General features: G+C 37.4%; 1 protein-coding gene across 3 annotated transcripts; it reads left to right on the top strand.

Moving 5' to 3' along the window:
- The first annotated feature begins 12,857 nt into the window (after positions 1-12,857).
- On the top strand, positions 12,858-48,731 carry LOC139721860 (uncharacterized). Of its 3 annotated transcripts, none has more exons than XM_071633182.1 (10): positions 12,858-12,941; positions 22,851-23,112; positions 27,033-27,110; positions 27,399-27,691; positions 28,056-28,332; positions 30,465-30,542; positions 43,905-44,185; positions 45,254-45,512; positions 46,963-47,040; positions 47,702-48,731. In XM_071633182.1, exons 2-10 carry the CDS (start codon positions 22,872-22,874, stop codon positions 47,854-47,856), a joined length of 1,740 nt encoding a protein of 579 aa, XP_071489283.1. In that variant the 5' UTR covers positions 12,858-12,941; positions 22,851-22,871; the 3' UTR covers positions 47,857-48,731. The 3 variants fall into 3 exon arrangements, with proteins under 3 accessions (XP_071489283.1, XP_071489282.1, XP_071489284.1); XM_071633181.1 differs by lacking the exon at positions 12,858-12,941 and adding an exon at positions 20,326-20,464; XM_071633183.1 differs by lacking the exon at positions 12,858-12,941 and adding an exon at positions 20,695-20,946.
- Positions 48,732-60,948: the final 12,217 nt, after the last annotated feature.

Genomic DNA, 60,948 nt, shown 5'->3' on the forward strand with positions numbered 1-60,948 from the left:
TTAATCTAATCTAATCTGATCTTATTTTGAAGGGAATCATTGTATCAACGTAGGCCTATTATCAAATCGGACATCCTGTTTAATACAAGGCGGTTTGGCGTTCTAAAGGGGGGGGGGGGGGGGTTAGAAAACAAATCAGATCCTCTAGTCCTGCTCGTATCTGTGACCAGTTTTATGTTTGTGTTTACTTGTGAACTGAGATATGTCAATACTGAATCAGAATAGGCCACGTATAAGCCACGGTATTCCATGCATTATTGGCAACGCCTCTCCTCTGTTGACAAGCACTTTGGGTCACGTTCACCGTGAATAAAATGTCAAGTGTCGTGAAGGCGCTTAGGCAGTCGACAAATTTACAATCTCGTGTAGGTTTCTCTTCGGAAGTGGGAGGGGAAGGTATTTCGGCTTGACCCCTGCTTTGAGATTGGCATTCTTCCTTTGAGAGTGTTGATTTTTCGCTTTGTTCAGGATAATCATTACTTTTTCCGTTTTTGACTGAACTGAAAGAGGTATAGAGGTACCTACTCAAGTATTTGCTTAGCCGCCTCTTTTGGCAGGATTCGTGGATTGAAGATCATTGTTGTACGATCGCGTACAAGATGTATCAAAATTCCTCCAAATTTGTCCATGAGAAAATAAAAGTCTTCTCGGCATGGCTTTACACAATTGCGATGTATTCAGTTCTCCTTTGATAGGTAAAAATGCAGTATACTTGTCAGACTTTGGTTGTCAACGCTGGGCTTATTTGATGTACTGTATCGACTATATAAAAATGTGATGAGTTCATTTGCCACATGGAATGCAATAACACTGTATCGGACATTGGTCTTCATATCGATTTTGTCATGCCAAAGTACAAGATGACCACGGTAAAAAATTGATAATGAATAAAATAAAAATACAAAATCTCAAATCAACAATGAACGAGTGCGAACTCAAAATCAAAAGTTTTACACTATCAGCCGTAGTGGTCAAACTCTTCATTATAGTTACGCCAAGCTATAGATGGTGAATACTAGATACTTCCGGACTTTCGTTTGTTGTTGTTATTGTTGTTGTTGTCGTTGTTATAGTTGTTTCATTTGATATCACCGTGTGATCGTTTTTATTGTTTTCAAGAGGGCTTTGCGCTTCCGTCATGCAGTCCCTCGCGATTAGTTGGTGTGAGAGAACGCGACTGAAAACATGTTTTGTGTTATTGAAATTACCTTCTGTTGTTGTTTTTTTCTTATTTTATACCCTTTTCTATATCAGACCGAAATCTTTGAGATGCTTTTTATTCACTTACATGCCGAATAAGTACCTTTGTCTGTGGTGTATGGTATGTTGAAGAAGAGTATACATTATGAGCACGTATGCACGACATTTATCAGACATTGGAAATGCTAAATATTTGGAAACGGTATCGCCATTACCAGTCTACTACCCATAAGAACAATATCAAATCTATTCAAGATAAAAACTCACAAGCACATCGGAAAAAGCCTTGAAACTATACTCTGCGATTTAAGCCTTGAGAGAAATTTGTCTGCACTTGTCTGGATTTATTGCATCACGCCGTGCTTTACGCAACCCCATTTAGATGGAATGCATTTGTGGTAGTCATAATGGTAGTCTTGTACAGAACACAAAGGGAAGAAAAAATAAAAGGAGCTGCCAAACTTGTGTTCATACCGCGACGGAATACAAATGCAATGTTTTGAATATACAGATAAATCCCGTTATAACGACAGAACTCGACAATATTCTTCTCATTATGAAATCTCGCTTAAACAGACAAAGTAGATAAGAGAAATGTGAGTGATATACACTGTGTACTACAATTCTCTTGTAGGGCCTACTTTATCGAAATGTTTTGTATCTGTAATCGTTATAGATGTATAACAGGATTCGCCTATGCAAAGTATCGTTTGAAATCAAAATGGAAGTTACAATCGATTATCACCATTATACCACAGAATAGTGTAGGAGATATTTCCATATTGCCATATCTCCACATTATCACATGGCATTGTCTCCTCTTAGGTCAGTGTGACGGGATATCATACCAAGAGGTGATTTTCCCATTATACTCAATCCATTCGAAATTCGTGACCTATTCACATTTTTTTTTTTTTGGGGGGGGGGGGGGGGGATTGTACGAGATGGATGCTTTCTTTGCTAAGCTAACATTAAGCGATGCAATATATACCTTTTTTTCCTGCAGGCTTGTACAAAAGCACATAAAAGATGTGAGAAATCTAGTTAACGGGGGAGGGGTGCCACACAGAGAATTGAAAAATAGACTATGAGAGATGTTTTCTCGCTAAAAGTCATTATTATCACACAGTAATCACAGATTTTCAAACTAAGTGCTCACGTGTAGGATATAATCGCCTTAAAACGCTCAGTCTCTTGAATATCCTCTCTATTGTAAAACGTATAGGCCCTATAACGTACTACAAACATGCATATCCTGAATTGACAACTTAAAGTACAGGAGACGTATGTGCCTGAATACTGCTTCACCCAGACGTGAAACATATACACTGTATTTTCATCGTCTAGACACGTGGCGTGAAAAAAAAAAGATAACCAAAAACATTGGTCTATATATGGAACAGCGAGAGTGTTCCAATTAATTTCTGTCGTTATTTCTCGAACACGAAACGTACACACATGCTGTCGCACAATGTGAGCTCCGTTAGGTGAACAGGTATCTCTGTGATGCATCACTGGCGCCACAGTAACGGCAGTAGATGTAGAGTTCGCGCGCGTATATTGTGTGGCGCCACATAGTATTCCACGCTATAGAGCAAACGAGCAGATCTCGACTTGCAGCATCATTCCAGATGATAACCTACGTTCCTGTGTCATCCCCGCTTTGATGCCCCGTACTTTATCCGTCATTCTCGCGTAGATCCCTCACAGAGCTGCCGTAAAGGTATGTACTGAGTATTCTGTCAGTCATTATTAAAGAGATACATTTACGAGAAATGAATTTGCTCCTGGTGACTGCAGTCATGATCATCCGCACTATTTAATGTTTACATTTCTGTCGAAAGCTTGGAAATAGCATTATGTAATACGCCCAGAATAATAGCAATGTAGTCTGCACGCAAACACCATTGTTGCGTTTCCGTCTTCCTTCTTGTGTTGATGTTGCGAGCTTCTCAAACAACATGGGTAGTGAAATTTTCGTAGGTAGGCTTATTTGTATTGGCGGTAAATTAGTAACCATTGCAAAGTTCGAAAGTGCCCTTCAATAAGCGGACGCCACATAATACGAAGAAAGTGGCTGTACTGCGTACCGAGTAAGCAGTGGAGAATTTGAAAATTATAAATGCATTCGTGGCGCTAAAATTGCCATGAGGCGTGTCTTCCCTTCTTGCACATACACAGTCGTATGCATGCGTAACTGCATGGCGTTTCAAATATCTATGCATTTGCAAATATTTTAGTCGCATTTACTTGCTGCAACAACTATAGGGAGGGTGGGTAAAGCTTTTCTTTGTCTCTCGGTGAGAAAAGTCATTGCCGGAGAGCTGTTTCTAATTATAGGGAAGGTTGGTCCATCAGCGTTCTGTCGATTATCAATTAGGCCTACTTAAACAAAATTACAGCAATGCAAAACGGAACGAACGCTAAAAGAGATAACACATTATGCATGTATAGTAACAAAACAAGGGTTTTTCAAGGTAAAAAACGTGTCAGCGTGTCACTGATATTTGCCAACCAGTGCAATAACGTGTATGGTTTTCTTTCATCATGATGATAATTAAGCAGTCTGTATACACACCAAATCGCACATAACTTATACACACACCATTTAATAATAGTGTTCATTGCAACCACGCAACAGGAGCAATCTCACTGACACAGCGGGGATGATGTAATTTTGTTTCTTTTGTCACTATACAATGTAGATGATATAGAGTAGATACATACAAACTTATATCTTATATAATAGATATATGTTTGTGCTATTAATGCTATGTCCGTGTGTGCGCTGTGCTGTGATGAAAACCTATAATTGCATAAAAACGCTTCATCCTGTTTCTAAACCATGCGATTCCCCGGCAGGATGATGCGTTTTTATATAGTGTATATGCCATTTTAGGCTTTTATCACAATCCCACGTCCGGGTGCGTGCGGTATATTTCATTAGCGTAAAGGTCAGGTCTGGAGTCTCCAATCAATAGCAATATACTACTCAAATAATAGCTCGGGGCACGTCCCTACGGATGGACGTTTCCATCAAAAAAAAAAAAAAAGAAAGAAAAAGAAAAAAAAGCGAGAAGTCACAGTCAACACACCTCCAATATTTGCATACAGAGCGCATATCATTATAGCTGGTTGTACCGAATTTCGTATCATATTACAAAATGATATTTTACGTACACGTATCAATCTGTAATGTTTGTTTCATTCACCTGATCTGCAAGGTGCAGCAATATGCGTTGCGTTGTATCGTATACACGTAGCACGATTCATTATGAGTATATCAAAATAATGTATGTATGGTATCCCATGGCATACATTTGTTAAGGCTAAACACTAACTTTTGTGTGTGGTAGCCAATAAAATCTTTAAATCTGAACTTTTGTGGCCCCAAAGGATAAGTTAGTGGCCCGAAATAAAAGCAAATGTAGCAGTCCATTTTGAATATTAGTTGCCCGATCGGGCCACGAAAAGATGAATTTGGTGGCCCAAAATTCGTGGCCGGACACGGATTTTTAGTTGCCCTGGCCACCGGGTCACCGCTGGATGTCGGGTCCTGGTTGTAATATTGTATCTAAGCATTTAACACACACTTCACAGTTATTGTCATTCGAAATAAAGCCAGTGTTGCATACACGGACATTGAATGTTTTTGCCAAGCAAGCATTAGGGAAAGAATAAACGTGATGGCAGGGGAATTGGCAAATGATGTGAAAGCTGGGGGTAAAATGGAACTGCCATATCTAATTAAGAGGGAGCGATTTGATTCGTCCTCATCTATACATCCGACATCGTGCCCCCCCCCCCCCACTCTCTAGTTTAATTCTCCTCGTTATGGTTTCAGTGCAAGAGCTGCACAGATATTATTATTAGTAGTACCTTGTTGAGCCTCTCTACATAGCGAATAGGATGTCTTAATTTCATCGCGGGGAATTAATCGACCTCCGCCTAACGAAAAGGAGGGGTAAAATGAAAAAAAAAAATCAATTACGCTTTATACTTCCCCTAGATTGGCAAAATGCTGTGCAGGGGGAATACATCATATTAATATAACTATAAATGGACGGTGTCGTGAGGTCAATACACGTATTCTTAAGACGCTTCCATCCACGGAGATACCTTTTAATCTTTTGTCTTTGTTTACGGTCTTCATCGGGAATCACCGTATGATCTTTTCGGTCTATATTCGTCACAGTGATGCTATATAGATGATGATTCCCGTAACCGTGAATTCACCCTTTCATTCAGGAAAATTGTTTCGTTAACATTGTTCTCTCCGCGAAAAAAACAAAACACATGCAAAAGTTAGTGCACCATCTGTTGGATGTAAATCGGCTCATTGAGGAAAATGGATTCATGGTTGCATGCAGTTGAATTGAAATCAAGTTGTAACATCTGTAGCTACGCATTGGACAAGAGAATCTGTGCAAGTCCACATTAAGAGACCTTGAGATGGTGTGATGATTTAGTTATGTAGAAGAATATGATTATCTTTTGTTCTGCGTTTGAATCATGAATGAACCAGATGTTCGTGGAACGTTTAACGTGATATCTCTGGAATCATTATCGAAATAATCTTTGCATCGATGCCTGGAAGTTCCCTCCTTCTCTGTGGCTGAAATCATCAATAACTTAACGAGAAATACATTTCAGCAGTTGAAACTGAGAGAGAGAGAGAGGGGGGGGGGGAGGGGAGGGAGAGAGTTGATCAAAACTTCACCAACATGCGTTAGAGGCTATACTTTAATGATTATGAATCCAAATTTGAACAACAGTTGCAACTGAAATAAGTAGAAGAGTACAGATGGAAAAAAATAAACAAATGACAAACAGAAAATCATGAAGTACATAATTATGAGAAGTTAGCCCCTGAAACCAAAGCTAAATAGTCACTGCCGTATACAGCAGGAGGTGGTGGTTTAACATACAGTAGTTAAGTCTGCATTATTAAGTCCCAAACAGTGATGCTCTTTTTGGGAACTGGACAGGTTGCAAGGCCAATGTATTTTCCCCCATGAATGTCTCAAACAACAACACACAAATCTCGACAAACAAAACCAAGAAATAAAAAAAAAATAAAACGACAGCAACCGAACCTTTCCGTCGTACGTGACTAGAGATATTAGCGATAATGAGTGTAACTGACTTCGGGGTAAAAATAATAATGATAATGAAATGGGAAAATAGCTCGACTCATTCAGGGTCAATCATCGCGCAGACAGGATCAGAGACGGTGAAGATGATTACGTAACTGATTAAGTCATCCTCTTTTCCACACTACATCACTGAGCAAATTGCGCCTGTGCTGCAAATTCTTCAATCACACATCTCACTCGGACTTAACAGACTGACAAATAACTTTGCTCTGATCAGCGTGTGGGATAACTTTAGCAGATATTTTGGTAGCGGATATATTCTCTTAGGTAAGTAAAAGTGGTATTGTAGGCTTCATTGTAATATTTTTATTCTGTATACATTCACTCTGTTTCTCTAACACATTCACTGGTTGCTATTGTTTTTTTTTATTCTATCTTGTGCATTGACAGTTGGAATCTTTGTGGATGGATTGCAATCTCTATTGACGTATACTTATTAGAATGTATTTTAGTTTTGAGCTTAATTGTAATCTTACTTTACAGTCAATTCAGTTGATAATCAAATACATTTTCTCTGGATGTCTGCAGTCACGGAAGTCCGGTCTCATGTTTGGACGAGCTCTCAGAATATCGTAAAATTGATAAAATCGTTTAAATCGTATATTTAATTAGTAAAAGTCAGCATGGGAGCCTTCAATATGCTCCGACTGAATCCATGAACCACGTTATGAGTGCAGGGGCGCGTTCAAGTGTGACTCTACCGATATAAAAGGTTTCCACCTTCCCAGGGCATGAAATTTTCAGCAAGAAGAGTGCAGTCACACAAACATCATTATAGTTAATCATGTTCCGCAGGTTGCGCCGGGTGCCCACATCGCAGCTGGCGCCATCGCTTTCGGAGATGGGTTTCAATCACTCATCGTGCTATATAAACGACAGGAAGGGAAGTCGTGTTTCATTCCACGTCCACTTCTGTGTTTCAATAAGTAATTGCTGTCCGCGCATGCACTAATGGACATGAGACAAAAGCATTCATCTATTTTTCCATCATATTACAATGACTTCGTTTTTGTGCGCTCGCGAACTTCCTTTCTGTAAATGAGGTAGAGACAAAATCCCATGAGTATTGTTATGAGCATGTATATTTCGGCTTCTCATATTAATCAACTTTGCAAAGTATATTATACATAAACACAAGAACAATAATTTTTGCTGTTGTTGTTGTGGAGTTGCTTTTGCTCGTGTGCGTTAGTGTGTGTGTGTGTGTGTGTGTGTGTGTGTGTGTGTGTGTGTGTGTTGTGCAGGTACGCCTTCCATGGGATACGGTTGCTGTTCCTCTTCCCCCCCCCCAAAAAAAAAAAAAAAAAATCACCTGTTACCACGTTACCACAGTGTGAGATGGAGTATAGTGATCTAAGCAAAAGATATATTTTCATGTATTCTGTCATCTTTCGGCTTGATTTATTTTAAGTCAGTTCTTGTTTTAGAAGTCCTAACTAGGTTTTCTTGCTGGATTTCCCCTTCTATTAAGAAGTTACATTGGCGATTCAAAATCATACCCATTTCTCCTTGTACATTCTTTTCAATTCAATTAAATTCAATTTTATTTTCATTTCCATAAAATAAACAGAGAAAATTATTTACAATGCATTACTAGTAACAGAACATATTTATAACAATTACAAAAACGTAAATTATAACAAAATACAAGTGATGATGAGTAACAACATAATGGCATTTTTCAAGGTATATATATACATATGTATAGTACAAGGATGGGAATGGAATTGAGGGTCCCACTAAAAAGCCAAGCTTGTACGATATGGGACCCCTAGAAATACATAAGGGAACGAATAATGACTTAATGAAACCTCAAACAGATATATGAAACAAAATCAAAGAAACCAATGTCAACTGACGTAAAATGAAATTAGGAAGGAAAGAAAAAAAAAGGGGGAAAACGAAGACAAGAAAGAAAGAAAGAAAGAAAGAAATGTTTTAACCCAGCATCAATGATCATCTTGCGTCATAGAATTTTCTCCTCTGAAAGTTATGTCTTTTAGAGTATTTTGTAGTATTGTTTTTTAACGTAACTATGGTGCATAAACTGTAAAGCTTAACCACAACAAAGTCTGTTCAAACTACAATTTAGATATATCTTTATCTCACAGGGCAGTAGCACCTGCATTTCTCGCATCTAAAGCTGCTCACACAGTAGGTGAGATGTCGATCAAACGTATACAGGCGTGACAAAAAAGAATCTGAGAAATGAAAGGTATATTTGCTTTTGATTGTTTACAAAGCTGGACATGGGCTGCCTGTGGCTGTTCTTTGTCAAATATTTGGTGAAACTAATCACGCAGCATTTGGCGCCGCACACTTGTTGCCATGTTTTAAGTGAAAAATGAAACAAAACAATGACACGCCAATATTCTCTCACATGCTTTATTGCTGTTAGGATATTGTGGTAAATATGCATTGATTTGATGCGCTTGTATGGAAAAGAAAGTCATGTAAGATTCTGTAAGATATACGTAGTTGATGCTATAACTCAAATAAGATTAAGTGCATAGGCCTACTGGAAACGTAGAAAATCATCATGTATTTGACAACCCATGTATGATTAAAATTGCTTGGAAATTTCGCATTGAAGTGAAAAAAAAGTTCTTGTCAAATACATAATGAATAATAAAGGTCACTCTTCGATATGCGAATCCATTATATTCTTCAACCTCGCGAGAATTTCAGTATGCGGTACTTGTAATGGTACTCTGTATTGTGACCATGTGACCCAACATAAACATCAAAACATCACACACAAATAGGCACATGCACACACACACACACACACACACACACACACACACACACACACACACACACACAAATGTATTAGAATACTTGACTTAGTGTTTGGCCATAATAATGGCCATATCCCTGCCCACTCCATTTGTCGGTGCCATTTTGACCGATGCGTGTTATTTGGATACCAGTAATTGCGTGTGGCGCCCACTTAGCAAACAGGTGGTAGAACGTTTGGAATGTGTTCTCTGCTGTCCTTAAATAATGATGCCAGGTAGATGGGTTCCTGTAATATATAGGACCATGTGGGCCATCTTCCGTGTGTCTGAGCCAGAACAGGTGCATAATAAAAAACATTAATACATCTAAAAGAAAAAATACATTACTATCATTTACAATCGGACGAAAGAATATAAGTCCAACCATAATGTGCGTTTCTCATCTATAATCTATGTTGTGGGGTTGTGATTATGTCGTGAGGTATATCTTATGATACCGTAGGTCAATTATCGTTCTCTTGACTCTGAAAACGTATATGATAACTGGGAACGAACAATTGTGTGTGCAATAGGCCAGACAAATACATTATAACCCCAGCACATAAAAAATGCAAGTAACGGGCCAATCTTTACTAAGTAGGTAATATCGCATCTAGGTACAGAGATACTTTAAAGCGTCGGTCAAGACATCTGTCTGATTATTGAGCAATTGGTGAATCAACGCTTGGAAACAATATCTTTTATCTGAATCTATAAGGAAGATGAAATGAAGGAAAATAGAAATAGGATGATATGAAATTTATGGAGTATAGAGAGAAGAGGGTAGATAGATTGATGTAGCAAGGAAGAGGAGAAGAAAATTTGATGTGTGATGATTATGATGATGATGGTGGTGGTGATGATGATGAAGAAGAAAGAAGAAGTAATAGAAAAAAGGGAAGTTCAGAAATCGAGGGGGAAAAAAACAAAACAAAAAAAAAGCAACAACCCTGAAAGATGGTCTCATCCATGCGTGCAAAGGATCCAAACATGTGCGGTGCCAATGATTAGTGAAGCTATGAGCAGATTCTGACGAGATCAGGGATGATTAAAGAGGGGCCTCTACGCAGTGGCATTGAGTGACACTGTGAGGTTAACTCATCACACCCAGTACGAGGATACACTCTCACTATTATGCACTACTGCAGTCAATAGGAGAGATCGTAATCACACTTTGCGCATGAGCAGAAAGGCAAGGACACTGCATCTCATGCGGCATATACAGTCAGGACTGCAATATTACACGATGGCGCATATAAAAAGACACCTATAGAGTAGAGCAATTTGTTACATGCTTTGGCCGGTGTACGAACATTCACACGCTATGCCTTCCTTTCCGTGGTCAGATGAAGCTTTTAGAAATACTTATACTACACTAGACCGCTACTCCTTGAGAATCTATGATGCTTAAAATCCCCATTATCTTTATCTAAGTTATACTGAGAATAGTTGTAACAATGATGACGGTAATACTATAAACAATAATAGTCATGATGATGATGATGGTGATGATGATTATAATAATGATAACAACAACAATAATAGCCGCAATAATGATAAAATAATAGTAATAGTAATACCGGTAATAATAATGATAATCACAAGGATTTGGAATGTTGCTATCACTATTATTATCATCATCATTATTATAGGCCCTATCATTAGGCCGAAAAAAAATGGTTTATTTGCCCTTCGCGACTGACCGAAAATGACGGAAATTTCTGGTCGTTGTTTTTTTGTTTTGTTTTTTGTTTTGCTCTTTCAAGTTTATTTTTTCCACAAATTTCATTTTCTGCAAATTTGTGAACGGTTTTAAACCCAAAATTATCAATTTCAAGCTTAAGAAAGAATGAGAAAAAAAGTTTAAAAATGTTTTTTCATCTCATCGACCCGTCGTAATTCTTACATTGTAAGAAATTACCCATCTATTCATACACATTTATACACCTCGGTTGTTGTCACTGAAGAGGAATAGTATACACATTATTCGAACCCTCAATACCGCAATATTGAAGGAAAATAGCTTGTACATTAATTTAACTCTGGTATTGAACATGCAACAAGCATTGATAAATCGATGTGAAAAATATAAGACGGTCACAAAACAGTAAGATATATCTTGAAAAGCGAAAGAGCTTTCATGTTGACACTATTCCCACAGTTATGCAAAGAAAGAAAGCAAGCAATAGACATCCTGACTTTTAGGAGATATATATTATTATGTCGGATGATAAAATGAAAAACAAATAGGTCAATATTGTTTTAAATCTCACCGAGATTTATGTAAAGGAGAGCTTGACCGTATATAAACATGGCTGTAGAGTCGCCATCAGTCCATGGTTTAAGGTCGGGAATGCAATTAGAACCTTACCCACGTTAATCATTAACCATGTTCTTGTTTTCAGTTTGCTATATACCTTTGCTCTAGGAATGCTTATGCATAGATCATTATAGTCCAGTAGTCAGAGAGATACAGGTCTTTTGCAAGATATATTTTCCATGGTTTGTCCAATTCGATTTAAGGACTGCATTTGTGTTTGATAGATCAATATAGGCCTATACGTTTTTATGTGTTTATATGAATAAATACAAAGAAACACCCCGCTTTCAATTCATACTCGGAAACACAAATTAAGTCCATCGAATTCGAAGTTAAAAATAATAAAAAGTTTTATCAATGCTCTTTATTCTCCATCTCATGTAAAAACGACAAATTTCTCATCAAGAATGCCATTTTTTCTTTTGTCATAATGTGGAGCTTTTTTCTGTCTTTGAAACCAAAACCTGCATTGCGAGATGCAGGCGAATTGAAATCCGTAATAATGAAAAACTCACGAATATCTGCAAATTTGACTTTAATAGAGGACGTTATTGAATAATCAATAATTAGGACGACGTCCTTCACTTGTTTTCCTAAATTCCCCTTCACTTCATGATTTTCTGATGCTGCCGATTTTGAAACGATGGATTGGATCACATGGAGTTATCGGAGTTTGATTCTCGATTACTAAAAAAAAGGGTAAAACTAAATAGCATGTTGTTGATATAATGCTTGAAAAGTCAAGCGAGTTTAAATGGAAAGTATTTGATCCAACTCGTTTTACAAGTTGGCTAGGGTAAATCTTAAACTTCTGGAAAGTAGGAAAATACAAGGCCGTATCTTAACGCCATCAAGATCCCCTCGGGCGTTTTTTATCAATCTTTGACATTCTTCGGAGAGATATATTATGTTTTTAAACTTTGTTTTGTTCAAAACACACTTATTTCTGTTACCATGATATATAAAGGTGAATTTTCTCAGTGCTTATATACTCTGCTTGAAGTCGAAGAGATTAAAAACAATATAGAGACATATTGCATGACGCACCTCACTCAACCATACTCTATATACGATGAGCGGATGGAAATGTACACAATCGCCCACGTCCCTAGATAAAATGGAAGATGTCCCGATGTTCGAACCAGATAAAGATGATCTGTTGGATATTTATGTCATGAATAAACGGACGACCACTTTTATGATTCTTATCACGTATTTGTTCAGACCTGTGAGAAGATTTTTGTTTTCTTTTGTGAGTTCTCTCGCTACGAGAGCAATGCAGAGCGGTCTGTTTGTTTGACGTAAACTTTGTGGTCCTAATAGCATTCACAAAATGAGATCTAGGGGCCCTCTTCGCATTGACATGAGATATTGCGCACGTGAACATTGATCGGGACAGTATTTAAAGACATGCCACTTCGTGTATGGGAACAGTCGTATATTGGTTGAAGGAGCGAATTCAAAGGGGAAACAGCGGAGTGTGAGGTGAGTCGCACGGGGAAGTTAGGCGGTGTTGGGCAGGTGTGTGTCGCGCAGGGATATGCAGACACAGGCAGAACCAATTCTTTCTAGAATCTCTAGCCAGATTCATTAGTAAGCTACCGGTGACATTATTTGCTTTTCTAGGGCTTATTAGATACTGTTTCAATTCTGAAATTACCACATGTGTTATATTATCGCAGATTAGGATTATTAGCTTGCTATAGGTTATTGGCAACCATATTGGACATTAATGTATTACAAAATAATGAGTACGTGTTTTGTATAAAATTTTAATGTATAAAAAAGGCCTACTGGTGTCAGTAAAGTGGAAGAAACAATAATATAGCACCAGAGGTTACTAAAATTTCCAAGATGACAGGCGCCAACTTCAGGTGAAGATAAAGAAATCGTCATCTGCATTTCTCTTTGACTCTGTTTTTGGTCGTGCACTAATTCCATGGCCTTGTATGTAGACACCACTCATCATCTGTTTGACGAATCATGTTTGTTCATCATCGTTCATTTATCGGTTCATAAGTACGTCTCTGGATGCATGAATGTGCATGTTGAAAAATATGTTTGCCGCAAGTATGATAAACATTATCGCTTTAGGATTAAACGCGTACGCACAGAATAATATGATATTGCCTGTCAATTGTAAACTTCTTCGAGGTTTAATGCATTCTGAACTTGAAATACCTCGCAAATCTAAAGAAACAAGTATCCAAAAAGAAAGTACAACAAGTGTATCGCAACTCTGTATAAAACGTGAGGTGTATGTGTGTATGTGCGTGTGTGTTTGCGTGCATTAACTGTGTGCATTGTGTGTTGTAGAGTACTGTGTAGACGCCTTGACAGACGGTGAACAATTGCACTCTGCAGGGGGCAGGAAAATTGTGACAGAAGTCACCCTGTCAAAGAGGAAAAAACAGTAATAGTGACTTGCCAATTTTCACACTCGAAATGCAAAGAACCGAGCAGCAAAAAGCGCATTGAGTGACGGCAGCTCCGTGCATCTCAAAGGCATGCAAGTCAATTATCCCGCAAAGAATAGTTTGTACATTTCAGCCTGTTCTCATCTTCACTGAGGTCAGACAAACATATCGAATGTAAGTGGTATCGATTGTAAATGGTAGTTGACAACGCAACTGTGTTTGATCTCCAGAAGACGTGAAAGATAAACAGTATCAGGTCTGGGAAAGATAAGAGTAAAACCCAAAAGACTGGTCAGGAAAGACCAAATTAGATGTACGTAAAACTTTGTTCTCCTGTATCATGATATCATGAGAAATGCGACCCAGGAAGGATCTACACTGTAAAAACATCGGTGTTAGATTTAACACCACGGGTGTTAAATCTAACACCGATCAAACTTCAATAGAGGACCACACCCACAGGTGTTAAAAATGCACTGTGATGGTGTTGAAAAGTGTTCATCTGACACTTCGTGGTGTTAATTTGACACTGTACCTGATGTTATTTTGACACTTTACTGGTGTTAATTGAAAAATGACACCACATGGTGTTGATTTGATATTTGTTGGTGTTAATATCAATGGTTTAACACCCGTCCAGCTTCAATAAGGGACCACACCAGCTGGTGTTACTTTAGTGTAAATTTATTTTCACATTTTTTCAAAAATCTAGTATTTCAATGTAAAATTCTTGATCGTCTTGTTTAAATTAAAAATCAACAAGAAGTGCAGTTACTAAGAAACTCTTCAAAAAAACAGTTTAAAATTTGGAAATGACACCCGGAGGTGTTAATTTAACACCATAAATGAGCACCGAAAATTTAACACCAGCTCGGTGTTCACTATTTAACGCCGGACTTTTTGCAGTGTATACAGTATACAACTTGATTCCGTTTGTCATCTTCTATATAATCATATAATTATTATAAAAATATATTCATAAATCAATGTGATCTGAAGGAGCATTATGTCGCTGTCAGTCAGAATTGCGAAAGAGTAAAGTTCTTTGAAGCACAAATACCATGTATGCTAAAAAAGTAAAAGCAACTTTCTGTTTGGATAGCGTTCCGTTATTCACCTGATTATGTAAAACATGAAGATTTATCATTATATACACATATTAATTGACTCGAAATCTTAGTCACTTTTCACATTAATTGTTTTCATGCAAACTTTTTAATATTCGTCCAGACTCAGGGGGAGGCGTGTATGGGTTACCACTGGGTAACTATCAAATGACTATCAAGTAGTGTGACCATACAGATGAAAAATATTTCACCAAGTGAAGTTGATAGCAAAAGTTGATAGCAAAAGAATAAAGATGCGAGAGGCTGCGTGCGTTTAGATAAGATTATTTAAAGTGAGTTGAGTCGTTTAAAGGCGAAACAATTATAATTTTTATCACTTTTTTGCTGATTTCAGACAAAACGGCTCAGATAGCACCTGATATGTCACTTGTATTTGCCAGAAGATGACAAAGTGAAGTGACAAAGGATATCTCATCACTTATACTGAAGAGTATTGGTTATACTATAAAATCAAATAACATGCTCATAGTTGAAATAATGATTCAGACATGGCTGGAATATGCAATTTCTGTCACCAAGGCATGTTTAATTTCACCAGTGGCTCGAAACAATCACACAGATTGTTATCATATTTCATTGTCAATTAATTTCACGAATCTGAGAAATAAAAACTGGTAAACTTCTTAAGACAAAATGTTTACAGAGCAAATTATAGTTGCAGTCCTGCATAAGTTCTTAGGTAATTATTTTTTTTTTTCAAAATTGGTAATATGATATATTTTGGTAATGGAATGATTACACATTTATCTTTTTTCCCGTTGATCATGTACAGTGTAATCTATATATTGATATTTCTATAGGGTATTACTGAAAAGAATTTTGATTCGGGCATGAAATTATGTTGGAGAAAATAACTAAATCAAACAAGCAAACAAATTGCAGCGCAGACGTAAAGTGTGCCGCGGTGCTTGGATGCAATTCACACACCAGTCTGTGAGGCCGGTACCAAGAGCACTTTACACGTGCTATCGATGAAAAATTGACCGATCACAATATATGACGTCATATACACAGGGAGTGCATTACTTATACCATGTATATGACTTCACAGTTTAGCTCCAACTTATTTCAAAGTAGCAATCAAGCTTGGTCACATGACGCTAGGACGACCAATCACTGAACAGAATTCCATTAATGAAGGATATAGTTCGATTTATAGTTGGTCTGTCTCATTAACAATGTGCCGTTTAAATTTAAAAAAAAAAGCCACTCCCAGCTCGTTGTTACCGTTTAATTTTACGGTCGCATCTCAACCGAACTTTCTGTTCGACAAACTTTTTGAGAGGTCAATGGCAACATATTTCCTCTTTCTGCTCTTTCTATGCACTCAGTGACCAAATAAAGGCTTAAATCTCGAGGAGATTAAGGTGCTTTTTAACACTATATATAACCTCATCTCTTATCATTTACTGTTTGCTTAGACTATGCTAACCATAAGGTACAACATAGAATTTTGCCAATGGACGAAACATGCAAATGCATCATCCACACTTTTTTGCTTCTCTGTGAGACTGCATTTTCACACCTTTCATTTACCTTTCATCCAACCTTTGAAACGAATAAATGAAGATAACGAAAAGATATAGAGGAAAAAATGATAAAGCGAGAGAGTGAGAGAGAAGGGGAAAAATATGATTGTGAGAGGTATCAAACTATGTGCAAGTCGGAGCTGAGGATGATATCTTAATCATATTCTCTCAATTCAGGTCATTAAAGTTTAATCGTTATATGTACGTATAGATATGATATTAAATCGGGGGCGGTCACTAAATATTTACTCATCAGGACCGTGGGTGACAAACGAGAAAAGGTGTGGAAGAGTACTTCAAACCATAGCATCAGACCAAAGCGATTAACCTGGTATATTTTACAATTTTCCATAATCAGATTCAGTTTCGTTTATCACTGTTTATACAAGAGTTAATCGGAGAATAATGCTGACAAAGATGTGACGTCAGTCAGTTTCGGTTTCTTTTAAATTTTAAATCTAATCTACTTGGTTGTAATAACAATACAGTCATCTAGATAGGTAATGCTTTTAATATTTAAGTATTGTCACAGATGAATACAAATATGTTTCGGTTTTCCGTCTATCTCTTCGCAAGTGGTGTTATAATTATATTCACATTTTCATTACTGACATGACTGACCCTGCAGATACATAGCTTACTAATGATATATTTGCAGGAGTAGTTGTGTGCAATTTCTGCAGTGCTAAATACAAAACTCTTATAATGATTAACCTGATTAAAGAACTGTTGAATGCTTTAACTTCGCACAAGGCATTGAATTTACTTCAATCATTATTTAAGTCTGATATTCTAATGATTTATTTATGATAACGTTCTCACAAAATACAGGTGTGTCTAGGAGAGAAGTAATGTAGGCCTTCTAGGTTTGAAGTACAACTTTTATCGCATCGACAATACGTTTTACCTTTTTTAAATTCTTTCTTGAAAGATCCACAGGAAAAACAAAACCACATGTCACATTGTTCTTTGAACGATGCAGAGATTTCATTTTAATCAGTCTGAAATTCTCTTTAAGAGTTTAATATATTCTTTTATATATTACGCATATAAGTATGTGTGTGTGTGTGTGTGTGTCTGTCATTATGAACATTTTCATGTATTTTCTTACTTGCATATTCGCTGACTTGGCGAAACTTTGGGTTTTTTTTTTTCATTCCCCTTTTTTTTTGAAATAGAAACTTAATAGGCATTTCAGTGTGCCGCCATCACATCGTAACATCATCTTTTTAACATGTTTAAAGTGCTTTAAATTGTGCACCTTGTATTTCTATCTTTTTATGCCTCCGCCACGAAGTGGTGCCGGAGGCATTAAGTTTTCGGGTTGTCCGTCCGTCCTTTCGTCCGTCCGTCCTTCCGCCACCGTCCGTAATGAATTTTGTGGACAGCGTAACTAAAAAACCTTTTGAGGTATCCTAATGAAACTTGGCATGTATGTGCATTAGGGGGTGAAGTTGTGCCTATCAACTTTTGGGTGCACACGCTTAAGGTCAAAGGTCAAAAGGTCAAGGTCAAATACATAAAATTTCACTATTTCCACCATATCTATGCAATGCCTGAAGAAATTTTTTTGAAACTTAGTGTATACATGTATTACCCAATTAAAATTTTCTGGTGAAAGTTTGGGGTCATGAGGTCAAAGGTCAAAGGTCAAAAAGTCATGTAAAATATTAAAACTTCACTTTTTTCTCCGTACCTTCGAAATTGTTCAAGGTATCTTCATGGAACATAGTATTTATACATGTACTGACTGGCAGTGATTATCTAGACAATATAGGGTTCATGGGGTCAAAGGTCAAGGGCAACACTTCAAAATTTTATTATTTCCCTCAAGTTCATGCAATGCCAGCAGGATTATTTTTTTTACACTTGGTGTATGCATGTAAAACCTAATAGAGATTCTCTGGAAGGCTTTTTTTTTTGCCTCAAAGGTCAAAAGGTCAAAGATCAAGTGAAAGTGCTGAACTAACTTTTTCCTTCGTATCTCGTAAATGGCTCAAGTTATCTTGAAACTTTCTACATATTTATGCATGTTCTGCCTGACAGTGATTATCTTATGAATTTTAGGGTCAAAGGCCAGATGAAAATGGTAACAATTTACTATTCAACACAGAAATTGCACTTTTTCTCTATTCCTTGAAAATTACTCAATGCATAAACGTATGAATGGGTCAAAGTCAAGTTAAAGTCATTAAATCCCCAAATACATGCTCTCCTATTCATCCAATTAAACCTAGGTCAAGGAAGGTGAACATTCAACACATTTGTGACAAACTTGTCATTTTGATATTTCGCCAATTTTGTGAAAATGTAATCACACATTGTCCACATCATGTACTATCTAGACCTATTAGGAGAATCATGCATTATGGCGGAGGCATACCAGTCGCCATAGCGACATTTCTAGTTTACACCTAAAACCCTTGGAACCGCTGGATGAGAAACTACTCTCTAAAAAAATCGAGTGAAAATTTTCACTCTAAAAAGAGTGACTACAAAAAAAAAGTGGATTTCGAGTGAAATTGGAGTGAATTTTGAGTGAAAATGCTCATTTTCACTCATTTTGGAGTGACGTCAGGGATCACTCGAAGATTTTGGAGTGATCCCTGACGTCACTCCAAAATGAGTGAAAATGAACATTTTCACTCAAAATTCACTCCAATTTCACTCGAAATTCACTCTTTTTTGTATTCACTCTTTTTAGAGTGAATATTTTCACTCGATCTTTTTAGAGAGTATAAAGAAAAGTAAACATAGTTTCACTTTTCTAGTAAAATGAAAGAGCCGCACTTGACTAACCGCTTTCACCAAGCAGGGGGAATGATTAGGCCTACTATCAAGTTGATGGAATGTGTAATTTTTCATGAAAAATGAATATTTGTGGATTTCTTTTTATATTTTCTTCATCTGTTCTTATTGTTGTTTACTAATGTTACTGCTTTGGGTGGTTTGTCTTTTTTTGTGGGGGGATTTCCTTTAAATTGAATTTGCTTCAGCTTCACTTTGTGTGATAGGTGTATGCGTTTAAACTTTTTTGTTTTATTGTTATTATTGGAAGAACGTTAATTCATGAAAAATATATTCACTATGAATTAAAACAACGCTAAAGTGCGATCATCTTCACACATGTGCATTTACAAAATAAAGTCGTTATCACCTTAACCCGATAGATGTAGGCCCTACTAGTGATATAACAATGTATACGTACATGTCAAACATACTACTGAATATATCATTTACATAATCATTGTGTATAAAATATCAGATATATAATGTGTACATATCTGTATTAATTTCATTTCGTTTATTTTCCATACCCAAATGATACAAAATATTACAAGGTAGCCATAATGATTATGCACAAGCAGGTGAAAAGACATAGGACCTATTGAGGTAGGACAATAAATAAAATACAATTACGTACATTACATGAAATAACTAACAAATGACATACCCTGCACATAATATACGTGTGTATACATGCATATAAACAAATATTTAAATATAAATGAAGACATTAGGTATACAGATAGTAAATGCATCGATTAAATAACCCACCACGCGATAAAAACATATCACTTAAACTTCGTATATCCTTTGACCACAAAAAAGCAACAACACTATATTGAATTCAAACTGAGTAAAAGATGCCGACACGGATCTTCATGTACAAACATAACTAGGGAGGTGTGGCACTTGCCTGGTAGGAAATACTATGGCACATGGTATAAAGGTCTAATTCCCTGACAGACTTTGACCTTAACCACATTACATCGTACACCTGTACCGTGATTATGTGCGAATGCACTACATGTATTTCTGTTTGATTGAGGATTACCTCGATACAATGTGTTGCCTAACAAGCTTCCCCTATTCAGAGTTAGATTCAACGCATGTAATCGCCTCTTCAACGAGAGAGAGAGAGAGAGAGACCTGTAAGTGTTATTAACCGTTATAGTAATTACGCCTTAGTGTAACATCATGTGCCCCTTGGGATGTGTGTTTGACCGTTTCCGAAAATCTATATTCGAGGTCAGCTGACGAAGGCGTGTGTTGGGCGACGCCATGTGCTCCGGTACTAGTATAATAGTAAAGCTCAGTGTTTTCCCTCAGCTAAAGCCGATCGATTTTTGCCCGTTACACACACGATGTCGAGCTCCTAATACCACCTGACACTGTGGAGTGTGTGTTTGTGTGTAATGTGTGCACTTACGGGACTTGTATAGCAGCCTTCATACACTGTACTAAGCAGATGGACAGTTCACGTGTAAATAACTGTTGGAGTTGCAATATCATGCTGCTGCAGGCAATATACGTAGATACGGCAATATAATTGCAGTTTAGGCAGCTGAGATGATGCTGTTGTTTCGAAAGAACAAAAGAGCGCAAGGATATCCCATTAATCTCTATAGTCAAGGTAGGACACTCAGTTGTTACGTTTAGTAATGCCAGTAACGTGCAGTCACCTTTATGTCTTATGTCTGGGTACAAAATGTATGCTATAATTGAGAGCTATTCAAAATGCTACATCTTTTTGGCGTCAAAAGTAGCATCATCCATCGCAAGGTATCCGTGGGATGCTTTGATGGCAGTAAGGGCACATTTTGGCCTAGATTGGTGCCTGGGAATAAGATTCTACCAAACTGTTCCAAACTGTACCAAACTGATTCATGGTCATGCTTTGTATGATGAAGTGGAATATGTCATCTTAACGCTAACTCTCATAAGCACTCATCGTATATCAAGAGGGATATCAAGTTGCGTCTACTAGACTCTCCCAGTTATCATTATCATTACTTTTTTAATGAGAGAATCATGAAATTCGACGCTAAAATACATCCATGTGATACAATGAAGGAAGTAGGAGAGATAACAAAGAAGCTCTGATACCCTCAACATTTCCAGGTTTGTAATAAAAGTGCGTGACTCATGCGGAAAAACAGCAGCAGCCGTGCGACGAAAATAATTTTATCACTTACAAGGGGCAGTCTGCCAGAGAGATACACATTCTGTGTTCGTAATTGGGTGCATCCACGTGTCGTAACACAAAGTGCGTTTAAAGTTAGATTTTATAAGCCGTCTGCTTTCCGAGTGCGATAAACACACCTTCGACCATCTAATGTGCAGAAAATCGAATTTATCACAGGCCATGCTGTATTTGGTATGGCTGCTGAAGACAGGAAAGAAAATACACCAGTGCTTAAGTCCTTTTTCTTTCTTTTTGCCACATTCTTGTTATCACTGATACCTGGTAAAAGGAGCCTAAATGATATCCATTCATCGTAAAGTCAACATTTCGCTTTCCACCCTAGGATTCTTACATCAATCACTCATTAAAAACTCCGGGGCAGAAATGGAGGATGCTTAACCCCTTCTGTGCACTGAAAGTTAGAACAGTACAATTGTACAACGTTATGAGGTTTTACATGCCAATCGACTCTCAAAGTATACACAAGGGGTTAATTTATATTGTTGTGTTCAAATCCCCTATGGAAGCGATGGTGATGTCATAATATATGCAGAACAGAATACATCCAGCCATGATGATATGGAAAAGGAACTGACTTGAATGTAACCCAAGCCGAATGGTTTGGGCCTCGTGATAATTAGTGTCATGCTCCATTGTCCGAAGCCTCGGAATAGTCAGGGACGAAAGGTAATTAGGAAAGTGTCGAATTCTACTCCAAAGACATAATATCGTCCGCGACGGTTTCGACATGCCATTATCTGTGGGTTCGTGTAATCACACATAGTGGTATATTCGCCATCGTGTTTTGTAATGTTGCCATTAGCTTTCACTAACCTAAAAGCAACATTATAAACTACTGTAAAAGTGTTTTCTTTCGCGTACAGAAACTTTCGCGGTTTCCATCGGTGCCGACTTTTTCGCGTGTGTTTAAATTCGCGGTCGGTAATGATAGCGTTGTAACAAGCGACGGGTTCAAAACATTTTCGCGTGATGTTAAATTCGCGGTTCAACCTCAAAGCGCGAAAAGCGCGAAAAGCGCGAAAATAAAACCACCGCGAAAGAAACCACGTATACAGTATGTGTTATATTGAGGGCAATTAGGACAATATTGACCTCAAATTAGTGATAAGAAGCCCCTGTGAAGTGCAAGAAATGTTTGTTAAAAAAAGATACAAAGAAACTCGTCATCCCATACAATCTGTTAAAAAGGGTATCCTCTCGCTCTGGGCTCTTTGCATTGCTTGGTAAGCTTCACTGATATAAAAGAGAGAAATATAAAGAGTGGTCTCTGTCAAACCGAATAGATTTAAGACGTTAAGTAATATAATTTTCATTTCTTTTACGATTTCCAGGGTAACGTGTAAGCCGTCGTCATGTCAAAAGTACCAAGCAACTCGGAGCTGAAGACATTCCGAAAGGAAGCGCTGACTTCCCACAACAAATGCAGGGATGTTCACGGCGTGGCAAGCTTGAAGTTATCGGACGAACTCAATGACCACGCCCAGAGGTGGGCGGAGCATCTGGCCAGGAGCGGCCAGTTCGCCCACAGCAACAACAGAGACCTGGGGGAGAACATTGGCATGCATTACTCATCGTCCTCCACAGAATTCTCAGGTAACACAGTTGTAGCAAATAGATAGATAGGTTGATGAATAAATAAATAAATAAATAAATAAATAAATAAATAGATAAATAAATAGATAAATAAATAAATAAATAGATAAGTAAATAAATAAATAAATAGACAAATAAAAAATGAATAGATAAATTAATAGATAAATAACCAAACAAACAAACGAAAATAAAACCATGGACCATGGTCCATGATATAACACATTAAAACGCATTGCTTCCACGTCGGAAAACAGGGAAAGAAACAACATTACAACAACAACAACAACAACAACAACAACAACAACGATAGCGGTAGCAGCATGCAGTAGCAAGATACCTGCTTATTTTTCATTTTTCGTGTTTAAAAACTCGTCTTATTCCCAATGTACATGGTGTCACGTAGGAAACACATTATGCTATTTGATCAGCTGACAAAGGAGTGAATGCAGAATGCCGCTTTCTTCATTGAATTTTTAAAAAAGGATTAAGATTATGAAATAATCGAACAAGAGCAAAAGAAAAATATAATTGCAGTAGAAACCTGATAAATCTGGAGATAAATTTCTCAGTGAGAGCTGAGTATAACTTTTGATGTGTTTCTTTAAACTACCACTCCGTGGCGTCATAATTACTTCTCCTACAGTATCATGCGTTGAAAGTACAACCTGTCATTTGCCTGTACACCAGAAATAGTGCATTTCCCATTTCAGGTGGGAAACTGCAGAAGATATAATGAGTTTTGGTCACGCTCGACGGATGAATCTCCTTGATGAGCTTCTGTTGGCATTCCATGATACTATAAGATGAGTACTAGTACATGACACGTATGGGAATCGTCATATACTACATCTGAATCGAGGGACATCATTTTCCAGGTGTTCAACCAACGGAGGCCCGGGGAGTTCATGAATCTGTATCATGTTTTGGTCTCTCTTTCTATTTTCATTCGTTTACCTTACTTTGCAGTGACAGTTATATGCAAAAGGGGTTACTTAATGATATGGATGTCAACACTAGAAATCCTCCAGTAATAACATGCCGTGCTCAACTGATACACTCGCCCTGCTGACAGACTAGGTGAAGAAATGGCCTACAATTAAAAACTGCTATACAGACTGATATTGCATCGGTTGATCACAGTCAAAGAGGTTCTATATAGAACCTCTTTGATCACGGTCTTCATTGCGTGCACCAATTTCTTTCAGTGTCTGCCCAGATACGAGCATGCAGTGAAATTTCTGTTGTTGTTGTTGTTGGTCGGATTATCTATAGATTAAAGTGCGTTGGCGTGTGATGTGAAATGATACGGCAGCAGATTACGTGTCAACGCCAATTCATATCAGATGGGTTATACTAGTAGTCATGTTACGAATGAAAGATTATGCACAGCCATGAAGGCAATATGCAGTCGTACTTCAAGATGACCGTTTTAGCCACGATGGGCCATTACTGCACACATCAGTCATCAACCATGAATAACATACAGGAAAAAATGTCTCAGTCAGCTATATTCAAAGCTAACATTTCTTCTGTTCCTTACATTCTTGCATGCAAAACGAGGGGCATTTTTCTTTGTCTTCATTGTCTTTTCTCTATTAATGGAACATTAGTCATCTTTGTCTTCATTGGCATCGTCCTCTTCTTTCTGTTCATCTTTTCCAGTCCTGCTTTTACCGTCTTGCTTTGTTTTTCATCATCATCACAACCACCATCTCACATCATCATCATCATTATCATCATCATTATCACCATCATCATCATCGTCGTCGTCATTGTTGTCGTCGTTGTTTTCAAAGTCATCTTACTTCGTCATCATCATTCTCCTTCGTCACAGGCTTCTTCCACCTCACATCTCTTCTGTATTCCTCCTCTTCTTCTGTCTCTGCTTTCTATATTCCTCAGAAATTTAGTTATGACAGCAGGCACTAAAACCTTGCACATCGGACGATTATGTCCGTTTCCGCATCCCATGTGAGTCACGCAATCTTTGGCGTAGCGTTGTCATGAATGATTGAAAATACATTTTAGCCAGTGGGGGCAATAGGGATAAATTACAGCACCTAAACCATCTTACTGTGACTCACGTAATGTTGATATAAATAATGTTGAATAATAATTGTGATTGCAGCATTAAGAACCACTGTATGTAAAAACAACAATATTATACAATTATATATGAATCAAACTGTTTTGAGCAACGCCAGCAGAAAAAACATAAACGGCACTACGCACGACCAACTTAAAATGAAGTGAGGGCTGAAAGGGCTTACGGCGCGATAGAATATTCAAACTAAAAACTATGAAAAAAACAAAACAACCACTGACATTTTATTAAGAATATAACTCATCTTTGATGAATTTAGTTGCCGTCATGGAAAATATGAAATGTATTTGGGCGTTTGTTTTCTTTTCGAACCATATAACAGGTTGAAACCGTTTGGCAAACAACAAAATAAGACAAGTCGTGTCATATCGTGACAAAAATCTTCACAGGAATGTAATGGTATCATTATTACGAGGCCATAAAGTTAAGATCGATAAAAAGAAGTAGATTAGAGGTAAAGTATAGAAAGAGACAAACAGGGATAGCTCTTTGTCACGTAGGGCGTCTCAGCTCAGAAAGAGCACAGTCGCAGAGCTTGTCCTGCCACTGAAATGTGGCCTATATGAAGGAGGCCAATTTTAGGGTATATCTTGGATTACCATTGTAGCTGAAATGGTGTCGCTACGATGTAGCAACAAACCGATTTTGCTAACTTTATAACTCCATGAGGTCAGTATCCTTCTCTTAGCATAATTTGCATTTGCATTATTTTTGCATTATTCACCTTTGCTCGTCTTTCTGTATCATTTCCATCTGAGAAGATGGCTAGATAGCCAATATTCAGTACACTCAGCTGGTCTTCCATGGGGTCCAGTTGGATGTGAGGTGGGACCACTTCACCGGGTTAAACACCCTGCTCTTTACGATGAATGAATGAAGCGGGGTCTTTCATGTGCATGAATTGTGACTCTCTCATACACGGGACCTCCATTTTATGTCCTATCCGAGGGACAGAGTGTTTTTGCCTCTTGCTAGAGGGGACGGTATGATTACACACAACATTGCTCAGTCCAGACTCGGGTTCGAACCCGACGGATCGTGAGGCAGACGCGCTACCGACTGAGCCAACTCACCGCCCTTCGTTATACTGTCTTTACAGGATTTTGTTTTTAAAAACACATGATTGTGCCCTCTTGTTTTGTTTGTCAGTGGTTGCTACACATTTAGAGAGAGAGAGAGAAAAAAGAGGCCATTAAACTTGTCACGAGTTCTTGACGCGCGATGTCAAAGTCAGTGAGCTTTGATCAATAAAGTTAGGCCTACATACTGCAGCACAAGACGTAGGCCAAACCCCATACCCATGATTGAGGTTTTAAAGCAGCCATTGGCTTTCCCAAAAGTCATAGTATACTCCACTTTAGGAACAACATTTGCCTCTGCTTTGAAAAACGAAAGTCATCATCAACAAGAACATCTACAATAAAACGTATTCACTTTCAGACAATGGCGAAGGCTCATTTTAAGTAGTTGTGTAGGTCCTACGTGTGATAGTGAGCCCAAGTCGTTTGTTATCTGTCTTTCGTTTTAAATTATGGTACCATTGAATTGCCATTTTGTGTGCATGTATCTAAAAATCATGAATTCGCATTAGATTACAACACAAAGGAGATTCCTATTTCATACTCTGAAGGTTTTTTTTTTTTTTTTTTTTTTAAGATGCCTGTTACATACCAGATTCCTTTTTTAACCGTGTTCGTGATTAGCGACAAGAAGATATTGACCACAACTGCGATTTGTTTTGAAAACATATTCGAGGATTAATTACTTGTACTTACATCATTATGCACTATAAATCTTATATCTCGTCCTGCTATAGGAAATGATGCAACGGAACTTTGGTACCAAGAATCCAGCAAGTATGATTACGGCAATCCTGGATTCAGGCAGGGAACCGGTAAGCAATGTGAAAGATTTTTCTTTTTTTTCTTCTTTCCCTTATAATACTGTGTGTGTGTGTGTGTGTGTGTGTGTGTGTGTGTGTACGTTTGTGTGAGACAAGTTGATGACAGGGACTTGCTGTACTATTTTATATTTTTTCATAAACCTTTCTATAAACCTATAACCAAATTATACATTGACATGTGCATGTGAATATAAACGACAGTTATGACATTCTGATAAAACCACATTGTAAGTTAATGACAGGGTGAGCTTAACACAATCCTTCTGATTCTGTGCACAGGTCATTTTTCTCAAGTCGTCTGGAAGGCGAGCAGGGAATTTGGAATCGGTAAGGCCATCATGAGCGATGGAAAGGTCATAATCGTCGGGAACTACAAGCCGCCCGGGAACATGATGGGCAATTTTCCCGAAAACGTGTTCCCGCGGCTGGCCGGGAAGGCGGAAAAGGCTGGGAAGAAGAAGGAGGAGAAGAAGAAGCATCGCTCCAGCCGGGGACGACGGGGTTCCACGAGTTCTTCGAGCAGTAGCAGCAGCAGTAGCAGCAGTAGCAGCGACGAAGAGGGAAAGAAAAAGGTGCATGGGATGATAAGAAAATTTATGTCCTCGTATTCTGTAAGCATGTCTACATTTTTCTGTTGGTACTTTCTGTTAGCTCCATGAAGATTTTTATTTTACTTCACTCTCTCTAAATATGCTACTGAAGACAACCATTAAGCTTAATTTTATGACATCTGAGGGGGTGTTGCAAGAAAGTCGAGTTGCAATTAATTGCAACTTTCTTGCAACATCCAAATTTTGAAACGCTATTGTCTGGACTCTATACATACTATGAAAAGTCTTGCAAAGCGGCAAAAGCAAACGGAACAGTTGGTATGTTGCTTGGTATGATATCATTTATCGAGAAGGATTTATCTACTCTCCGATAATATCATCCCAGGGAGTTTTCAGGAAGAAATCGAAGGACAAATCGAGCCGCCGGCCCAAAGTCTCCCGCTCCGATCAGAAGGCGTTCGCCAAGGAGGCGCTGGAAGCGCACAACGACGTGCGGCGCCACCATGGGGCGAAACCATTAGAACAGTCACGTGAGCTCACCAAGAGGGCGCGAAAGTGGGCGAAGCATCTGGCCAAGCACGACATCTTTGAGCACAGCAAGTCGAATGACATCGGGGAGAACGTGGCCATGCACTACTCCAGCCTCTCGACAGAATACTCAGGTAATAATGACGCCGTCCATAATTATACTCTCAAGTATCAGCGAGAGTCGATGACGAAAATCACTGCGATGATGATGGCAGTGATATTTCCAGTAGCGATTATGATGGTAAAAAGAATGGTGATGATAGTGACAAAAGTAATTGTCACAATGAAGAATGATGATAATGATAATAACGATAAGAAAACGGGTATATTGACAAGCATAATCTTAATGATAAAGACTACGCTATAGTCTTGAGTCTTGGCCTGGCCTTATCTCGCCAATCTATCAACTGTAGCCCAATCTGCTAAAACACACACACAAACACACATACACACACACACACAGAGCAAAAGGGTTGTACGTTGATCATTTTACGTGCATGTAGTTATGCAAGATCAATACAACAATGCAATAATGGAAAAACAGCGAAAATACAATACAGTGACGTTTCTGACTACCAAAAGAAAAACAAGGAAAAGTAGAAATTACGCGGTGCGTAATATATGTCCCCGCCGGAAGTAGCATTTTGTAGCAAAATGTACAATATAGGTCAAAAATCAAGGTCAAAAGTCAAAGAAGTCAAAGGTCAAAATTCTGTGTACATGTAGAAGTTTTGAAGCCCTCACCAAGTGCCATCACATAAAGCAAACGGAATCAAAATCGGGTTAGAAATGGCGAAGGAGTAGCATATTGTAGCAAAATGTACAATACAGGTCAAAAATCAAGGTCCAAGGTCAAAGAAGTCAAAGGTCAAAATTCTGTGTAGAAGTTTTGAAGCCCTCACCTAGTGCCATCACATAAAGCAAACGGAATCGAAATCGGGTTAGAAATGGCGAAGGAGTATAGCATTTTGTAGCAAAATGTAGAACTATTGCACAACCAACTGCTTTGCCCATTTTAACATCTATTGTAAGGCTCACTCAGATGACTTGAGTCTTGGCCTGGCCTTATCTCGCCAATCTATCAACTGTAGCCCAATCTGCTAAAACACACACACAAACACACATACACACACACACACACAGCAAAAGGGTTGTACGTTGATCATTTTACGTGCATGTAGTTATGCAAGATCAATACAACAATGCAATAATGGAAAAACAGCGAAAATACAATACAGTGACGTTTCTGACTACCAAAAGAAAAACAAGGAAAAGTAGAAATTACGCGGTGCGTAATATATGTCCCCGCCGGAAGTAGCATTTTGTAGCAAAATGTACAATATAGGTCAAAAATCAAGGTCAAAAGTCAAAGAAGTCAAAGGTCAAAATTCTGTGTAGAAGTTTTGAAGCCCTCACCAAGTGCCATCACATAAAGCAAACGGAATCAAAATCGGGTTAGAAATGGCGAAGGAGTAGCATATTGTAGCAAAATGTACAATACAGGTCAAAAATCAAGGTCCAAGGTCAAAGAAGTCAAAGGTCAAAATTCTGTGTAGAAGTTTTGAAGCCCTCACCTGGTGCCATCACATAAAGCAAACGGAATCGAAATCGGGTTAGAAATGGCGAAGGAGTAGCATTTTGTAGCAAAATGTACAATATAGGTCAAAAATCAAGGTCAAAGGTCAAAATTCTGTGTAGAAGTTTTGAAGCTCTCACCTAGTGCCATCACATAAAGCAAACGGAATCGAAATCGGGTTAAAAATGGCGATGGAGTAGCATTTTGTAGCCAATGTACGATATAGGTAAAAAATCAAGGTCAAAGGTCAAAGAAGTCAAAGGTCAAAATTCTGTGTGGAAGTTTTGAAGCCCTCACCTATAGTGCCATCACATAAAGCAAACGGAATCGAAATTGGGTTAGAAATGGCGGAGTAGCATTTTGTATCATTTTGATCACACACGGACGCACATACACACGGACACACGGACACACGGACACAGGCACGGACACACGGACACACACACGTACGGAGCCCGTTTCATAGTCCCCTGCTCGAACTTGTTCGGCGGGGACAAAAAATGTTGGAAATGTGCTATGTCATATCTTATTGATATCTTGATGGTAACAGCATGACTTTCAAAACTATTGCACAACCAACTGCTTTGCCCATTTTAACATCTATTGTAAGGCTCACTCAGATGACTTGAGTGGTTTCTAAAAGAGCCAGCACAATGTAAAGAGTACTTTGAATGTATTTTACCTGTGCAGGAAAAGAGGCTGCGGATCACTGGTACAGTGAAATCCACAACTACGACTTTAAGAAGCCTGGATTCACCAAAGGCGCAGGTATGTTTTCCGAAGTTAATTTATCACTTCAATCCCTGGTGATGTCATATTGGGAAAGAGAATATTCCCGTCTTCAGTTAGGGTAGGAACAATGAGATAAATAAACCTTGCACTGAATTGGATTAATTTGCTACACCTAATCATTAATGTGATACATTGTTTCCAGCAAAGGATGTATTACACAGACATGTGCATTAGCTGAAGATGAACATTTTGATGGACTATCATTATCATTATTATTATCATTATTATTTATTCGGCAATTCAACATACAATACAAGTGGACATGAAATACAAACAGAAAATCGTATTACATAATATTTTCATTCTGTCACTGTGGCTTTCGAGTGCGAATTTAACCACTTACGAAAATGTCACACAAGTCCAAATTTGTGAAATATAATGCTCTCAAATGTATAAGCTTATAAACTATGCTCATTTTAGCAGGAATGGTGATTTGAAAGTAAAAGCAAGCGCAATGCAGGAAGAAGTGGAAAATTTACATTTAGGAATGATGACGTAATCTAACTATGTGGAGAGAGGGGTAGAAAAGAACAAGAAAAGTCTAGAAAAGAGGAAAGGAAAATAAAAAAGGAGAGTTGAAGTAACAGACGTGAAATAACGTTGAATGGGAAGATGCAAAAGTTGCGAAACAAAGGAGAAAAGAAAAGGAAGAAATAAAGAGAAGGGAAAGAGAAGACATGAAAGAAGAATAGGTATGGGTATATAGATAGAGTGGCGTATAGATAGAGTTGGGGGGGCTTAATCCCTTGCTTTGGGGAAGTCGTAAAAAAAGATGAGGGTATGAATGGGGTGCGATATGAAAATATGGTGGTAGTGAAAGGGGAAAAATATAAGGGTAATGGAGTAACGTGTCAGGTGTATGAGAAAGAGTTGATGGTTGTGATTGTTGACAAACTGTGAAATTATATCAGTATTTTATTGGTCAAGTTGAAGTTTGACATATTTGTTCATATTTGTTTATAGCGTGTTGTGTGAAAGGTGGGAGAGCAAGGAAATACGTGAAGAATGATGGTAGTTACGTTCAAAGATAGAATTGATTATGATGAAAGGGGGAAGCTGTGGTTGTAAAGTGTATGAATAACTTGGGTAATGTGGAGGGAGGAAACATCAGAACTACAGGTGTAATGTATTGCATTTGTAGAGACGACAATTTTGACAGTGATTATTTTTTATTAAGGAATTTTCAGTTGGTGATAGCAGACAATGATAAAAATATTTGCTGTCCATGGTGTGTGGGATCAGTGCTTTGGATGAGGAATAAGAGTATTTTCACAAATTTAAGACAAATTACTACGAACAAGGATGATAGCATGGCAGCTTTGCCATATGAGAGCATGAGTGCAGACTCAAGGAAGCAGAACAAAAGAAAAAAAAACATGCATACAATTTACAGAGGCGATGTAATGGAATTTACATTGGTACATTTCTGAAATATGTGAGCTTCTATAATTATGTCAGTATCCTTGTTGAGTGATGTATATACATATTTTTTTTCAGAGTAGCGGTATTTCGGCTCAAGCACGACAATAGATTTACAAATCTAGACATGTTGCTGTCGATTTATATACTACATGATTTGACATTATGAAAATTGTATGGACTTCCTCTTTAAACACAGTCTATAAGCTGGCCCAGAAGATCGTGAGCACGCGATATTTGAGAGAGTCATGAAGAGCATTTTGATATGACTTTGTTTAGTTTTTTTTTTGTGCATTGTGAATGGTCTGGTACGACAAAAAATGTTGCTGAAGTGTAAATTTACATGCCGTTTATGCAAGACTGAAGAATGTCCCCCGAACTGACGAAATGATTGCACAGCAATAACAGAAACGCACACAAATAACACGTCTGTGGCGAGTTTTTATTGTTTTTTGTTTGTTTGTCTGTTTGTTTTTTGTTTCGTTTTGATTTTTGTTTTGTTTTTTGTTGTTGTTTTTTGTAGACGTAACAAATTCGACTGGCACGATTATAAATGCTACATAAAAGTCTGATATATTCGCAGTGTACGATAAATACGGTAAATTGCAAGACGCAGCTGGTCCGAGCAAGTTTATATTTTTGACTTCGAGTGTACTCAAAGCACTGGCCAACAGCAACCAAATTATTGCATCGCGCAAAAGTCATACAGCGAACGTTGCGACTGTGATTTGGAGAGAGAATGTCAAATATAACGCGATGATGAAAGAAAAAGAATATTTTCAGAAGGTAACGCTGACAACGAGTTTTGCAGTGGACTGTTTGGTGATGAATCGAAAGTCGATTTTAGCGCACAGTTTAAACGCTACGGCGGGTTATTTTGTTCAAAAGTATCTATAAAGAATCTGTATAGCGCCAAATCTTATTTCTACCGGTAAAAAGATCGTGCCAATGTTTGTATTTTTTTTTAATTAAACGCGCTTCGTCGACTCTATCATATTTCTGCCTATGCCTCTGGCTGATATACCAAACACATTTGTGCTGTTAGAGCTGAAACAAAGATATGTTTGCATTGTTTTTGTTGTTGTTGGTTGGTTTTGTTGTTGTTGTTGTTTTTTGACACGAAAGAAAAAAGGGAATACAAAGATCCAATGTCTACCAGAACAGAACTATACAATCTAAAAGTTTTGAGTAACAGAACCCAGGCATATTTGTCTTTTTTTATCGGTATAAGCCCTTAGCAGAGAGGTTGCTTTCGGCAAGCAAAGTTGTTATGGGAGATGGGATTTAGGTTATCAGTGACTTAGATATTTTGTGTCACTGCTGCTTGCGATTTAGATCGCTCGTTATTGACATTACTAAGAGATTCCGACGATATTGCCATACATACCTTTACAAAATGCTTCACTATAGCTGCAGCGTGTTATTTGGTGTAAACACGCAATGTCATGCCAAAAAAGAATGTAGGTTTGCTCCTACCTGAGGGTAACGCCTTCGAGATATTCAGACGGGGAAGCCAGTCGTGGAGTGGTTTCAATACATCGAGAAAATGGAGAACATGTACATAGGGTATGCGCAAAACCAAAATGAGATGGAAAAAAAGTGAGGGTATGAGAAAACAGAGAGACAAAAGTGTGGTGGTAGTGAATGTGGGAAAGATATATATAGGTAAACGTCAGGCGTACGAGATATATAGATATGATGGTAGTGATTGTTGGTAAACGGTGAAAATGTGACGGTATTTCATAGGTAAAATTGAAATTTGACAATCTTGTTCACATCGTTTATATAATGGGTCGGGTGAAGGGGAGAGAGCATCGACTGGTGTGATTTGTTGGAGTTAGGAAATACGTGAAGAATGATGGTAGTCACGTTGAAAGAAATTGTTGATTAGGCTGTTACATACATAAAACATGTGTGCGGAAGGGTGTGAAATAACTTGATAGTGAGTAGGAGAATTGTTCAGATCTACATGCAATTGCTGTAGAGGCTCCTATATTCGACATTATTACTTCGTCACCGGTGAACATGGTCGTTTCTTCAACTTCGTCATACGCAGGTACTCATCGTGTAGCAGCTTTTCTAGAAAATCGTGCGTGTCAGTTGGCAGAAAATGTTTTTTAAGGTAAGATGCAAGAAGCAATTTTGCTGTTTGTATTGTGGATATCATGTCGTAATGATCGAGTGTTGGCAATATTTTTGATGATGTCCGTAACGTTAAAGTTGATATCGAAAGCATAATCATGATGTTGAGTTGAGTAATGATGATTGTGACACATGATAATGCAGTTTAGGTAAAATACGTAGTATCTGAATAATAAGTACGGTGGCAATGTTTTGAAGTTCAGAAAAAAAATGCCAATGCCTGAATTTATTTTTGTAGATTTTGTTTTTAATGTATTTTAGTGGTAGCAAGTCGAAATAAGTTTGATTTTACAAAACGAATAAAATAGCAGACACACAAGGAACGAGAACATTGACTTTAGAACTAGAATATGAAGTCTAAAAATAGTGGATGAATAATGTGGGAGAGGGGTAGATTTGAAGCGTTCTGAGAAAAAACCCAGAACAACTGAAGGTAGTGTGGAATTAGTGTACTGACGGTTGCTTTCTTCGCCATGCATTATTATAAACTGCTTTATAACAGGATGCTCACACAAAAGTGAAAGCGAAAAATCATCGCCAAGAAAGACCAACGTTGCCTTTCCCAACCTGGGCTATTGAGAAGGGGAAGACGATGAAGGGAGTTGTTTGACAGATGAAGGCTGAGCGGAGGCAAACACGACAGCAAAATCGCAAGTCATGTTTTCGATGTGGAAAGGAGGAAGACTGGAAGAGGGAATGCCCAGATAGACTGAGAAACAAGAACAAGCAGGTACGAAATTTGATAAACAGTGTCTCTGTCAGACCCATTAGGTTTCACAAAATCGTGTGCAACAAGAGAATCATAACGCGCGATTTCAAAACTGTACCCTATTGTCAAACCTGGAAATCAATCGAGTTTCTTGCATTACATTTTTTGGATTACATATATACTTTCGGTGAATTTCAATTTGCATATTGCGATGATGGAGACTTTAATGTTGATATCTTACAAGGTACAGAAGAATATATCGTAGTGAAATGATTTTCTGTGAATATCGTTAGTTTTATTATAATAAACCTGTCACATTAAAGCAGGTAGTGGCGTATCTTTGACAAGATTTCGCGATGATTATTTTTTTTTTGTCGGTTTTCGTAAATTTATTTTATGCAAACTAAGAGAAACATGCTAGTTACGTTACCTTCGTGTATTCTTTGCAACTGTACAGTTTAACTCTGCCTGTCTCCATTTCACTTTAAGAGTTACTGTAACGCTCTTTTGTGCAACGCCCCCCTTTTTTTTTACAAAATAATGTGATGTATTGGAAACGAATTTGATGAATTGCACATTAATAAATGGTGTAGTGAATGCTTTCGTGTTGATATCGAATCTGTGATAGTTTTGAACGCCAAATTTTTGTCCAATATGACAACAATCAGTTGTAACTAATGGATGAGATGTCGGTACATTTTGTTGAAGTTTGGCAAAACTCTGTTTGATGTAGTCTTATTTTTTTGTTTGTTTGATTTTCAATCTGTCAGGATGGCTGGATATCTAATATTTAGCTGTACTAGAACTAGCAATTCGCCTAATTTTTCTATGACAAGATTGATTAGGCCTATTATACGGGTATTTTGTAGTAAAACAAAACAAAACAAAACGTGTCCAAAGTTGACTTAAATCTCTCTAATGTTAGTATGATGAAACGTCGAAATACAGGAGAAATAGTAATGTCCTTCATTCTCGTCTATGGTGTGTGACGAATGTTTTTTTTTTTTAACACTGTATTGGTTTACAGTTGTACGGTTGTTTGTCACGAGCATCACGTTCACTAGCATTTCTTAACGATAAAAATATTTAATAAGTCATCAGAATGCGTTGGTACTTGGAGAATCAATTTGATAGTTGATATGTGTGTCACAGCATACCTCTGTGTTGTGAATGTTTGAATATGCATTCATTAAAGCGTGCAATGTGTATATGAAGTGACAACAGAAAATGAACCACTTTGAAAAAAAAAATAACATTCAAACGTGATTTATTCATCGTTCATTAAACATATTGTATACAAAAGAATTACGATCTGAAAAAAAAAATGTCTTCTCCTTCTGACTGATATGATAAGCTTATGGTGCATGTCATGTATGTGTGTGTGTGTGTGATGCGTGACTTATCTTACACAAGGTGTTTGTGTGCGAGAGGTGTTTGCAGCATTCTATCATGTTATACTGACGTAAATTACGATATAAAGTAAACGTTTGCAGTAACGTTTAGATACGTTACAAATGTCTCGTCACAGATATTTTATGTACGTACATAAAAGATTTAGATGCAATCGATAACAAACATTAAATAATTTACAATCATAAACAAACACAGATGCGCATAAATACATGTTGCGGTAATTTTGCAGTTAGAAGTGTGCTGTGAATGTAGCCTGAAAGAAATCGGAGATAAGATAAATGAATGCGCTCTGTGTCTGACTCTGTGCGAATATTGTGTGAACGACTAGCATGGTTGAAAAAAAAGTTATTACTCATCCTTTAGACTTAACTTTGTACTCGTCAATACTTTTCAAAAATTGAGAGCGAAAGAGACATGTATGTGGAGTAGAAGTGCGTTGTGTTTCCGATTAAACCAATCGTTGACTTTTTGTTGTTGTTTTGTCGATTAAATCAATTGTTGATCTTTTTTTTTGTCGTCACTCTTAAAACAAACCCGTTCCAATCAAAACCAATTTGTTCTTCGTGCTATTACCTAAAGAACGTTTGACAACATGAAACGACATATCAAATAAAACCTTCAAATATCAAACACACTGTAACAACTTACGAAATATTTCGATCGTTATAAAAATGTTAGTGAACGCGATGCTCGCGACAAACAACCATACAGACTGTTATTTAATCTATGAATATTCGTCCTTTGATGTTTTCTATGTACGTACAACAAAGATTTAGATGTAATCGATACAAGCACTAAATAATTTACAATTAAATTACAATTAAATTACAACCATGCAAACTATTACAAGAATATTCGTCTTTTCATGTTTGACGATTATTCTTAATATTTTGCATGGTTGTTTGTCGCGAACATCACGTTCACTAACACTTTTTTAGCGATCAAAAAAAAATTCGTCAGTTATTACAATTTGTTTGATATTTGAAGTTTTTATTTGATATTACGTTTAATCTTGTCAAACGTTCTTTAGGTAATAGCATGAAATGTGAATTGGTTTTGTTCGGAACGGGCTTCAAGAGTGACAACAAAAAAGTCAACCATTGATTTAATCGACAAAACAACAACGAAAAGTCAACGATTGGTTGAAATGGAAACACAACGCATTTCTACTCCATGCACATACACATGTCTCTTTCACTCTCAGACAATTTTCGAAAAGTATTAACGAGTGCGAAGTAAGTCTAAGGGATCAGTAATAACTGTTTTGTTTTGTTTTTTGTTTTGTTCTTTTTTTTGGCAACTATACGCTAGTTATTCAAACAATATTTGTACAGAGTCAGGCACAGAGCGCATTCATTTATCTTACTCCGATTTCATTCAGGCAAAATTTACAGCACGCTTCTATCCGCAAAATTACGGCAGCATGTATTTATGCGCACATGTGTTTGTTTATAATTGTAAATTATTTAGTGCTTGTATCGATTACATCTAAATCTTTGTTGTACGTACATAGAAAACATCAAAGGACGAATATTCATAGATTAAATAACAGTCTGTATGGTTGTTTGTCGCGAGCATCGCGTTCACTAACATTTTTATAACGATCGAAATATTTCGTAAGTTGTTACAGTGTGTTTGATATTTGAAGGTTTTATTTGATATGTCGTTTCATGTTGTCAAACGTTCTTTAGGTAATAGCACGAAGAACAAATTGGTTTTGATTGGAACGGGTTTGTTTTAAGAGTGACGACAAAAAAAAGATCAACAATTGATTTAATCGACAAAACAACAACAAAAAGTCAACGATTGGTTTAATCGGAAACACAACGCACTTCTACTCCACATACATGTCTCTTTCGCTCTCAATTTTTGAAAAGTATTGACGAGTACAAAGTTAAGTCTAAAGGATGAGTAATAACTTTTTTTTTCAACCATGCTAGTCGTTCACACAATATTCGCACAGAGTCAGACACAGAGCGCATTCATTTATCTTATCTCCGATTTCTTTCAGGCTACATTCACAGCACACTTCTAACTGCAAAATTACCGCAACATGTATTTATGCGCATCTGTGTTTGTTTATGATTGTAAATTATTTAATGTTTGTTATCGATTGCATCTAAATCTTTTATGTACGTACATAAAATATCTGTGACGAGACATTTGTAACGTATCTAAACGTTACTGCAAACGTTTACTTAATATCGTAATTTACGTCAGTATAACATGATAGAATGCTGCAAACACCTCTCGCACACAAACACCTTGTGTAAGATAAGTCACGCATCACACACACACACACATACATGACATGCACCATAAGCTTATCATATCAGTCAGAAGGAGAAGACATTTTTTTTTTTCAGATCGTAATTCTTTTGTATACAATATGTTTAATGAACGATGAATAAATCACGTTTGAATGTTATTTTTTTTTTCAAAGTGGTTCATTTTCTGTTGTCACTTCATATACACATTGCACGCTTTAATGAATGCATATTCAAACATTCACAACACAGAGGTATGCTGTGACACACATATCAACTATCAAATTGATTCTCCAAGTACCAACGCATTCTGATGACTTATTAAATATTTTTATCGTTAAGAAATGCTAGTGAACGTGATGCTCGTGACAAACAACCGTACAACTGTAAACCAATACAGTGTTAAAAAAAAAAACATTCGTCACACACCATAGACGAGAATGAAGGACATTACTATTTCTCCTGTATTTCGACGTTTCATCATACTAACATTAGAGAGATTTAAGTCAACTTTGGACACGTTTTGTTTTGTTTTGTTTTACTACAAAATACCCGTATAATAGGCCTAATCAATCTTGTCATAGAAAAATTAGGCGAATTGCTAGTTCTAGTACAGCTAAATATGGGATATCCAGCCATCCTGACAGATTGAAAATCAAACAAACAAAAAAATAAGACTACATCAAACAGAGTTTTGCCAAACTTCAACAAAATGTACCGACATCTCATCCATTAGTTACAACTGATTGTTGTCATATTGGACAAAAATTTGGCGTTCAAAACTATCACAGATTCGATATCAACACGAAAGCATTCACTACACCATTTATTAATGTGCAATTCATCAAATTCGTTTCCAATACATCACATTATTTTGTAAAAAAAAAGGGGGGCGTTGCACAAAAGAGCGTTACAGTAACTCTTAAAGTGAAATGGAGACAGGCAGAGTTAAACTGTACAGTTGCAAAGAATACACGAAGGTAACGTAACTAGCATGTTTCTCTTAGTTTGCATAAAATAAATTTACGAAAACCGACAAAAAAAAAAATAATCATCGCGAAATCTTGTCAAAGATACGCCACTACCTGCTTTAATGTGACAGGTTTATTATAATAAAACTAACGATATTCACAGAAAATCATTTCACTACGATATATTCTTCTGTACCTTGTAAGATATCAACATTAAAGTCTCCATCATCGCAATATGCAAATTGAAATTCACCGAAAGTATATATGTAATCCAAAAAATGTAATGCAAGAAACTCGATTGATTTCCAGGTTTGACAATAGGGTACAGTTTTGAAATCGCGCGTTATGATTCTCTTGTTGCACACGATTTTGTGAAACCTAATGGGTCTGACAGAGACACTGTTTATCAAATTTCGTACCTGCTTGTTCTTGTTTCTCAGTCTATCTGGGCATTCCCTCTTCCAGTCTTCCTCCTTTCCACATCGAAAACATGACTTGCGATTTTGCTGTCGTGTTTGCCTCCGCTCAGCCTTCATCTGTCAAACAACTCCCTTCATCGTCTTCCCCTTCTCAATAGCCCAGGTTGGGAAAGGCAACGTTGGTCTTTCTTGGCGATGATTTTTCGCTTTCACTTTTGTGTGAGCATCCTGTTATAAAGCAGTTTATAATAATGCATGGCGAAGAAAGCAACCGTCAGTACACTAATTCCACACTACCTTCAGTTGTTCTGGGTTTTTTCTCAGAACGCTTCAAATCTACCCCTCTCCCACATTATTCATCCACTATTTTTAGACTTCATATTCTAGTTCTAAAGTCAATGTTCTCGTTCCTTGTGTGTCTGCTATTTTATTCGTTTTGTAAAATCAAACTTATTTCGACTTGCTACCACTAAAATACATTAAAAACAAAATCTACAAAAATAAATTCAGGCATTGGCATTTTTTTTCTGAACTTCAAAACATTGCCACCGTACTTATTATTCAGATACTACGTATTTTACCTAAACTGCATTATCATGTGTCACAATCATCATTACTCAACTCAACATCATGATTATGCTTTCGATATCAACTTTAACGTTACGGACATCATCAAAAATATTGCCAACACTCGATCATTACGACATGATATCCACAATACAAACAGCAAAATTGCTTCTTGCATCTTACCTTAAAAAACATTTTCTGCCAACTGACACGCACGATTTTCTAGAAAAGCTGCTACACGATGAGTACCTGCGTATGACGAAGTTGAAGAAACGACCATGTTCACCGGTGACGAAGTAATAATGTCGAATATAGGAGCCTCTACAGCAATTGCATGTAGATCTGAACAATTCTCCTACTCACTATCAAGTTATTTCACACCCTTCCGCACACATGTTTTATGTATGTAACAGCCTAATCAACAATTTCTTTCAACGTGACTACCATCATTCTTCACGTATTTCCTAACTCCAACAAATCACACCAGTCGATGCTCTCTCCCCTTCACCCGACCCATTATATAAACGATGTGAACAAGATTGTCAAATTTCAATTTTACCTATGAAATACCGTCACATTTTCACCGTTTACCAACAATCACTACCATCATATCTATATATCTCGTACGCCTGACGTTTACCTATATATATCTTTCCCACATTCACTACCACCACACTTTTGTCTCTCTGTTTTCTCATACCCTCACTTTTTTTCCATCTCATTTTGGTTTTGCGCATACCCTATGTACATGTTCTCCATTTTCTCGATGTATTGAAACCACTCCACGACTGGCTTCCCCGTCTGAATATCTCGAAGGCGTTACCCTCAGGTAGGAGCAAACCTACATTCTTTTTTGGCATGACATTGCGTGTTTACACCAAATAACACGCTGCAGCTATAGTGAAGCATTTTGTAAAGGTATGTATGGCAATATCGTCGGAATCTCTTAGTAATGTCAATAACGAGCGATCTAAATCGCAAGCAGCAGTGACACAAAATATCTAAGTCACTGATAACCTAAATCCCATCTCCCATAACAACTTTGCTTGCCGAAAGCAACCTCTCTGCTAAGGGCTTATACCGATAAAAAAAGACAAATATGCCTGGGTTCTGTTACTCAAAACTTTTAGATTGTATAGTTCTGTTCTGGTAGACATTGGATCTTTGTATTCCCTTTTTTCTTTCGTGTCAAAAAACAACAACAACAACAAAACCAACCAACAACAACAAAAACAATGCAAACATATCTTTGTTTCAGCTCTAACAGCACAAATGTGTTTGGTATATCAGCCAGAGGCATAGGCAGAAATATGATAGAGTCGACGAAGCGCGTTTAATTTAAAAAAAATACAAACATTGGCACGATCTTTTTACCGGTAGAAATAAGATTTGGCGCTATACAGATTCTTTATAGATACTTTTGAACAAAATAACCCGCCGTAGCGTTTAAACTGTGCGCTAAAATCGACTTTCGATTCATCACCAAACAGTCCACTGCAAAACTCGTTGTCAGCGTTACCTTCTGAAAATATTCTTTTTCTTTCATCATCGCGTTATATTTGACATTCTCTCTCCAAATCACAGTCGCAACGTTCGCTGTATGACTTTTGCGCGATGCAATAATTTGGTTGCTGTTGGCCAGTGCTTTGAGTACACTCGAAGTCAAAAATATAAACTTGCTCGGACCAGCTGCGTCTTGCAATTTACCGTATTTATCGTACACTGCGAATATATCAGACTTTTATGTAGCATTTATAATCGTGCCAGTCGAATTTGTTACGTCTACAAAAAACAACAACAAAAAACAAAACAAAAATCAAAACGAAACAAAAAACAAACAGACAAACAAACAAAAAACAATAAAAACTCGCCACAGACGTGTTATTTGTGTGCGTTTCTGTTATTGCTGTGCAATCATTTCGTCAGTTCGGGGGACATTCTTCAGTCTTGCATAAACGGCATGTAAATTTACACTTCAGCAACATTTTTTGTCGTACCAGACCATTCACAATGCACAAAAAAAAACTAAACAAAGTCATATCAAAATGCTCTTCATGACTCTCTCAAATATCGCGTGCTCACGATCTTCCGGGCCAGCTTATAGACTGTGTTTAAAGAGGAAGTCCATACAATTTTCATAATGTCAAATCATGTAGTATATAAATCGACAGCAACATGTCTAGATTTGTAAATCTATTGTCGTGCTTGAGCCGAAATACCGCTACTCTGAAAAAAAATATGTATATACATCACTCAACAAGGATACTGACATAATTATAGAAGCTCACATATTTCAGAAATGTACCAATGTAAATTCCATTACATCGCCTCTGTAAATTGTATGCATGTTTTTTTTTTCTTTTGTTCTGCTTCCTTGAGTCTGCACTCATGCTCTCATATGGCAAAGCTGCCATGCTATCATCCTTGTTCGTAGTAATTTGTCTTAAATTTGTGAAAATACTCTTATTCCTCATCCAAAGCACTGATCCCACACACCATGGACAGCAAATATTTTTATCATTGTCTGCTATCACCAACTGAAAATTCCTTAATAAAAAATAATCACTGTCAAAATTGTCGTCTCTACAAATGCAATACATTACACCTGTAGTTCTGATGTTTCCTCCCTCCACATTACCCAAGTTATTCATACACTTTACAACCACAGCTTCCCCCTTTCATCATAATCAATTCTATCTTTGAACGTAACTACCATCATTCTTCACGTATTTCCTTGCTCTCCCACCTTTCACACAACACGCTATAAACAAATATGAACAAATATGTCAAACTTCAACTTGACCAATAAAATACTGATATAATTTCACAGTTTGTCAACAATCACAACCATCAACTCTTTCTCATACACCTGACACGTTACTCCATTACCCTTATATTTTTCCCCTTTCACTACCATCATATTTTCATATCGCACCCCATTCATACCCTCATCTTTTTTTACGACTTCCCCAAAGCAAGGGATTAAGCCCCCCCAACTCTATCTATACGCCACTCTATCTATATACCCATACCTATTCTTCTCATGAAGGAAAGGAGGGATAAAGGGAAAAATAATCATAGAGGATGGGTAAGGCGAAAAGGAAATTGGAAACATTATTGGTAAGGGCTGCTACTACTGTATGGAGGATTAATTCAACGTAGCTCTGAAATCACGACTTAATCATAATAATATAGAGGTCAAAGTCCTTGCCAGTGTGTGGTACTTTCAACGTATCCTTTTCATTATTCTCTGCCTCGTGCATTTAAACTGAATTTCATATCATACACTTCATAAGAATACCACTTACTGTTATCCCGTCTGTACTTCATGTGACACCAAACCACCTTATTAACGTTATTCACCTGTAACCATGAGCAATCATTATTTAGAGATGGTATCAATGCCCCCCCCCCCCCCTTGTTCGCTTCAGGTCACTTCACCCAGATGGTGTGGAAAGGATCCCACGAGTTCGGCATCGGGAAGGCTATCACGCGCGACGGCAAGGTCATCATCGTGGGTCAATACCGACCACCGGGCAACGTCATTGACCATTTCCAGGAGAACGTGGCACCGCGCGACGACGGCCGCCTGCCACCGCCGCCGCCGCCGAAGGAGACGACTCAGGTCACGCGCGTGGTGCGGTCGACGGAATACGAGCCCGGCCAGAGTCGGGAGGCAAAGGCAGCAGAGGTCAATGAAACAATCCGAAAGGTGAGGAGCCACTTCTATCCACGACGAGTCGAGCTCGATTTGTGGACGCCGTGTCATTTTGCTGGCGGATCTCAGTCCCTTTTTACTGTTCGCTTGAAATGCAGTGACCAAGTAAACTGGTGGTCTCCACAAAAATGTTCTTTCGCACACGAGACTAGATATTCCCATGTGGTTACTTTAAAGTTAATTCTGTGCGAAATTTTGTGACATCGACAAACTTACTGCATGTACAATGTTGTCATTAAATGAACATCCTCAAAAAAAAGAAAAGTTGCACTAAATCGAATTTATATTGCCATATGCATGGCAGTATTATTTGTGTTCTTTGATTTCCGTGATTATGACGGGAATAGAAAAGGTTATGAATGTCGAAAAAGTGAAGTCAGTGAAGTCTTATTTCATTGGCAACTTCACATAATGACATTGTTCTTTACTGGAACACCTGCTAATTTATTTTCGTTTTTTCAAATGGCAGTCAGGATATATAACACATAATGATGCATTCAAACTTAGGGATATTATCCCTGAGAACCTCCTTAAAAGATATTCCATTACACATATATGTACTCAATGTATTTCAATGCCATAGAGTCAAATTTACGCGATATATTTGTTGTTATGTCGGGTAACCCTCGTGTAATCTTTCTGGTTGGGAAGAACTATACTATACCTCTGTTAAAAAAGGAACTGTCTTGCAAGAGGATTCATTCGTGTGCAAGTACACGTACTCTTATGTAAAACGTAAACCTTGGCAAAATATGGGGTTTCCTTTTTTTTTTCTTGGTCACTTATCCTATATAGTGACGATAACAACCATGGTCTTCTTTATTTATCTACTGTAACCTCTTCAGTGTTTACGCTGTTATACCAGAGTGTATTGCCATTATCATTATCCGAGCTAGCGTTGCCAGGTACCAAATAATACACCTTTGTTGAGAGGGACGTGGTGGGTAAAAACATCTTGTCCAAGGACGCAGGTACTTGGCGAGATCCGATTTCTCGTTCTCCTCCGCCCTTCTCCGTCTTTTTTTTTTCACTTTTCCCTTTCCCCACCTCTCCCTTCCCAAGATGGGTCGTGTAAAACTCGAAGAGGCGGACATCTCACCGTCCGACCTGAAGTCGTTCCAACGCGACACCGTGGAGGCGCTAAACAAGATCCGCGTCAGGCACCACGTCGCCAAGGTCGAGACCTCGAGCGAGCTCGAGCGGCGCGCCCAGGAGTTCGCCGCCGAGCTCGCCAAGAAGGACGAGTTCAGGAACAGCAACAACCAGGACGTGGGCGAGAACATCGCCATGCACTACAACAGCGCCAGCACCGAGTTTTCAGGTAAAGAAAAGTCTAAAACCTGACGACGATGATAAAAATAATGATTCGAACAAGAGATAATGACGATGATGATGGCAATGGTCACACGATAATGACATCATTAATAATGATTCGAACAAGAGATAATGCGATGATGATGGCAGTGGTCACACGATAATGACATCATTAATAATGATTCGAACAAGAGATAATGCGATGATGATGGCAGTGGTCACACTGACGATAGTGACATCATTAATAATGATACTATAGAGAGTAATGATAATGATTAAGTTTGTGATTGTGATTATGTTAAGGATATGGTTCTATTTTGTTGATGCTATCGATGGTTCAATTGTATTAGTATTATTACCATTTGATTATATCATTGACATAGATATATCTGCATTTTATTCATTATGCTATCACAATCATTGTCACTATAAATGTTATAACATTAACTATTCTAAAGTTAAGGTGAGGCTCGACACTAACGATGGCCCGGTGGCCCGGGGCCACCAAAAACGCACGTCGGGCCACCAAAATTTCAGATATTATGAATTTGGTGGCCTGATCGGGCCACCAAAAAAGGTCGGATGTTTGCCTTTGGGCCACCAAAAGTAAAAGTTAGTGTGGAGCCCTGGTTAAGGTAAGAATTGTTTTCAAATTGACATATCAAGTGTACTTCGAAGTCCATACTGAGCTCTTCAAAACAGACCACTCTAAGTTCTCTGTTGCATTGTTTAGTTCTTCTCACTTATTTTTTCGCACGATTGCCAGAGAGATCTTGATTTCTTCCAAATAACTGAACATCTAAAGAGAAAAGTCGTAAAAGATGTATGTGAGTACGCTTATCGTCCAGTATAGAGAGCAAATAAAAAGAATCCTTACAATGTCACTAAGGTACTTCCAGCGTTGGTAACGGTGAATGATGCACGACACAACTTATGCGACTTAAACTGGAAATGAAGGGGACTTGTTTTTTGCATAAAGAAAATAAACTTGAGGTCTTCTTCGGATGATTTATTGACTTTGGCAATTTCGTTCGATCTAATGTGTTACATGACTTTCCAAATCGTGATCAGTCTTTAACTATAGCAAACATTACGGAGAGGGCTATGCATATTCTTTCGAAAGTTCTTTTTTTTTCCAATCTAAACTTACAAAATTTTAGATTTTGTTCTCTTTCCTCCTATTAGATGAGCATCATAAATTTCTTGACGCAACGAAAATTACACCAAACATGTCTATTGCATCAAGAATTTTTACCGATGAAGAGAAATTATTGCTTTTGGAAGTGTTTATTTTGATCAAATTGTGATATCCATTTGTTGTAGACTTGTTTGTTTGATTATCCATGGAAGGTTAAACCCAACATCTCCTTGCCAGTCCACTGTATATACATAATTATATATCTATGTATTTCTCTGTATTTTTGTACACTTGTTTTATGTTGCAACTCATCCAACAGGTCAAGAGGTCATCGACATGTGGTACAAACAGGTCGAGAAGTACGACTTCAAGAAGCCCGGTTTCACTTCCGGAGCAGGTATAGATGACCGAAAACTCATGATAACACGTGCACATATACATATGTTCAGGCAGAAATACATACATTATACGGTGTACATACATACATACATACATAGGCTACATAAGATAGACACACATGCACACACACAAACAAACAAACACACACAAACACACACACAAATCAATATCTCCCTCTATTTCTCTCAAAGCTGAGTATATAAAGACTCGTGTAAGCAGTTTTTTTTTATACAAGCTTGTGGAAAAAAACCCCAACCAATCAATAAATCAACCCCCCCCCCCCAAAAAAAAGTAGAATAAGGCATTTTCAAAACGTAGCTTATACAGTCAGGCTGAATATTTGTGTTTGACAATTTGACTCTTGTGGAGGCTAAGCTTGAAAACGAAAATATATAATCTTTGTAAAAACACACAACCGTGAAAATTGAAATTTTAGATTTAAAAAAATAACCTTGGTGAAAAGGGGCTGCAAGGGATGCTTCTGAAATCTCGATTATCTCTCATAAAAGGAAATTGAGTCAATAGAAGTAATTTTTTTTCTATTTTTTTTTTCGTATGAGTTCATTTATTTGAACGATTTGTGCATCAGTTTTCTTCTGAGGTCATGCAGAAGATTTTGACTTTGTGTTTGTGTTTTTGCTTGTGTTCTCTCTTGGCAGGTCATTTTACTCAGATGGTGTGGAAGGGAAGCAAGGAGTTCGGTATCGGCAAGGCCATCACCAAGGAAGGCAAAGTCCTCACCGTAGCCTTCTTCCGACCACCAGGCAACGTTCAGCGACGTTTCGAGGAAAACGTCTTCGCAGCCAAGAAATAGATGCGTGTGTATCTTACATTATAGATCACTAGGTAGAGGATATTTCACTCTAACCGGAAGTGGTAGCAGTGTATCACAGTGTAAAGGTAGACACAGTTAAAAAAAAAAAACCCAATAACAACATTCCTATTCAAGTTACATGTCATTCCTTATGGCCCTATAGCACGACGCTCGTGTGTGACGTATAATGACGTCATGACTGTGTGGTGTATCACAGTGTGTATCACAGTGTGAAAACATTCAGTGTTGATGCACTCCGTATCTTTCGATTTATTGAGTGATCTTAAAGTATGATACAGGAGGTCATCATACTGTGATTCCGTTTCATGAAAATATGTCATTTCTTGAAGCGCAGTGTATATCAGAGACACTGCGCTCACCTTATCAGCACTTCATTCCATTTAACCCTTTGTGTGTTTGAGTGCTCATTGACACAGAAAACCCTATAGCATTGTACATACTGTCTAAAGTCCCTGGCACAGAAAGGCTTAAGATCACACTGTGATACACTGTACTTTTCCTCCCTGTTTGGAAGCTCTTGAGGTATATCTTCAGAAAACTATAGTTATGAACAAAATGTAGCTCATTAAGTGGAAATGCTTATTACACCCGACAGAAGAAATGAATGGTTTGAATGCAAGTAAGGGTAATTTCCGTCATAGTGTAACGAAGTTTCAACGGTCGTGGTGGGTCGTCAAGTAAGGATGAATTAGAGCAATCAACGCTGACGAGGATCAATCGACATATCATTTTTTTCTCAATGACACTTACCATGAACTGCTTGAATTTTGATACTGCGATCTCTTCACTGACGAAGGCATTTTATGTAAGATAGAAAACGCAAGGGAATAAGCCAGTTCACAGTTGGTACTAAAGTCGGCCATGACGTCTGGAACTACAGATTTTACCAAACACTGAATGATATTTCAGAAGATGGAATTGAAAAAAAACACCAAAGCTATGCAGAAAGTGGTGATTGCATGTACCCTAAGTGCTGCATGAATGTCTTTTGTTAATTTGGCTGAAAAGGACACACATTCGCCTGTACATTCCGAATTTCGCCTGGTTCATTCATGAATATTCATGACATATTGTTTGCACGAAGATCTATCACAAGTAAATTTTAAGAGGTCTGCGATGACCTCTATGTTCACATGCTCAGATTATAACGGTGAAGTGGCTTATTCCACACTCCTTCGAACCTTCGTGTTCGAACTTAATGTTGAGAAGGTGTCCCCACATGCCAAAAAGTACGCGTACAGAAATTTTGGAAGGTTGCAAACAGGTGTATTGAGAGCATGATGTGCACCAAATAGCAGCACTATGAGTGGCTGATGGTTTCGTGTGCGCGTCGGTATTCGTAAAATTATTTCTTCGAGACGTGCCCGGCCAGTGGTACGAAAGGGAAACATGTGCACAATATTCTATGACAGTAGTGTTAACATTTATCATGATTGTATATCAGGATTATACGCACAGATGTGGGGATATTATCATGCAATGCATTGTTATTATTCCAGTTGTCGACGCGACAGTATCCGAATTTTTTAAGCCACAGTGGTTCGGTGTAGAATCAAACGCAGCCAAAGGTGAAATAGCGTAAAGGAGATAACAATACTTATTCACATTCATGAAAAATTGTGAAAGTTTGTTCAGCGGTGCATGAGGCATATAGGATAGTAAGATGTTTTCCTTATACTAATTAATTCAAACTCAGGAATGTTTGTTGATTAACGTAAAGCTGTTAACCATTTCGTCTTCAGAAAAGAACAAGAAACCAGGGATTATTTCTATACGAGAATGGTAAAATGGTATTGACTTCGTGGTGGTATTGTGCAAATTTGAATGACACTTTGAGAAAGAAATTTGATCGCGATGCCAACGTCATGTGGAAGTCCAATCGTCAGGGAAAGTTTATCTTTTGGGTTACTTCCTCATCTCTCGTGCCAGCAGGAATCAACTTGGACAACTTTTGTCGTTATTTTTAGAACTAGGAACCCAAAGATTACGCGAAGACTTGAAAGTATATAAACTAAAAAAATATCTAAAGAAAATATGATACTTGCCAAACCCCATCGCAGTCGATGTCCAGTACTGCAGACATTTTCCTCACGACAGTGTGGACAATTTTTTTTAACGTATATTGGCAACATTTGAAATCTATAGGGATCGAAACAAAAGCACTAAGAATAACAAGTGAGTGATGTGCGTTTCATGATCAATTAACGTGCGTAGCTCTACTTCGGAGCGTTGAATACACGTTTCCAATATATTATGCATGCACACTTGACTAAGATTGTGAACGTTTCAAGAATAGTAATGATCGTGACATAACAGTGGTGTTGATTCTCATAATATGTAGATGAAATATTACATTACTTCTACCTTTTATGAATACAATGTACTGCACATACGTGAAGTCTTTTTTTTTAATTATTAATCGTTATGCCTGATTTACTTTGAAGATATTTCAAGTGTAAATAATCGTGCTATTTATTTCCACAATCCAATTGTTGCAATCGATGTAATATTGAATGAAAAAGTGCAATCGAATTTCTGACTCTTTCACAGATTTTGTGTCTATTATCCTTTGGTCTTTCACTACTTGAGTAGAAAATTTTCAATCTTTCCCCTTGTTTATTGTGCCAGCAACTTTTTTCGGAATTTATTATATATTTACCAAATCATGCATTCGTGTGACAAAATTGCACCACATATAGAATATAGTTACCTATACACCATTGAGAGAGAACGGTTACCTTACATTACTACGGTTTATACTATCGATTTTCTAGATTATCGAATTTCAGATTTATATATACTATAGGATAGTTTGAAAGCGGACTCTAATGCTAAATGCACGGATGTGGTGTTAACACATTTTGCACGGATCTTCATCGTACGCCCTTCTATGTGAGCCTATCGGTGTAATGAAGTATCAATATCCACACATTCGATAGTGTTTGTAGTTTGTGCTGTGTTGAATGTAAACGTGTGTAATCGGTGGTAACACGGTGGCTAGTTCCATGTCTCTTCTTTAAAAGAAGGTAAATGTTTTTCATTACGTTCGCCTTATCCCATGGATTTCTTCTTTTTTATATATTATATTCATGTTCAATCTATGGTGTTGTTAGATATCATTGTCGAAGGATTCAGTAAAATCATGTCATCAAGTAGAACAACTTGACTCGGTAAATGCTTAACTGTATTTGTCCTATTTGTCTTCTTTTAGCTATGCCTGACGACACTTTCATTTTCACACAAATACACATGACATTGCAGTAATCTTGGGAAAGATAATCAAGGAAAATAAAACGGTGCATTTTCACTTAAAATTCTCTCGTTCTTCAATAAAGTTCTCAAAAGGAGCATGCATCATCAAACTTAGAATTATACATTAAAGTTTTACTACATATTATTACACACGACAAAAGCACAAACAAAACAACACACACACACAAGCACGCACACACCTTGTAAGCGGTAGAGAGTTTTTACATAAACAATTTTGAATTCAACCTGATATTGCACTTGCAGCGAATTTTTGCGTATAACTGCTAGTATGTTCACACACAAACACACACAGAGTGCAGTGCATGGCGGATCCAGCATGTCGAGGGGGAGCGCACAGGGCGCGCCCCTTTATCTTTTATTAAAACAAAAGAAATGAAAAGAAAAAAATGGGGGGGGGGGGCGTGCGCCCCCTTTAATTTTGTTAAAGGTGTCCCCTTTTACGGAATTCTTGGATCCGCGCCCTTGGAGTGTATAACACGTTTACACGATGTTGGAAGAGGAAGGATGCAATAGACGTATATTTACGGTTCAAGTTGGTTCATTCAACTATATTATGAATTCAGTCGATCTGTTTTAGGTGGTACAGACCTTCATCATTGCAGGGGTGCACAAAATGATGCATAACTAACTAGTAACTCACTGGTAAAAATTTAACCGAGATAACGATGCATGATATTATGTTATGAGTGTAATTTCATTCATGGTATGAATATCATCATACACATACCATTTTCTTACAACAGTTTTCCATATTTCCATAATGATTTCTTACAAGGTGTTTATATCGACATGGATAGACAGGGAAACCCATGTGACGAAAGTCTAAATCGAAATGACATTAATTAAAAGATTATAACTTTTATAGTCCTTTTTTTGGGTCAAAACCCTACACTCTTGTCACTCATTTTTCGTTTGTTGAAGGCGAATTGAAGAATGTGAGGATCGCTCAAACATTTTCAAGAAACAGTAATTGGACATTGAATCAAAGAAACGAAACAGTAAATAGGTTTTACCAAAGTCATACCTCCATTAAAGAAAGTTGCAAAGTTTTTCATAGTTCACATAATTTTACATGTTTTCACGGAATTGTGATATTATTAGAGCAGCAAACACATTATGCAAATGATAATAAACATGGTAATGAGGTCATGTCCTTCCGTGTCTCTTATCGACCTATATGATCCACAAAGTTAATAATGTCTCTGTATGAAATATCCTCATTTTGACATGAAAGCAAAGGAAAATATCGAATCCTTGATATTCTAGTAATATTTTGCATAACATTTTCAGTTGTGTTGAGATATATACCTAACACTGATGGGAATGTTATTGTTATAATAACTAACTATCAATCTCACATTGGGGGGGGGGGATGGTGGGAAGGAGCGTATTCTTTATAAAGTATAATAATTATGTAAATGTAGGTGACATCATCGCATATTTCCATGTCCCTTCTTAATGAAGCTTCCAATATTCCGTTCGTATGATTTTAATCCCAGGTTATGAAAGTCAAAACTGATAAGGAGTCACACCTTTACAACGTAGGATATCACAAAAGATAGGCCTATATTCAGAGTATAATAGAGTCCTGCATGATATGACTTCAATGTATTTATGATCATAATAATTGTTATTGCTATATACTTATCTAATCAGTATTTCTAGTATACTGGGTATATCACTGCCTGTATAGTGGCAGTTTAGTAACAGCTGTATAGTACAATAAAATTATATTTGTTATGATGAAAACAGTAGTAATGATTTTCATTTTCATATCATAATCATCATCGTCATATTATCATCATCATTGATAGTACATGCATTATTATTCTCATTTATAGTGTTGTTTCACTGCATTTTTACAGGGAAAGCAAAAATGTTCTATATGCCATATAAAAGTTTACATCACTTCAAAATTACCCTGGGATGTACTATGAAGTGTGAAGGAGGGAAGAAGGGCATAACGTGTACTCCAGAAATTAATGCAATTACATGTATCTTTATTTAAGCGACTGCTAATATGTTGAATAATTATGCACTGTAGACACTGTCGCAATGCTGTCTTGATATTTGATATTTTAATGACTTCCTCTTCTCCATTAAATCATATTGCATCGTTGCAGTCTATTATGTTACATTATGCGGGCTATATACGCGTATAGTCACACTATCCAAGGAAAGCATCAAATTGTTATTTGAAAAAAAACACACCACACAATTACTTTTTTAATCTGATTTTCTCTTTTACATTATCATCATATACACTATCATCATTAAAAATTATTGCTCCACATCAGAATAATCATACATCTTACGTTTTTTGAGCGTGAATGTTCACAAATAAAAGCTGATTTTGTGAGGTTTTATGGAGAAATGATGATCTTCTTTATCTAGGGTAGCCTCTTCAGTGCTGACACTGTTTTTTTCAGTGGGCACTGCCATCATTATAAGCCTATCTATACAGCTGACGGTTGCAAGGTAGGCTATCCATTACACCTGGGTCGAGAGGGACATGGGTAATAATATGATCTTGACCGAGATACATGTATATACCCAAGCACTGGACTGGATTCGAACTCGGGTCCACACTGGGAGCCAGGAGTCTTTATCCACCAATATACCACAGTGCCTCCCACCAAAATACACTCAGAAAAAAAAGTTAACACTTTTTCAAGTTTATATTACAAATAGAATTTTTGGCTGAATGCTAATGTATACCATAATATGAAAGGTAATTCAATAATTGGCTATCAACTGAGAAAGTCGATAAAAAGGGGAAACGTTATACGCATGAGTGAATACCTATGCTTTTCTTTCCTTAGGCACAAAAGTAAAAATTACAAAAATGAGCAAGTTATCATTCATGCGTAAATGTTCTTCCATGTAACAATTATTAGTGGAAAAATGCGCAAAGAAAATGGGATTCCAACGGGATTCGAACCCGAGACCTCCGGATGCTAGCCCGGTGCTCTACCGACTGAGCTATAGAAAGCCCTAGTTCAGTGTTCGTCCCAGAAACAAAAGACAAATTTAATACAATAAAAAACATGCATTCAGTTGCAAAAATATACCCATGATCTTTGTAAGAAGGTATCTTTGAGGCCCAAAAGATCAATAAAGGCTAAAAATAATGAAGGAAAATGAAGACTTTTCTGTCAAATCCAAATTCAAATGAAATGAGAAAAGAAGCAATATTAAGAAAAATGGTAGGATTTTGAATTGATTTCTGAAATTAGGAAAATTGCAAATCATATTTGGTTCTTCCAAGCTTATCACATAATTCTTAAATTACTAAACTGAATGACTGAAATAACGATATTTGTTCATTTAATCATCTTTTTGCCCTTACACTCTTGTCATTTGAAGTTTGAGTTGACAGAAAATTCTTATTTCCCCCTTAAGTTTCCCACTTTGATAGTTTGAGGCTATAAAGAAATAAAGAGAACGAAAACTTATTTTAGCTATTTCATTCATGTCTCTCATTTTGTTAAATTGGTCTTTTGTTATCATCGTTATCTTAAAGGGCATTTGCAAATGAAAGACATTATGTCACTTTTTTGCAATTTCTGCTTTTGTGCCTTGAAGGACAAAAACAAACGTGTTTATTCATGCGTAAATTTTCTCTCTATATTGACCTACTAAGTCGATAGTCAATCAAATTACCTTCAATATGGTATATAATACATTGATTTTCATAAAAATCTTTTGTGAAAATTATGAACTTGAAAAAGTGTTTACTTTCTTTTTTTTGCTGAGTGCAATGTGTAAGTTGATGTTGGTTGATGCAATTAGCGTGTCTGTGCGTGTGTGTGTGTGTTATCATAAAACTAAAAAAAAAAGTGTGTGTGCTGGTGTGTGTGTGTGTGTGAGTGTGTGTGTGTGTGTCTCATTTTCATATATCATCATTATAGTGCAGCTATGAGCTGGCAGAAATGGGGGTCTAGGGCAATTACCCCCTAGGCAATTACCCCGGACCCTTCCCCTGGCCCTAATCCTAATCCTGAACCTAATCCTAACCCTAACCCTAACCCAAACTCCTAACCCTAAACCTAACCCTAACCCTAATCTTTACTCTAACCTTACCACTAACCAGTATTTAGCCGGGGGGGGGGGGGGTAATTGCCCTCTGGAGGTAATTGCCCGGATACGACTCAGTCCACATGTCTATATGAAGGTGAACTTGTCCTTTATACTGTGCCCCTCCCCCTTTTGACGGGGGTGGGAGTGGGGTGCACTGGGGAGGAGGAATAGAAAGGTAATCTGGGAATGGAAACTGTAGAAACGTGTAGTTTAGGCCTACAGGGAATTTTGCATTTTTCCCCCAAGATTTTACAAAGGGTGTATACAAAATACAAATTCTAACATTATTTTTTTTTAGCCAACATAATGATGATCATAACAATAATGAAATAATAATAATAATAATAATTATAATAATAATAAATAATAATAATATTCATCATAATCATAATTATAATGATCACAACAATAATAATAATTAGGGCAACCTACAATAATAACAATAATAATAATAATTGCAATTTCGGATAGCGCATTAATGATTTTCAATTAATTCTCTCTTTACAAAAATATACATTTAGTGAAATTCAGATAAAAACAGCACTGAAATAATTACTTCCTTTTTTAAGGGCCGGGGAGAAGAGGTGAGTTGGGTTAACCCGGTTTTTCAGACTGGTACTAGTATATGCCGTACGGGGGGGGGGGGGGGGGGGGGAGTGCAACCTAAAGTTCCCTCATTACCTTCCATGAGAATGATGATGCACGCATACTGGTCATTTCCCCGTTGTATTGATGTTGCAAAGGTACAAGTGTATTCCGGTCTGGAAACAGACTACTAGTATACTGTAGACAGTAAAAACTGACTGAAAAGTCAAAGAGTAACAAGTGCTAAAAGAATTGTGAGGAAAGTAAAAAAGAACTCAGATGCTGACATGGGAGACGAACAGGAAACACCAACACGCAGTGTAATTCTTTCCTTTGATGCAAAATCCCTCCCAGAGGAAATTTCGCTATGTTTTCAAAGAATGCAAGTCAAAGCATACATCCCTCCCGTGAGGAGGTGTTTCAATTGTCAGAGTCATGGACACACGGCAGCAACATGTCGTGCAAAACAAAGATGTGTCAGGTGCGGGGGTGAACATAAGTTTGAGGCCTGTACCAAAAAGGATCAGCCAAAATGTATCAACTGTGGAGGGTTACATTCAGCCGCATATCAAGGCTGTGAAAAGGCCAAGAAAGCGAACGAAATCCAGAGAATAAGAGTTGAAAACAAATTAACATACGCACAAGCAGCAAAAGCATTCACCGAAAAACAACAAAACCACGACACATCCCCAACTTCAAATCAAGGAAACGACATCAACACAGACAAAAGGAAAACCCAAACCATTGTACAGGCACAAATTCACAGAAATCCAGAACCCAACCCATCAGCTGCCGAACACAACCCCGCCAAGTCTCGGCAACTCCCACAAATACCTATGTCCAAACAGCCAATTCCACCAAAAACCTCGCACAACGAAACAACAATGGAAGAAAAGGCTTCACCCCCAACCCTGCTGAAAGAGAACTTCCTAACAACAGCCACCAACGAGCAATTGATTCTTTTCCTCGTCAAGATCCTGGTTATCTTCGTTAAAGACCGGTCAGAGGCAGAAATACTCTCTTTCATTACCACCGCCGCTGACCAGTTCTCACTGCTATCTCACCAGGTACAAGCAATTAATGAACCTTATCGTACCCACCCTCTTCATACTACAATGGAATGCGCAGGGCATGCACGGGCATGGGGATGAACTGGTAAAGTACTTAGATTCTAAAAGAGAAGAAATTATTCATGTGATATGTATACAGGAAACGTGGTATACAGAAAATCAAATAACACACATTCCTAATTATACCTGTCTTTCAAAAATCAGGGACGCCCGTCTTAGAGGTGGATGCGCTATATACGTACATAATTCCCTGAATTATGATTACCCGAGCTTGAAAATAGATTGTGAAATGCAGTTGATAACTATTTATTTAGATGATTGTATCATCTCGATTATTAACTATTACAATCCATGTAACAAATTGAGAGAAGAAAATTTGAACGAATTGTTGAATTGTGTAAAAAATGTATCACATTTATTAATACTTGGAGACTTTAATTCCCATAATAACTAATGGGGAAGTGTAAGAGCAGATGGTAACGGTCGCATAATTGAAAACTTTCTTATGCAGAATGACTTGGTCATTCTTAACGATGGATCTGGAACTAGAATCGACCCGCATACCGGCAAGATATCTTGCCTTGACCTATCCATCACTTCACCGTTCCTAGCAAATAAATGTCAATGGCGAGTTTTATCTGATAGATTCGGAAGTGACCATTTTCCCATAAGAATAGATCTGTATCTCAGCAATAAAAAATTTACATGTGATTCAAGTTATCATCCCACAAGGAAATGGTCCTTTAAGAGAATGAACTGGAATGAATTTGAGTGTATTAGTGACATACATTTTCGAAAATTTACTTCAGAAACATATAACAGATTAGATGTAATGGAAATTTATGAATTATTTATGAAGTCTCTTACAGTTGTACTCGATGAGTGTGCGCCACAGTATAAGAAATGTAAAAGGAATCCTGTCCCTTGGTGGACAAAAGATTGTTCGATAAAGATCAAAGAAAGAAACAGAGCAAAAAATAAGTTAAGAAAGTGTCTCTGTGAAGAAAATTTGAAACTTTACAGGCAAAAGAAAGCAGAAGCCCAAAGAACAATAAGACAAGCAAAACAAAAATACTGGCAGGCCTACTGTGCAAAACTAGATAGATTTACCCCAACCTCACAAATTTGGCGGTTTGTTAAAAGACTAAACGGTTCATCAGTGAAAAGACCTAATAAGCTTCCTGTTTTGATCATAACTGACAGATTCATAATCAAAGATGAAGAAAAGGCAGATGAATTTTCAAAAAGTTTTATTTCCATGGGGAGAAACAATACTCATAATAGAACGGATAGAGACATTGATGAAGAAATTAACAGCCTCCCTTTTAGGGAAACAGGTCATATAATGCTTTCAATCAATGAAAATTTCCAAATGAAGGAATTAGAGAAGGCCCTGCAGATGAAATCTTCTACAACACCTGGGGAAGATCAGATAGGATATCAGGTATATAAGAACCTTCCAAAAATAGGCAAAGACATGATGCTTTCTACAATGAACAAAATATGGGTGACCGGTGAAATTCCAGCACCGTGTAAGCACTCAGTGCTGATTCCAATTTTGAAGCAAAACAAAGACCCGACAAAAACACTTTCATACCGCCCTATTGCTTTAACATCGTGTTTTATGAAAACAATGGAAAGTATGGTAAAAAAGCGACTCCAGTTTTATTTAGAAAAGTATACTTTTTTGCCTCCAATACAGAATGGATTCAGAAAGGGACGCTGTGTAGTAGATAACATTGTTCACCTGGAAAATGATATACAGAAGAATTTAGAAACAGGAATAAAGACAATAGCAGTATTTATAGATTTAGAGAAGGCTTTTGATTCCCTGTGGGTCAAAGGACTTTTATTCAAACTGAGTAAACTTGGACTGAGGGGTAACATACTTCTTTACTTACGTAATTTATTGTTACATCGTACATTTCAGGTACGTGTAGGAAATCAGTTATCTCCCGCGAAGGAAATCAGTCATGGTCTTCCACAGGGTAGTCCACTCAGTCCAGTGTTGTTTAATGTAATGCTTCATGATATCCCCACTTCACCCACTGTGCACAGTCTGTTATATGCAGACGACTGTGTAATTTGGAAACCTGGAAGTGATTTGAGAGAATCCAGCAAATATGTTCAAGAATATTTGAATACGCTGAATGATTGGTTTTCATCATGGGGTTTAAACATATCATATGAGAAAACTGTTCCAATGTTGTTTTCTCGCTCAAATAGAGAAGAGCACCTTGAGATAACGCTTGATGGAAACAAACTCACCCCTCAGAAAGAACACAAATACTTAGGTGCCATATTTGATAGTAGACTAACTTGGAAACCGTATATAGATGATATAGCCCAGAGATGCAAGAAAAAAATCAGCATATTGAAATGTATAACTTACTCTCATATTTGCACCCAGGTTCAAGAAATTTTACAGGTGTATAGAGCCATTATACGTTCCCTCATGGATCATGCTTGTGAGGCATACGACTCCGCATCAACAAACGTAAAGAATGTTTTGAATTCCATTCAGTATCAGTCTCTGTTAGTCTGTGCTAGGGCAAAAAAGGGAACCTCTCTCAGAACCTTACAGGTAGAGTTAGGGGAAATGCCTTTAGATTTACGTCGTGAAATGTTTAGTGTAAGATTAAAAAAACGTGTTGTTAGTATCCCGAATCACCCTTTCGCAGAACAGTTGGAAGATTGCTGGCAATTCAATGTTCATAAAGGTAAAAACACACGAGAACCTTTCGCACAGAGAGTATTGAATTTGTCGGAAGATTTGAATTATAACGTAGAACAACTATTTATGACAACTCCAATGCCGTTGTGGCACTATGAAACGGCGGTAGTATCCACGGAGTTAACTGATTATATTTCAAAGAGTGATCATATTTTGTATCAAAGACAGCGAAGTTTAGAACTGATTAATCAAAAATGGGCGAATTATCTCCATATATACACGGACGGTTCCAAGTCTCCAGACAAAGGAAAAGTAGCTGCGGCTTTTTATGTCCCACATTATAATCACGTAGAATCTAAGAGACTCCAAGACAATACTTCTTCATACAGAGCTGAATTAATAGCTATTGTGCTCACTCTACACTGGCTAAACCAACTGCCATGTTTGCATACGGGAGCAGTGATATTCTCCGATTCTCTTAGTGCTATGCAAGCAATAAAAAATGATCGGGAAGAACAGATCATCTACGAAATATTGATGTTGTATACAAATCTACGCCATGAAGGAACTCAGGTATATTTCGAGTGGATCCCAGGTCACTGCGAGATCCATCCAAATGAGGTGGTAGATAGAGCGGCTAAACAAGCCTTAACACACAATCAAGTAGAAGTTCAAAACCAAATAAACAAGAGTGAGTCAAATAGTATTATTCGATTGTATTGTATGAAAAAATGGCAAAAAAGATGGGAAGAAACAATCTCCCCCCTAAAAAACATACAAAATTATGTATCAGTGACATTCAAATGTGTATTAAAGCAAAAAAGCAGTGAGACAATTTTGCACTGTTTAAGAATGGATAATATTGGCTTAAATTATAATCTTTTTTAATTGCAGAAGCATGATACCGGGCTATGTGAAAGATGTGGAGTATCAGAAACCACGAAACATTTTCTAATCGAATGCCCTAGATTTATAATAGAAAGGACAATGTTGTTAGCTGAATTGTAAGGAAGTAAATAACATTTTGAGATTTTTAAATTCATCAGAATATTCAAACCAAAAAGCATTGGTGGCCTTCGTAAGAAGGACACAGAGATTCTCCTTCCTATGATTACTATATACAATAAATTGTTGAAGATAACATTATGTACGTATGTATCTTATATTGTGTAAGTGCAAGTGTGTGTATGTTTGTATGTAAAACAAAAATGTACGTAAGAAGCATATTATGATCATCTGCACCTCACCAGAAGCCCAGAATGTCTGCTTTGATTCTTATGTTATAATGGTTTCAAAATTATTATATTTTGTTTTTTTGGTTTCAGTAATTCAGTCGGAAAAGGAGACATTGACATTAACAGACATCATCCCAGTCTTTGGCCGGTATTG

Source organism: Diadema antillarum, unplaced genomic scaffold (genome assembly GCF_040938485.1).
Source record: "Diadema antillarum isolate AM-2024a unplaced genomic scaffold, OU_Dant_1.0 scf00000151, whole genome shotgun sequence".
NCBI classification, from domain to species: domain Eukaryota; kingdom Metazoa; phylum Echinodermata; class Echinoidea; order Diadematoida; family Diadematidae; genus Diadema; species Diadema antillarum.

Coding starts and splice junctions, on each gene's coding strand:
- LOC139721860 (XM_071633182.1), top strand. CDS start 22,872: ATGTCAAAAGTACCAAGCAACTCGGAGCTGAAGACATTCCGAAAGGAA. Junction 27,692..28,055: donor ACGAAGAGGGAAAGAAAAAG/GTGCATGGGATG, acceptor ATATCATCCCAG/GGAGTTTTCAGGAAGAAATC. Junction 44,186..45,253: donor TCAATGAAACAATCCGAAAG/GTGAGGAGCCAC, acceptor TCCCTTCCCAAG/ATGGGTCGTGTAAAACTCGA.